The 61,199-nt window shown below is 44.5% G+C and overlaps 2 protein-coding genes across 3 annotated transcripts; both read left to right on the forward strand.

Annotated features, from left to right (window-relative positions):
- Positions 1 to 1,232: 1,232 nt before the first annotated feature.
- Positions 1,233 to 10,538, forward strand: PEX26 (peroxisomal biogenesis factor 26). The gene is made up of 5 exons (XM_004438845.3): positions 1,233 to 1,714; positions 2,796 to 2,936; positions 3,385 to 3,680; positions 4,929 to 5,075; positions 7,558 to 10,538. Exons 1-5 carry the CDS (start codon positions 1,485 to 1,487, stop codon positions 7,659 to 7,661), a joined length of 918 nt encoding a protein of 305 aa, XP_004438902.2. The 5' UTR covers positions 1,233 to 1,484; the 3' UTR covers positions 7,662 to 10,538.
- Positions 10,539 to 10,572: 34 nt separating this feature from the next.
- On the forward strand, positions 10,573 to 43,439 carry TUBA8 (tubulin alpha 8). Of its 2 annotated transcripts, none has more exons than XM_087443005.1 (5): positions 10,573 to 10,695; positions 36,061 to 36,283; positions 38,083 to 38,231; positions 39,684 to 40,364; positions 43,128 to 43,439. In XM_087443005.1, the coding sequence occupies exons 1-5, from the start codon at positions 10,573 to 10,575 to the stop codon at positions 43,419 to 43,421; spliced, it is 1,470 nt and encodes a 489-aa protein (XP_087299131.1). In that variant the 3' UTR covers positions 43,422 to 43,439. The 2 variants fall into 2 exon arrangements, with proteins under 2 accessions (XP_087299131.1, XP_004438869.3); XM_004438812.3 differs by lacking the exon at positions 10,573 to 10,695 and adding an exon at positions 24,524 to 24,824.
- Positions 43,440 to 61,199: the final 17,760 nt, after the last annotated feature.

Genomic DNA, 61,199 nt, shown 5'->3' on the forward strand with positions numbered 1-61,199 from the left:
TGTGGAAAAAGTGAAGTCCTGGCTTTATCACCTTATATTGATGACAGTGTCCGTACTTTTCTTTCCCCAGAGTCTGATGGGTCTGATGTTTCTGCCTCAGCTTTCCATGAGGACTTTCTGCAGCGAGATGGAAGCCCTGCAGCTGGGTGTGTCTGCTGAGAAGGGAATGTATGCGCTGAGCAGCCACTCACCTGAGCCTGGCCTGTCTAATCTAATCCCAGGGGGGTAAACAATTCTAGGGAACCTTTGGAGAGAGTTCAAAAGGTAGGGAACTGGGGAGAAGGTAAAGCTGAGAGGGTTTGGTATAAACTTGGAAGGCACGGCAAAGCCCGAGTGAAGCACAGAATATAATAATAAATGTAATTTATGTATGTGTACAATAATTTACCAATTATTACTGGAGCTATAATTTATCAAATAATTTCTCTGCTCCAGTACTTTATTATAAATTGTGATACACACTGTCTGGCCTCGGTTTTCATACTGTCTCTATTTTATATGAGACCACGAGGGCCCAATGAGCTCGTGTCACCTGCTTGTGCGATGCTTGCGAATGCCCCGAATAGGAAGGATAGACTTCGTCCTGTCCTGATAACAGAATAGTCGTTAAATATATGCCTCTGTGCCAAAAGAGCCTTGGATTGACCTCGTTTTTGTCACTTACTAGTTGTGTGACCTTCAGCAAATTATTTAAAACAGCCCCAATTTCCTCCGTCGTAAAGCGGGGCCACAGTCGTCCTTAACTCCCAGGGCCGAGGCAAGAACGAAAGGGGATGGCCGCCCCGCGCCAGGCCCGGCACGCACAGGCAGGGGAGCTGGGCCCGCGACGGCGAAGCGGCCCGGGGAAGGGCCAGCCCTGGCGTCGTCGTGCCTTCCCCGGCCGGCCCTCCGCCCGTCCTCACTGCGATCGCGGCAGACGCTCGGCCTCAGAGCCATCACGCAGCTCCACTCCCATTACTGGGATTTCTTCTGTCCGGCCCCTGCCGGAACTGGTTAATGACGGGACCTCCTCGTCTCACCACAGCCTCCGCTTTGCTGTCGCCCGATGCCGAAGCGGTTGTGCCCGCTTGTTTTCTCCCGGGACGGTGACGGTTTCTACGGCGCGGCACCGTCGGGCCTGTAGCCCGAACGCCGCCATCGGCATCAAGAGGTCTGCCCCCCGGGGAGCGGGGAACTACAACTCCCAGACTGCCCCGCGCCGACGCGCCTGCGTTGAGCGGCCCTGTTCGTAGAAGGAACCCGGGGCGGCGCTCCCGGGGCTAGTGGGTATCGGTCTGTGTCGTGAGCCAGAGGTGCTAGGGCGGGTACTGCGTGCTGTGGCTGTTCCGCAGGTCCAGGCTGAACCGTAGACACAGTCCCCTCCTCTTCCTTCCCCGGACGCGGCCTCGGGGAGCGCTCGAGGAATGAGAACTCCGGCTTTTGTCCTAGGCCGGCGCGGCGGCCGCTCCGACGCGCGGGGAGACGGGGCCTGAGCCCCGGCCGGCATGAGGAGCGACTCCCCGACCCCTGCGGCCCCGCCCAGGGCGCTCGGGGGGCCCCTGCGGAGCAGCGAGCCGGTGCGCGCCGCCCCGGTCCCGTCGGCGGCCGCGGCCCTGCTGGAGGAGGCGGCCGACCTCCTGGTGGTGCACCTGGACTTCGCGGCGGCGCTGCACGCCTGCGAGCGCGCCCGGCGGGCCCTGGCCGACGGCGCCCCGGCGGAGCAGCCCGCGGGCACGTACGTGTGGCGCCGTGCGTTCCGGGACCGTGGGGAGGGACGCGGGTCCGGGAGGGGCCGTTCCCGGGCTGCTCGCCAGGAACCGTGCGCCTGGATTTCGTTAGTGGTCCTCTCGGAAAGCCTGGTTGGTCATCTTGTTTCCATTCTACAGAGGGGGAAACTGAGGCACTGCACAGTGAGGAAGAAGTGGGCAAGTCGTGTGACAGCTTAGTGGCAACCCTGTTCCAGTGTAGCATGGCCTGACGGGAAGGTAGTGTCACATTATTTCAGTAAGCAGCTGGTGGAAGTCCTCTCCTAGGTACACGGCCCTCCCCCGAGTTGTTCGCTTCTGACCTTGGCTGATGAATGGGAATGGGGTACAGGGCAGGAGTAGTGTTCTGGTCCTGTTGAAGGATTGGATTAAAGAATCCGAAGAAAACCTTGGCCCTGCGTTGCTCTTTCTAACGCTGCTAGCCTCTTCCGGTAGTTGAGGGCATCGTTTCCCTATGGATTGTAAAGTTGCGTTAGGCCACACTAGGGAGGTGGTGGGTAGAATAGTCAAAGCTGACCCCGGAGGCGGAGGAGCTGGGGAGCCCTGGCTGTGTTTTTAGGGGTTGGTAGGGGCTGACGGGGTCAATGCTGAAGGCTGAGATGCTGGTGCCTGGAGGTGCGCACTAGGTGGCGCTGCACGGCCAGTGGTGGCGTTGTTAACCTGCGCCGGGTGCCGGCCTCGGCGGGCTCCGCTCCAGCTCGCTGCGCTGCGCGCGGGTGCCGCACGGTGTCCTTTTCCCCTGAGGATTAAATGAACCCTTCCTGTTAATTTAAGCCCGATTTTACCTGGATACAAAGATGTGTGTTGGGCAACAGTTGTTTTCCCTCTAGAAGGTTTACAGAAATTTTTAACTCCTGGGAAAAAGGGCAGTTTTCTCTGTGTCGGGGCGCACGAGAGCAATTGAAGTGGTAAGGCCGCTTGAAGGCTGCTGGGGAGGGTAGAAGTGATGGCTGCTGAGTTGGGAGCTGGGGAGAACAGTCGCAGAGTGCAGGTGGGAACGGAAGTGGAGGGGAAACACTGCTAAACCGGAACTGGTTCTTCTGCTGGCAGCTCCTCGGAGGTGAAATGCTCCCTCTGTGTTGTGGGGATCCAGGCCCTGGCAGAAATGAATCGGTGGCGGGAAGTGCTGTCCTGGGTCCTTCAGTATTACCAGGTTCCTGAAGAGCTGCCCCCCAGAGTCCTGGAGCTGTGGTAGGTCCTTATCGCTGACTCGCTGCATCCGTCCAGGAACAAGAGCGTTTTCACACCATCTCCTGAATCAGTGCCTAATAGCTCCTCTCTTCCACTTCCCTGCCATTTCCCTCCAAATCGAATTCTTTCCTTGTTTTTTTTTGTTTTTTTCCCCAGACCTCAAAACATAGCAATAAAGGAAGAGGAAAGAAGAATTTAAGAGTGGGGTAGGGAAAAGAGAAAGAGAGGGGACACTGGGAATAGATGTGCAGTGGGATGACAGAAGTGGAGTGTGTCAGCTGAGAGAGCTTCTTGCTACTTCTTAGGAGTTCCTAATTCTTATCAGTGTCAGCATCCGATAGGGAAGGGCTGGGGCTGGGGGAGGGGTTGGATAGGAGAAGTGTAGAGGTTTTGAGAGGTGGAGCACTGACTGTTCTTTTTTGGGGGATTGTGTTATTTGGGGCTGCAGTGTTCTTTTATACAGCAAAATGCAAGAGCCTGGAGCCATGCTGGAAGTGGTCAGTGCCTGGCTCCAAGACCCAGACAATCAGGGCCTTCCAGAATACAGAGCCTTGGCAGAACTTCACCTGCAGCGGGTTCTGCTGCCTCTGGGCTGCCTGTCGGAGGCTGAGGAGCTGGTGGTGGGCTCTGCAGCCTTCAGTGATGAGCAGCGGCTGGACGCACTCCAGGCCATTAGCACAGCAAGGCAACAGCAGAGACACCAACGCTCTGGCTCTGAGGAGGCCCAGAAACTAAACCAGCAAGGTAGGACATTATCCTTCTGTGGCCTCTGTAAAGTGGAGTTGTGGACTTTCCCCTGGACCTTGGGGTCCATCGTGATGTTCTGGGGAGCTTGCCAGCAATTCTTTGTATGAGTAACATCCAAATCACAGAATAGGAAACCTGTTGACTTGCTTAAAAAGCCAAGCCCTGATCCTCTGAACTTGGCATTGGAAGGAGAATCTCTGTATGGGGAGGTGGTGCCTGGTCTCAGAACCTTGACTCTTGTCTCCTGAAAGTCACCTTCTCCTTGGAATCCTCTCATTAGGTCTCTTGCCTCCACCATGCTGGCCTGGGTGGGGTGTTACTCCTCTAAATGCTGGCCCAAAGACAGACACAGCTGAGGTATGCTTGGGGATAGTCAAAGGAAGATAAGCAACTAAGATTATAACTTGACTTATGAGATAAAAAGTACTTTTCCTCAGCTTGGGCCCCCCGTCCAGCATCCTGTCTGCCTGCACTTACTAGACCTCTTGGGTGTCTTCTTCAGTGATTGGTGTCCACCCCGTTCAGAGGCAGCCCACCTCTGCCCGTTAGAGTGCAGTTTTACAAAATGGCTTCTATAGGGAAACCGCTTGAAGACCCACCACCGTACACGTGGCTAGCACAGGGTACCTACACAGGGTTTGGTTGGGTGTGGGAGTTGTTTTGTTACAAAGAGACTTTAAAGGTCCTCTACTCCAGACCCCTCCCTGGACCTTGAATCCTTCTCATCGCTTTCCCTCGAGTGACCATCTGGTCTGTATATGAATACTTCCCAGGACAGAAAATTCACCAGCTCCCGAAGCAGCTCATTCCATCTATGGATAGCTCTGTAGGGAAGTTCTTCCTGATGCTGAATTTAAGTTTTTCTCCTGGTATTTTTTGCCCACTGATCCTTGTTTTTTCTCTTGGTAATGTATACAATAGGCCTAATCCCTTTTTTACATGAAAGCCCTTCAGCTATTAGGAGACTGTAATCCTGTTCTCCAAAATGTTTTCTTTTGGGTGCTTAAGAACATGCACTTGTTGAGATAGGATCACTTCTTTACAAATAGGTTGTTGGCTTCAGGGATTCCCTGTGGCTACCCAAACCCTCTGCCCCTCCACTCCCTGGGGAGGAAGGGGAGGAAAGGGGTTTGATGCCAAGTTCTGTCCCTTTTGCTCTACTCTTACCATCAAGCTCAAAGCTCAGAAGCAGGGAAGCTGATTCTCATGACTTCTTCTGAAGTTATGCTCTGTCTCCCTGGGCAGGCTCCTTCTTCCACAAGTTTCTGTCACTATTGCTGTTGCTTCGCCGGCTTTGGGACTTTGCAGTGAGCCACTTCTTTTCCCTGCCCTTCAAAAAGAGCCTCCTGGCCGCCTTGATCCTCTGCCTCTTGGTGGCAAGGTTTGATCCAGGTAAGTGAAGCCTGCCTCCCCTCCCACCCTTCCTGGGGAAGTGGCAGTTGACAGGAGCTGGGCCCATGGGAACCCTCCAGGGGATGGAGCTACCTCCTGAGTCTCTTCTAGAAGGAGCGGTTGCTGGACCCGAGCAAGAGTCAGCCCCAGCCCACCTAGAAGGAGTCCATGAGAGCAATCTGGAGAAAATCCACTCTACCCTGTTCACCCTTGAATGTTGACTCTGGGCTGTTTAATTATCTACTGTATCCAGGGGTGAACACTGAGTAGAACCTCAGAATTTAAAAGAGAAAATCTTATCATAATGTCTAAAAAAATTTGTGTTAATTTAAAGCATATTAAATTGTAGAAATACGTATACATTTTAGAAAATGTGGAAAATATAGAAAAGTATAAAGAAGAAAACAGAAATCACCTATATGCCTGCTATTGTAATGGTTATACTTTAAGTCTTTTTCTATGGATATAGATACAATTTTGCATGTCATAAATATTCTTTAAAACATAGCTTTAGGTGGCTAAATAATATTCCAATTTATAGAAGCTTCCATAATTGATTTAATAGCTCCCTATTGTTGGACATTTGATTATTTCTTACTGTTTTCTGCCGTGCTGTGAAGCAGACATGAGCTTCCTAAGTGCTACTGGGAATGACCTTGTTGTTTCCTGAGGATTAACTCCTCAGACGGGTGAGCATTGGGCCAAAGGTTAGGCCCTCACTATTTTAGGTTTTTGTGTGTTACTCTGTGTGAGTTATGATCTAATCTCTACTCTTCTCATGAATTTAGATTTAGAATAGAATTGTATAACTTTCAAAACTGAAGGGAAAGGGGTCGGCCCCGTGGCCTAGTGGTTAAGTTTGGTGCGCTCTGCTTTGGCGGCCTGGGTTTGGATCCCGGGTTCGGACCTACACCACTCGTCTCTCAGTGGCCATGCTATGGTGGTGGCTCACATAGAAAATTGGGGAAGATTGGTGTAGATGTTAGGTCAGGGTGAATCTTCCTCAGCAAAACAAAACAAAACAAAACTGAAGGGAAAACTGGAAACCCTTATTCCAGTCCCTTCATTTTTGTCTTTTGGGTGGGAAACCTCGGAACCAGAGAGAAAAGTGGCTAGCCCAGGGTTACACAAACAATTTGTCAATTTTCAAAACTGCTGGTTCTTGGTTTAATCTTTAGATCCTCCCGCGTCCCCATGCCCCTCTCTCTCCTTCCGTGAGCTCTTTGTGCACAGCTCACAGGCGTCTTTTAACCCCTTTGCTGAACACTGAGCAGGAGTGCCCACTGAACAGCTCTGTCTGCTTTAGGAAGAGTCCCTCATTAGCTCTCAGGAAAGCTAAGGGTAGTTTGTGTTCATTCCTATCCACCCTCTAACTTTCTACTTTGTTCCAGAGACTTGATAAAAATTTAGAGAATTTTTTTATGGTTCTTATAAGCCCTTTAGTCTCATAAAATCTGGTCTCCTAAGTGGGGATGGCAAGGGGCCATTTGAACTTGCTGTTTCTAAGGGTGCTCAGAGCTTCTTCTTTTTTTTTTTTTGTGAGGAGGACTAGCCCTGAGCTAACATCTGGTGCCAGTCCTCCTCGTTTTTCTTGAGAAAGATTGGCCCCGAGCTAACATCCGTGCCCATCTTCCTCCACTTTATATGGGACGCCGCCACAGCATGGCCTGACAAGCGGTGCATTGGTGCGTGCCCGGGATCCGAACCTGTGAACTCCGGGCTGCTGAAGTGGAGCGCGCGCACTTAACCGCTGCGCCACTGGGCCGGCCCCCTCAGAGCTTCTTGAAAGTGCCCTGGCCCAACGGCCCTGACTGTTGGTGGCAGTCTTGACTTATTGCAGTGGTGGTGGCTTGGGAGTGGAGAACCCACGACTGGACCACAATTAGAACTCGGTAGAAAGGATATAAAGAGGGCAGATTGTCAATAGCTTTCTGTGAGAAATAACATTTTTCTTTTTAGGAAAGAAAAAAAATCAGTTAAAAAAATCAGTAATTCAAATAAGGAAAACAAACAAACCAGCTCAGCTTTAATTCCAAAGAGGTAGCTTTTGCTTCACTTTTTTTTCAATATAATTAACTTATGATAAAAATAGGTAATACTGTCACTAGCTCTAAATTTAAAAGATGCAAAAAGGAATGTAATGAAAAGTCTGTTCCCAAATTTACCTCCCAGAGGTAGCCACCATTACCAGTTTTTGTATTTCAAAAAGTTGGATTAAAACATAATAAATTTGGATCAGCAAACTTACGGTCACTGTAATCCAAGTAAAGAAAATATATCCCAGAGGATATATCCTAGAGAAAGTGAAATTCTTTATTGTTGGGGAGGGGAGGAGGAGCAACTATCATTAGGCATCAAAATACGCTTTAAAAAAATCATGCCTTCTCCAAAGGCGATAGAGTTTCCAAGGGATGGGACGTGGGGCTGCGTGTGGTGGGAGGGAGGGAAGCACACTGACCACAGTCTTTCCTTTTCCCTGCAGCTTCTCCTTCTTCCCTGCCCTTCCTCTACAAGCTGGCTCAGCTCTTCCATCGGATCCGGGAGGCCGTGTTTCGTCCTCTCGGCCAGCTTCCCATCCACGACTGAGGGGTCTTCCTCACTCACCTCACCTCTGCCCCTCACGTCTGCGGCGACAGAAGCAGAGTAACTCATCCGTGTCAGCCTATTTGTTTTGCTGGCTGGTTCCCTGTAGGAGTGGAGCCAGCCTGATTCTAGAAAGAGCTGATCCAGTCAGGTGAACTGTATCTTGCTGCCTGAATGCTCTCTCCCTCGCACCACACTTGGGCTTGTGTTGGTAGGTAATGTGGAAACAGAGTGGGACCAGAGAGCACAAGTCCTCCAGAAGAGTCCCCCCGTATTCCCAGAGGCCCCTTGTGAAGGAGGAGTTTGGGAAAGGAGAGTGCATTCATGAACATTCCATCTTTTTGGCAAAGGCACAGGGTGGATTTTTCAGGTCAGGGTGTTAATGAAACTGGAAGTTCAGGAAGTCCAGTCTGATGGAGTGATCCTTGGCCTTTCACTTCCTTGAAAAACTTACCTCTGAAAATCGCCCTACAGGGCAGGCACTTGAGTAGTCAGAGTGAGATCTGAGAAAGCCTCTTTCTTTTCTGTGCTCCTCTCCACAGATCTGGTTTAGCTATTTATCAGTATTCCGTTCCCATGGTTTTGCGATAGGCTCAAAGCTGCTTGGGCCCTCTCTCTGTTCAGACCAGGGCCTGGCTTTCAGAACCACCTGGGTGACCACTGAAAACAAAGTAAGGCTGCTCAGCTCCCCTCACTGGGTAAGTGATCTTGTGTGGTGCCTCTCAGGCTTCAGCTCAGTTTTCCAGGTTGTCAGTGGCCAAGCCCTGCTCTATTACACTCGGTGTGTCTCCTGCCCTTTCCCTGCTGTCAGCCCTTTCTCCCTGCTCTGCAGTAGTAGTTTTGTACCTTGTCTGATAGCTTTTGGACCAGGTTCTGCCTGTGTCCTTGCCTCCTTGGTATGCCTCCTTGGTTGCTGGTTCCTCCCTTTCTATATCTTGTTGTTCTAGTTATATTCTATTGTTTGTATAATGCACAAGTTTTTCTGCTCGTGGGGCCTTGGAAAGTAGGCCAGCCTCAGAGCCTGATGAGCTGAAAATGGAACTGGGTAATCAGGTGAGCTAGAAGCCGTGTGCGGAGGGGTTGGGCAAAGGGGAGACATGGGTTTTGAAGGCAATGAACAATTTTATTCATTGTTGTGGGGAGGAGGCATTGGGGCTTGAGCGTTTGAGTAGCTGAATGTTTCACTGTTTTCTGTCACTGGCTATAAGAGTCTTACATGTCTCTGTGCAAGTAAATGTAGAACTGCTGTCAGGGTGTGAAAGGCTTCCAGCAGGAGCCAGCCTTTCTGCAGCTGAAGGCCAGCAAACTACCCCTGCTGGGACCTCCGGCAGTGATGATGCCAAAAATATGGTAGCTTTTCATAGGCTGATTTTTAGGAGTTGCAAGTCAACAACTTCTCTTTAGTAAGATGGGTAGAGTAAGTAAACTTCACAGGCCCTTGGGAAATTAAGTCCCTGGGGTGTGGTCCAACTCTGTAGGAAACATATGGGCTTTTAAATAGTTAAGAACCCTGGGGAGAGGAAGGGAGGCAGGTAAGCTTTGAGATCTCTCTCCTTCAGAATGATTTCTTAAAATGACAATCTGGTCCTGTTCACTACCCTAGATAAAACTCCTTAACGACTTCCCATGGCCTCCAGGGTAAAACCCAGATTCTTCTTCATGGAATTGAAGGCCCCTTATGCACTGGTTTGGGCTGACACCTCCACTTTCATATGGGGCCTCTGTTCTGTATGCACGCTGCCCTCCGTCTGCTTAGCCAGTCACAGTCTCTGAACACTGTGTGCTCCCCCACACTTCTGTGCCTTTCATACCTGCTATTCCCTCTGGAAGGTCTGGCCTCCCTTTTTGCTTGGTGAGCTCCTCAACCTTCCAGACTTACTCAAGGGTTACCTCTGGGAATCCTTTCCCCATGTTCCCTGCTTCCAGGCCCCTATTTCATATCCCTTCTGTGATAGGACCCAGTGGCCTTATAATTGTGAAATTCTTTGTTGCCTCCAGTAACTGTGAGCCCCCTGAAGCGAGGAGTGTGGCTTGTTGCAGTGTTTGCGGTCGGGTCTGGATCCCTGCTCCGCCTCTCACAAGGTGTGTGGCTGCTAGAAAGGGATTGCACCTCTCAGCCTCAGGGTTCTCATCTGTAATTTAGTTCTTTTCTCATAGGGACTTTTGGATGAGTAAATGAGATCTTTATGAAGTGCTTAGTGTGTTATCCTGCCCCAAGTAAGAGCTCCTGTGAGGGCTAGCTGTATCCCCATTGCCCAGCCGAGTGCCTGGGGATTAGAGGTGTTCAGAGGTGTTTAAATGAATGAGTTGATATGACTGACATGACAAGAGATCTGTGTGCTTTTGGTGAGCGTGTGGATTTTGTATTGTGAAACTCTGAGGATACAGAAGACCTGGCTGCCCAGCTCACTTTTCTGTTCTCTGCCCTGAAGTTCCCCAGTACTGTTCTGCTTCTAGGCCTCTAGGTCCTCCGTTTTACGTTTGTTTTGAACTCTTCAGAGTTGTCCTCCTAGTCAGACAAGGAACTCAGAGCCAAGACTGCTCCGATGACGGTGCCCTTTCCTGAGGATGCAGGCTGGTACTCAGATCAGTATCTTTAATTCTGGGCTTAATGGGGTCAGGAGCAGAGTGAGGCCTTCCTTGTTAAGACGTTTAAGTGCTGTGCTGTCCACCACGCTAGCCATTGGCCACATGTGGCTTTTGAGCACTTGAAGTGTAGCTGGTCTAAATCCAGATGTCCTGTAAATGTAAAATACACACCAGCTCTCGAAGACTTAGTGCTAAACAAGGAATGGAAACAATAATTTCTATATTGATGGCATGTTGAAATGACAATATTTTGGATATATTGGGTTAAATAAAATCTATTATTAAAATTAATTTCGCTTGTTTCTTTTTTGGTGGGCCTGCTAGAATGTTTAAAATGACATCTATGGCTTGCATTATATTTCTGTCAGACAGCGCTGTTGAACACAGCCAGTACACGTCAAGTTCAGAGCGGATGGAAATCAGAGAGGCACGTGGAATTTTGAGGATGGTAGGTCTGGAACGATCATTTGTTATAGCCCCCTTCTCTTTAAGTTAAGGAAAAAGAGATTTGCCCCAAGTCACATAGCCTAAAGAAGACCAAGGTCTGCTGACCCTCGACTCTAGTGTTCCTTTCTCTTCCCCGCGATTCTGACTCACTTGCCCGTAAAATCAGTCACTCTCTGCCTGAAGTTCATTGTTATTATGCAAGTGTGTCTGGGAGGGGTGACTTCAGCTGGAGCTAGTTGATTACAGGGTTCTGAGAGGATACAACATAGAACAGATACTTTAAAATTTAGGGATGCTAAGGAGAGCAGTAACGGGTATACTCTTCTGTGATCAGATGGGAGGCTGGGAAAGATGGAGTGAGGTGGAGAGCAGAAATTAGGCTACTGTGCGTCATCACAGGGATGGAGGTAGGCGGGCCACAGAACAGATGGTGCTGGAGGAGGATGTCGGGTTCTGCTCCCAGAAAGGGAGTTTGAAGGGACTGAGGAATGATTTCATAGCTTTGTGCAGGTGTTTGCACGTGTGTATGCAGACTGTTTTAAAAATATATTTGAGTTTTATATATATGGTCCAGAATTCAGAAGTTACAAGAGGGAAGTCATGGAAAAGAAAGTCTTTTTTCCACTCTAATTCACATCTCCCAGTTTGCTGCCCAGAGGCCACCACTGGTGCCAGTCTGTTTATCCTTCCAGAGCTAATCTCTGATATTAAGCTTTTCTTTCTCTTACACAAGTGATGGCATACCACACACTGTGCCGCACTTTTTAAAAACGTAATTAATCTTGGATGTTTGTTCCTTATCAACTCATGGAGAGCTGCCTCTTTCTTATTAGCTACATGGTATTCCATTGTCTGAGAGGCTCACAGGGTTTGAACCCCTGCACCCTTTCCTTTTTTATATACCGAAACCTCTCTGCCCTCTCCTAAGCTTAGAAGCACAGCAACCCTGGGTTTAAGATTAACATGTAATGGTCATGCCTCTTTACTATGCTTCCTGGCAAACACAGCAGTCTGTTCAGCCTGCCTGGTCATTACTGCAGCCACAGTGGGGAGATAAGAGCGGGCCCTTTCACGGTCTGAACACTCCATTTTTTTCTTAGTCTGGAATGGGACTCAAGCAGCCTCTGCCATCTGGTTAAATCAGCCAGAAAAAGGGCAGAAAGAAAGGCCTGAGATGAATTGCAAATAGGGCCCCTATCCACTAGCTCAGCCTCTTCCCTTGCATGAAGCCTCTAGGCTAGTGGACTTCTACCTCTGGCACCCACAGGTGGGGCCTGCTGTCATTCTGCTAATTTTACTCTCTGGATTAGTTAGGCAAGCTTCCTGCAGGCTGGCCAAGGCCTCCCTCACCACCCTGGCGTAGCACCTCTTTGGAACTTAATACATGGAGTGTTTATGGTAGGGCCCTTTTACTTCTCTGCCTCTAGAAACCTTAGTGTTTTGGACTGTAAGAAGCTAAATTAAAGGCAATGGGCACAATACCTTTAGCAGCCTATGAAGTCCCTGTCTGTGCCATTCCTCCAGTGATGAAGTAGGGATCCAGATATTGTTTTCCAGCCTCTCGGCCTGTTGATAAATATTTTTCATGTCTTAAACCAGTGTATATATGTTTTAGAAAATACTTAAAAATTGCCTAAAAGCAAACATGGGACTTGTGATCCCACCACTCAGAGATAACTACTGCTAATATTAGTTGATTTTCTTTTAGTTTTATTTTTTTAAATATCCAACCCTCTTGGTAGCCCAGCTGCTTGAGAACCTGTGAAAAAAATGCCTGTTTGCAGATGATAAATAAATGGCGAGCGATAAGATATATTGGAGCACCTGAGGAAGCCATGTGGGGTAAAACTAATTCGGCCTGAGTTTGTGTTTCCAACAGGGCCTGTTGCCTTCAAGCATGCGTTGTGTATCTGCTTTACCATGTCCCAAAGAGAAGAGTAAATGCCCTTAAGATAATGATGCAACTTCCCCCCACGTTGGTATTTCCTTAAGGATAAGCATTTCTCCCTAGGCTAGGATTTGATTGCTGCACTCATCCTGTGACCACCCAGCTCGAGACAACAGACCTGACACCAGCCACGCCCATCGAGACAGCAGAGCTGCTCCCTGCTGTGTCCATCAATAGCTATATATAGGACAACCTAGGGCCGGCCCCGTGGCTTAGCGGTTAAGTGCGCGCGCTCCGCTGCTAGCGGCCCGGGTTCGGATCCTGGGCGCGCACCAACGCACCGCTTCTCTGGCTATGCTGAGGCCGCGTCCCACATACAGCAACTAGAAGCATGTGCAGCTATGACATACAACTATCTACTGGGGCTTTGGGGAAAAAAATAAATAAATAAAAATCTTAAAAAAAAAAAATATAGGACAACCTGGCAGGGTGATCTTGTGGCTATTGTAAAAGGGACACTGCAATCTGATGTGATACATGCTCTTTGACGGTATATAACCGCTCTGTACACCCTACTTCTTTGGTGCCCTTCCTTCCTTAGGGAAGGAAGGCCTAGGGCCATGGTCCTCAAAAGTTGGCTCATAATAAACTCACCCCAATTTTGATTTATAGATTGGTTATGGATTATTTACATCGACACAGACAAACCTGTTTGTGCATGAGAGGGACTAACTGGCTCAGCTAGGAGTCCTCTACTAAAGAGAGGAGATGATCTAGGAGAGGGTGGGTTGGGGGAGAAGAGACTGGAGCACTCTGTTCTTTTTCTGTGGTGGCTGAAGAGCTGGAGGTATAAGTAGAATGTGGAATGCCTACTGGTGCCCACTTTCCCCAACAGGGCCAGATCCTAATAGGTGGGGTTCGGGTTTTATGACCCATTTCTAATTTTTATTTTTAAGAAATGCTTTTTTTTTTTTTTTGAGGAAGATTGGCCCTGAGCTAACATCTATTGCCAACCTTCCTCCTTTTTTTTTTTCTTTTTTCTTTTTTTCTCCCCAAAGCCCCAGTAGATAGTTGTATGTCATAGTTGTACATCCTTCAAGTTGCTCTGTGTAGGACGCCACCACAGCATGGCTTGATGAGTGGCACATAGGTCTGCGCCCAGGATCTGAACCAGCAAACCCTGGGCCGCCGAAGCAGAGCACACAAACTTAACCGCTCTGCCACCGGGCCGGCCCAGACCTACTTCTAATTTTAATCCTGACCCGAGCTCCTATTGAACACTATTTCCCACCTCCTATTTTTCAGCAGTCTTTTTGAAACTTTTAACATCTCCTTGTCACTTTTGTACTATCTGAGGCAGGAACTGATAAGTATAAGATAATGTTTGGAGACTTGGTTGAAAAACAAAAGGATTTTGGCCAAAGTATAGAAAAAAGTCACTTTAACAATAACATCAACATTATATATATGGAGAAGTTCCTTGGGTAGAAAACCAAATTGTATGGTCTTTACAATGTAACCAACAGGTTCTCACCCTCAGAGATACATTAAGTTCTAGAAAAAGACATTTATCCTTTTATGTAAAAGGCTTGTTTTCCGAATGTGGTAGAGCATCATCCCTTCTTTGGCTCCTTGCTCTGTCTCTAACTTCTCTGACTCCTTTTGTGTCTCTTCAGCTGGCTTCTCTTGTTCTTTCACCTTCAAACTTGGAGTGAGTGTACCCTTAAGGGCTCTGCCCACAGCTCTTCTCTTTCTACCTGTTCTCTCTTGGCAAGTTTTTCTCGTTTCATGGATTCAACTATCTCCTTTATCTGAATGACACCCAGTCTCCAACTCCGTCTCTCACCTCCAGGGTTTGTCTAATTATATTTCCAACTGCAGAGAAAACCTGGATCCACATTCCTTCTCCCCTCCTCAAGTCCCCTACCCAGAGTCTTGGCCTTCGTTCTTATTGCTGATTGGCTTCAACCCCCAACCCACTCAAGCCCTATGTTCTCCCTTGTACTTCGTGTTTCCCTAGTCGGTTTATCCTTCAGATCTCAACTTACTGCTCAGTCAGATGTCTCCATCTATGAAGCCTTCGCTGGCCACTGGCACTCTTACAATGATATTTCTCTTTTTAGCCAGTCTCTTGCACTTAATAGCCAAACGTTTCATTTCACTAAGTCAGTAAATACTTGTTTTGTTCTTTAACCGTTTTAGGGGGTCATAGCTTGTCTCTCCAAATTGATAAAAGCCTTTTGTGTGGGGCAGGAACCATGTCTTCAAATGCTAATAACAATAGCTAACATTTGTAAGGTACTTACAATGGGCCAGGCACCATTCTAAGCACGTTACATATATTAACTAATTGAATCTTATAACAAACCAACGAGATAGATATTATCATATCTATTTAAGAGACAACAAAACAGACACAGAGGGGTTAAGTAACTTGCCCAATTGTCCCACAGCTATTAAGTGGTAGAGCTGGGATCTGAACCTGGGCAGACTGGCACCAGCATTCATGTTCTTATATCCCCTACAACACCTAGAATGAGGCGATGCATGTAAGAGGCCATGTAATGTAGGTTTGTTGGATGAACTTGGATTTAGCCTTGGGAATTAAGGAAGGAAGAAATAGAAGCATCAAAAGTTGGTGAGCCCAAGGCAAGTGTCAGGGCTGTGGAGGTGGAGGTTGGGGAGGAGGAAGGACACAGTGCTTTGGCATCTGTTTTAGCTGTGTCATTGCTTGGCTCATTGTGGAGGGAAAGAGCAGGCAGTGTTCGTTTTCAAATGTACCAGTGATGACAAAGACAGCCAGGTGGGTGTCCTTCGGTGTAGATATAAATACAAGCTGGTGGTTCCATCGGATGATGCACGGTAAGACAAGCTCTTGGTTACCAGCAGCCTCAGCCAGATCCCAAGGAATGGAGTGCTTTCTCTGAAAGGAAGCCACTCTGTGTCTCTGACCCCTTTCAAAGTGTTGTCTGAGAGTTCTGCTCACCCTTCCTCGTCCATTGCAAAGCTGGAGAGCGGCTAAAATTGCCTTGTTACTCTAGAAGGGTCACTCTACCCATTCCAAGTCTCCCTGCACATTTGGGCTCTGGGAGAAGGATAGCAGCCTACTCCCAGCAGGTACCCACTGCTCTGGAACATTCTGAGGATTCTACCCCCTCTTGTCTTAGGACTAATTACTGTTCTGTCCCGTTCGTGGATTTCATGATCTCCTGGGTGACAATTAGTTGTTTCAGAGGTGCTAAAGACAATGGCTGAAAGACATGCCCTGTTAATCCTCCCAGGAAGCACATGAAGTTTTACAAGGCTTTTTTGGAGAAACAAGGTCTAAACCCAATGGAGTAATTTTGCTGTATAAGTGGGAGTGTGGACCCTGGGACCATGATGCCTGAGTTCATATGTTGGCTCCCCTACTTTGACCTTGGGCAAGTCATCTTTCTTGTGCCTTAGTTTCTTTATCTGTAAAATGAAGATAATAATTGCATTACTTCATGGGTTTGTTGTGAGGATTAAATGGTACTAACATGTGAACACTTCAAGTGCGTGGCATAGAAGGAGCAGGTGCTAGCTGTTATTATTGTTGCCTTTGATTAAGTGTGGGATGTGGGAGGGGAGAGTCAGGAGTGCTAGAATCCAGAATCACATATACATCGTACCACAAAAAAGGTAGCCTCCCGATTGCCAGGTTCTCAGCATGGGAACTAATGTTTGCAGATGACTCTACTTACTTAGAGAAGCACTAAGTCCACACTCCCACTTATACAGCAAAATTACTCCATTGGGTTTAGACCTTGTTTCTCCAAAAAAGCCTTGTAAAACTTCATGTGCTTCCTGGGAGGATTAACAGGGCATGTCTTTCAGCCATTGTCTTTAGCACCTCTGAAACAACTAATTGTCACCCAGGAGATCATGAAATCCACGAACGGGACAGAACAGAAGTTCATTGAAGAATATATTTAATTTGCTGAACATGCAGTACATTCATATAGTTTTTAGAGAAATTCTTTTATTGAGAACATAACGGATTATAACATTGTGAAATTGCAAGGGTACATTATTATTTATCCGTCACCATACATATGTGCCCCTTTATCCCTTATGCCCATCCCCAACCCCCTTAGCCCCTGGTAACCACTAACCTGTTCTCTTTATCCATGTGTTTGTTATTCTTCCACATAGGAGTGAAATCATGTGGTGGTTGTCTTTCTCTCTCTGGCTTATTTCTCTTAACATCATACCCTCAAGGTCCATCCATGTTGTTGCAAATGAGATGATTTTGTCTTTTTTTATGGCTGAGTAGTATTCCATTGTATATATATACCACATCTTCTTTATCCATTCATCTGTTGATGGCCAGTTGGGTTGCTTCCACGTCTTTACTATTGTGAATAATGCTGCAATGGACATAGAGGTGCATAAGTCTCTTTGGATTGTTGATTTCAGGTTCGTTGGATAGATTCCCAGTAGTGGGATAGCTGGATCATAGGGTATTTCTATTTTTAATTATTTGAGGAATCTCCATACTGTTTTCCATTGTGGCTGCACCAGTTTGCATTCCCACCAGCAGCGTATGAGTGTTCCCTTTTCTCCACATCCTCTCCAACATTTGTTACTTTTTGTCTTGGTGATTATAGCCATTCTAACGGGTGTAAGGTGATATCTCATTGTAGTTTTGATTTGCATTTCCCTGATGATTAGTGATGTTGAACATCTTTTCATGTGCTTGTTGGCCATCTGTATATCTTCTTTTGAAAAATGTCTGTTTAGGGGCCAGCCCAGTGGTGTAGGAGTTAAGTTCGTATGTTCCAATTTGGCAGCCCAGGTTTCACTGACACGGATCCCTGGTGTGGACCTACGCACCGCTCATCAAGCCATGCTGTGGCGGCATCCTATATACAAAAAATAGAGGAAGACTGATACAGACGTTAGCTCAGGGACAGTCTTCCTCAAGCAAAAAGAGGAAGATTGGCAATAGATGTTAGCTCAGGGCCAATCTTCCTCACCAAAAAAAAAAAAAAATCTGTTCATATCCTCTGCCCATTTTTTCTTTTTGCTGAGGAAGATTTGCCTTGAGCTAACATCTGTGCCAGTCTTCTTCCACTTTATATGTGGGTTGTTGCCACAACATGGCCAATGAGTGGTATAGGTCCGCACCCAGGATCTGAACCTGGGCTGCTGAAGTGGAGTGTGCCGAACTCAACCACCAGGCCACAGGGCTAGCCCCCTCTGCCCATTTTTTCATCAGGTTGTTGTTTTTTTTTGTGAGGAAGATCAGCCCTGAGCTAACATCCATGCCAGTCCTCCTCTTTTTGCTGAGGAAGACTGGCCCTGGGCTAACATCTGTGCCCATCTTCCTCCACTTTATATGGGACGACGCCACAGCATGGCCTGACAAGTGTGCATCGGCGCGCATCCTGGATCCGAACCCGGGCCGCCAGCAGCAGAGCACGCGCACTTAACCACTACACCACGGGGCCGGCCCCTGTTTGTTTTTTTGTTGTTGAGTTTTATGAGTTCTTTATATATTTTGGAAATTAACCCCTTGTTGGATATATGATTTGCAAATATTTTCTCCTAGTTGATGGGTCCTCTTATCATTTTGTTCATGGTTTCCTTTGCCTTGTGGAAGCTCTTTAGTCTGATGAAGTCCCATTTGTTTATTTTTTCTTTTGTTTCCCTTGCCTGAGTAGACGTGGTATTTGAAAGGATGCTGCTAAGACTGATGTCAAAGAGCGTACTGCCTGTATTTTCTTCCAGGAGTTTTATGGTTTCAGGTCTGTAAGACAGGAAATGCTTTCTATTCATTCAAACAACCCTGTTAAAGAAAACCCATGAAAGTGAAATTATCTCTATTTTCTCTTCGATGTACAGTCATATTTGTTCATTATAAATCCATATCTACTACTTTGAGTTCTGCGGTTTTCCAACTACTATCATCATCTATTCAGTGTCCAACATTGTCTACTTCCTTACTATATGTATTTGTTTCCTGTGGCTGCTGTAATAAATTGCCACAAACTGGGTGGCTTAAAACAACAGAAATTTATTCTCTCACTGCTCTGGAGGCTAGAAGTCCAAAATCACGGTGTCTCGCTCTGAGGGCACTGGGGAGATCCTTGCATGGGGTCTTCCAGCTTCTGGTGGCTCTAGGCATGCTGGGCTTGCGGCAGCATGACTCCAGTCTCTGTCTTCATCTTCACTTGGCCTTCTTCTGTGTCTCTGCGTCTTCTCCTTGTCTGTCTCCTATAAGGGCACTTGTCATTGACTTTAGGACCCACATTAATCCAGGATAATCTCATCTTGAGATCCTTAATTACATCTGCAAAGACCCTTATTCTAAATAAGGCGACGGTCTGAGGTTTTGAGTGGACATATCTTCTGGGGGCCACACTTAAACCCCTGACTCCCTGTGCAGTGTTTGTCAGCTGTTTCAGTTTTTTTCCAGCTTTTTGCTTATATAACAGCTCTAACAGATTGCATATGAAAATGCCATAAAATAGTACCATTATTTTCCTTGTGGGTTATTTTCTTGGGATAGTTTTCCCAAGGGGATTTGCAACATAAATGGTGAGAACAGTTTTCTAGTTTGTTTAACATACTGCCAGGGTGTGGTCCAGAAAGACCGGATCACTTTGCATTCCCATAGCAATACGTGAAATAATTGAAAAAACAAAAAAGAGATAATTCAACCAATTGTTTCAGTGTCTGACAGGAGGGAAATAACCAACAAGTGAAGAATTAACTCTGTACAGAATACCAAGGCCTTGGAGAGAAGAAGATAATGACCCGACTGCTTCGTCTTTCCTCCGGTGCCACTTTATCCCACAAGATCTTTTGGTGCTGTCTTAGGAGCTGGCAGCTGAAGCAGGTGGTTACTTGGTCTGTAACAGAGCCTTAGAGGCAGTGAAGGTAAAGGCTTCAGCGCTGGCCTCTGATCAGCTTGGGCCAATTTATGAAGGAGATGAGTTTTTTCTTAGTTCCCCAACCTCAGCATTCTCTGCACTGTGCTAGTCTGTCCTGGACCCCCAACCTAAGCACCCACTGCCTCATGTTCTCACTGCCTTCTCTTTCTGCTGAGTTCTACGTGACCCACTGATGTTAGCCTAAAGGGTTGCCCCCTCCCAGGGGAGGTGAGTTTAACAAGCATCAAAGGTGAAGCTATAGAGACAATGCTCTGAAATGTGCCATTTCTGACATCAACCCATTGGGAGGAGTGGAGGGAAGAATCACGGCCAGTAGGAAAATATTGCCTGCCCCAACTGAAGACAAAACAACCCAGACTCTCCAAGGTTGGTTTTGGAAGGAGACTGGCCTGGGAGAAGGGCCAGCTGGATTGTGTGGCTCCAAATTTGTCCCGAGATTCACCTTTTCTCTGGTGGTCTCTTGATGATTATGGCTGCTGCAACCATGCAGCCCTCACTTTATCTGTGATTACTGTGGCAAAAAATGCCTACCCTCCCTTTCTCTTAGTGCCCTGCAGCATATGAGAAACAAGCTTGGCATATTAATATTTAAATGTGAGTGTACTTAGGGCTAGGGGTAACCAAAGTTAAATAAATACGGCAAGTACCTTGATAAATAAATGACAAGCAATAGGATATATCGGAATATATGAGGAAGCCATTTGGTATAAAACTAATTCGGCCTGAACTTGTTTTTCCAAAAGGGCCTGACATGACCATTGAGCATGCATTGTATATCTGCTTTAAGTATTTACTGTGTCACAAAGACACGAACAATGCCCTTAAAGATAAGGATGTAGGGCCGGCCCCGTGGCTTAGCGGTTAAGTGCGTGCGCTCCGCTGCTGGCGGCCCGGGTTCGGATCCTGGGCGCGCACCGCTTCTCCGGCTATGCTGGGGCCGCGTCCCACATACAGCAACTGGAAGGATGTGCAGCTATGACATACAACTATCTACTGGGGCTTTGGGGGGGAAAAATAAATAAATAAAATCTTTAAAAAAAAAAAAAAGATAAGGATGCAAATTTCCCCACATTGGCATTTCCTTAAGGACAAGCATCTTTCCCTAGGCTAGGGATTGATTGCTGACCTGCTGTATTCGAGGAAATGCCAGCACAGCAATCTCGTGATTATTGTAAAAGGGACATTCCAATCATATGTGATACATGCTTTTTGACGGTATATAACCACTCTGTACACCCCACTTCTTTGGAGTGCTCCCTTCCTTTGTGAAAGGACTCTCCCGGGCTATATGGTCCTCAGATCTGGCTCATGGTAAACTCACCCCAATTTTGATTTATAGATTGGTTATGGATCATTTGCACTGACAACCTACATTCAGATAATCTGATTATAAAATATAGTTTGCTCTTTGGAATTCCAGGCTCACCCCAGCAGTGTAGGTGCCTGGAAATTAACAGATCTTTCTTGTGTCTCTTCCACTGGGCTCCCAGTTTCCCCCCACCTGGTAAACTCTGTCTTTAATACCCACCCACTAGAGCACCACCCTAGGAATGTGGACTCTTGAAGTCTAAGATAAGAGAACGAAGACAAGCCCTCCGTATCTCAGGTTTGTCCTTCCAGTTCCAGTTTACAGGTGATGATTAAACATCTGAGCTCAGCCTCTGGCGTCAGACTCCCTGAGTGCAAACCCCAGCTCCATCTCTTACCGGTTGTGTGATCAGGAATAAGAGTTAACATTTCTAAATCTCAAAATTCTTCATCTGTAAAATGGGGATAATAGAAATTTTAATTTCACAGGTTTGTTGTGAGGAGTAAAAGAGGTAAGCCCTTAACACAGTGTTTAGCACATAGAAAGTGCTCAGTGTCAGGATAGTGTATAAATAATAGGTATATAAATATCATGAAGACTAACTCTTCTCCTGGGTGATTGATAGAAATTACATTACCCCCTATGCAAATGGGTGTGGCTCAACTTTTTAGGCTATCAGTATACTGTATTTGAGAATGTGACCCCACAGCACAAAAACTCATGCAAGAAGAAATATGTTCACACATAGTACCTGGAATGTAGTGGAGGTGGAGTTATTTCTTTACAAGGCCTAAATCACATTGTATGCGATTGCTTTCTCATAAATAGCCCAGATTTGACTTCAGTTTTACCACCTGCAAAAAGGGGATTGTATTTGTCAGGGTTCTCCAGAGAAACAGAACCAATAGGAGATATATCCTATTCTATATGTATATGTATATGTGTATATGTCTATGTCTATGTCTATGTCTATCTATGTCTAGAGAGAGGGAGAGAGAAGCAATTGGCTCACGTGATTATGGAGGCTGAGAAGTCCCAAGATTTGCAGTCAGCAAGCTGGAGACCCAGGAGAGCTGAGGGTATAAATTCCAGTCTGAGGGCAGGAGAAGACTGATGTCCCAGCTCAAGCAGTCAGGCAGGCAGCCATTCCCTCTTACTCAGCATTTTTGTTCTATTCGAGTCTTCAACTGATTGGACAAGGCCCACCCACATTACGGAGGGCAATCTGCCTTACTCAAGTCTGTGATTTAAATGTTAATCTCATTCAGAAATACCCTCACAGACACATCCAGAATAATGTTTGACCAAATGTTTGCTCTTTGGAATTCACAGGCTCACCCCAGCTGTGTGGGTGCCTGGAAATTAACAGATCTTTAAAGTTGACACATAAAATTAACCATCACAGGACTAAAAAAACATGTCCTTCCTTCTTTCCAAACTTCTACTCAGGGAGAAAGGCATAGGATGGAGGTGGAATGGGAGAAGTATCAATGAGATCTGGGTTGCCACAAGTCAAATAATTGTAAGACAGAGGGCTTAAAAACCAAAAAGAAGTAAACCTTTTTTTATTCCAAACTCTAAGGCTCCTGTCTTAGTCTGCTCCAGCTGCCATAACAAAATACCACACAGTGGGTGGCTTAACCCACAGAAATTAATTTTCTTACAGTTCTGGAGGCTGGAAGTGCAAGATTAAGGTCCAGCAGGGTCAGTCTCTGCTGAGGCCTCTCTTTGTGGCTTGTAGACAACCACCCTCTCTCTGTGTTCTCACATGGCCTTCCTCTGTGCACGTGCACTCCTGGTATCTCTTATAAGGACACCAGTCCTATTGGATCAGGGCCCCACTCTTATGACCTCATTTAACCTTAATTACCTTCTAAAGACTCTGTCTCCAACTACAGTCACACTGAGGGTTAAAGCTTCAACATATGAACTTGGGGGGACACAATTCAGTCCATAACAGCTATCCTTCTTCTTATCTCCCTGGAACCAAAAGATGCTATATCCCGCATTTATGGTGTAGTCATGGCTCCCTCCAGCCCTAAACACCATATACAGAAAGATGATGAGGTTCAAAAGGCATCACCATAATGATAGGCAATTGAATACAATCATAATCACTAGCATTGTCCTTATCATTTTTATCCCAAGACATTAAGAACGTGTTCATAAGGTATTTGCTGGTTCACAAAGAGAACTCGAAAAATCAGTTTATTCAGCAATGTTTACTGAGTAACTTTGATGCACTCAACTAGGTACTTTTGATGGGGAGGGCACTAAGATGAGTAACACAACCCCTGCCTTCAAGGTGTTCCAATTTTGGAGGAACACTTGGACACTCCCGCATATCTAGAATCCAAAGTAGAAAGTGATAAATGTAATGGAAGAAGTAATAGAATGTGCTACAGGAGTTTGGAAGAGAGATAAATATACAGTTAATAATAGTCATTATCCCTTATTGAGCATGTACCATTTGCTTGGCAGTTAGCTTAATCATGATTCTCAATTTTCAGGATCTTACATTATAAGATAGACAAGAATTCAACTCATAATTTATGAAGTACTGTATGTATCAGTGGGTAAAGCATTATGTTTGGTACTCTCTTAGATGCAAAGATGATTAAGACATGTGCCCTGTCCTCTGGAAACTCATAGTATAAATAAAAAAATATACAAAGGGGTGGTTAGCAGAACAAATTGCTACATAAATAAAGAAAAGAAGTGTTCTCATTCTCCACTGGCCAGAGATAGGCACCTCTTAGGAGTGGGAGAGAAGGTGAGTCTGTGTCTGTGGCTTGGAGACTTGGAGCGTCACCATGTCTGGTCAAGGCAGCTCTATGCAGTAGCGTCTGGCAGAAAAGCCAGGAATTTGTCTGGAGTGACTTGGTGGTCCGTGGTCAGGGGCCTGAGGAGAGTGGGAGAGAAGACAGAAGCTGGGTTACCTGTTGTGGGTTGGCCCTGGTGTGGAATTTTACAGTGAGACCAAAAGACCATAATCATCCAACCCACCACGGAGCTGGGCGGAGGGGACAGGGAAGTGGAGAAAAGTTTAATAAAGTGGCCAAAATTGCAAGTGTGAAGAGAGGAGCTCTTACCCAGGCCAGACCCAGCTCCCCTCCCCCTCTCAGACTAGAGGGAGAGTAAGGGAATCCCTTGCCCTTCGGCATCATTTGTGTCAAGGAGGCAGCCAGAACTCTGAGATCATTCTGTACATTCTGGGCTTAAAAGTAGGACAAGGGGTAATGTAATGATAAGTGGATCAGGAAAGAGATTGGAAAATAATGGTGGACGGTGGTGGACATCCACATAGTAGTGGAAACGCGAACAGCTGACATAGAGCCCCTGCTGTGTCCCAGGAGCTTTATGAGCGTTGCCTCCTTTAACTCGCGGTGACCGGGTAGGCCTTGAAGGAGGCAGAGACAGGCCCCAGAGCAGAGGCTGGGCAAGTGGCTCTCGAGCTGAGCCTGGAGCCGGTTCCTCCCGCCGCGAGCCGGCACCGCCCCTGCGCTCTCCCGGGTGGAGGGTGACCGCGGTCGACTAAACCCAGCAGGTGCCTTTCCCGCCCGCCCGGGCCAGGCCTTCCTGGCTCAGCTAGTGTTTGGGAGCAGGAAGAGAATGAAAGTTTGGGGAGCAGCGAACGTCTTGCCTAACAACGTGATTACATTTCTTTCCTAAGCAGCTGGAATGATAATGGCCCATCTCCCGGGGGCAGGGGCGCGCTCTGGTGATAGGACTGCCTCCCGGTGGAGGCGAGGAGTCCGCCGAGCAATTCCCACCGCGAGGCGCCCAAGGTGCGGAGAGCTGAGCCGCCGGCGGGCGGGGAGGAGCGATTGTGACCCGCCGGGTCCCTCCCCTCCGCGGGCACTGTGATGCTGCAAGGCAGCTGCTGGCCTGGCATGTCTGTCCCCGGCCCCCTCCCGCCCAGCGTGTCACAACAGCGGAGGCGGCCTATCTGGAGCAGTTGGGGTGGGCAGGCCCAGCGGGGAGGCGAGCGGGCGAGCAGAGCGGTCGCGATGGTGAGCCTTCCGGGCCTGGGGCGGGGGCCGGGGCCCCGGGGCGCGGGGCGAGCGCCCAGCCGAGAGCCGAGACTACGCAGGCTAACGGATCCATGGCTTTGGATCTGCAGAGCTCAGTCTCCTGGGGGGCAGTGTCAGTTCAGGGTTGAGGGGACAGAGGACACCTGGTGCCGTTACCCTTTACTGTAGAGGGAAAGGAGACACCTGGGGCGAGTTGCCCCTCGAAAGGACCTAAGGGAGATCTGCACAAGCAGGCGAGTGGAGGGAGGACATGGGGAGGCCGGTGCAGAAGAGGTGAGATTCTGAGGGATCCCCAGACGGGCAGGCTCCTCAGTGACCAGAGTGGGGAGAAAAGGGGGGCACTCCGGGGATTCCAGATGGGTGGGCTGGGCCCGGGGGGGCTGGGGGAGTGGGTGCAGTCAGGTCCCCAAACCCAGACAAATGTGACAGGGACTTAGAGCATCACAATCCCCCCAGGCTTGGGGTCGTTCTCCTTTCCCGTCCCAAGCCGTCTGCTTGGGTTTGGGGCTCTTAACAGCTCGAGGTCTCCCCGCTTTCCAGGCACCTGGCACCCATGGCAACTCCCCAGTTTCCAGCCGTCAAAGTCAGAAGGACTCTGGCACACAGAAGTTTCCCTCCGGAAGGCCAGGGGACTTCAGACTTCTCATTTTGTTTCCTGCCTGCCTTAGGGGGCTCTGCAGCGACTCCTTTCCCCCACCCCTGCCTCTATCTCCTCTCCCAGATGCAGATCTTACTTGCCAGAGAGGGCCTCGCCAAACTCCGTAGTTCCACCCTCTAGAATCCCCCCGTCACCCTCCGCGTCCCGGGGTGGGTAAAATTCGCCTCCAGTCCACTTCTCGGGGGGCCCTGGAAAGCCGGAGACCTCGCCCAGAGTCCTGGATTCCGTGGCCGGAGGTGGGTGGGAAAGGTTGGGTGGGGGAGGGGAGCGGAATGAGCATGTCCGGCAGGCCAAGCTCAGGTTCTCTGGGCACTCTGGCTGCAGGTGTCAGTGACCCAGCAGGCCAGGCGAGAACCTCCCCCCTCCCCTGGCCTCTGCTCATTTTGGAAAGTGCCCAGGGCCCTCTGGCTCTGGCCCCAGCTCTGCTGGTTCTTGCTCCAGGTCTGGCCAGCACTCTCCCTCTCTGGAGCATGCTTCCAGACACACCTGGGAGCTTGAAGTACCTGGGGAATACTGGGGAGAGTGGCCAGAGAAGTCCACGCCTGCCTGAGGTCCCTGGTGTGGGGCTGTAGAAGGTGCCCAGAGCTGGGAGTTCAGAATTTTGGCTCCTGGCTCTGCAGTTAGCTGTGTGCCTTCAAGAAGGTCATTTAACCTCTCTGGACTGGTTTTTCTCATCTACAAAATGAAGAGAGGTTATAGTTCAAATTTCCAAAGCTCTACCTAGCTTTACGGTTTTAAACTTTTTATTATAAGGAATTTCAAACATATACGAAAGGAGAGAGAATGATATAATGAACCGCTGTATATGCATCATCTAGTTTCAACAATTACCTACTTAAGATGAGTCTTGCTTCGTTTATTCTCCTTTCCCTCTCTCCCCATTATTTTGAAGCAAATCCTAGGCAGCATACTCAAGACTTGATATTTAATATTTATAACATCTAGCACGTAGCTAGTGCTTTGTAATTTTCAAAGTGCTTTCTCTTGCATGTTTTGATTTTCACCCTAATGCCATAGTTGCCTGTCAGAGTGGAGCCTAAAGGAGGCTTATAGGGGAGCCAAGGGTCATAGTTTGCCCTCTAAGTGAACTTCAATGTGTATTCAACAGGCAAGTTTCTGAAAATACCTGGTAAATCAAAAACTTAGACAGTAAAACCTTATTTTAAATGTGCTAAAGAATTTGGATGTTTAATTGAAAACCTATAGTTGAATATTTTGAAAAGAGAGTATCTTTTATTTATTTTGAAATACTGAATTTTGTATAGCAGGTTCTATTTAGAACATGTACTTCCATGGGCAGCATTGTCTTGATGGGAAAACATTTTTTATTGAACATTTACCACTCACAGCAGCTCTTCTTAAAAATCCCTTGACACATTCCTAAAGGCTGGAATGACACGTCTATAAACCTAGACCCAAAGAATCCCACCCTTGCAGAAAGGGCTTTACTTCCTCCAGCAGGTTAAGTGTCAAGCAGCCATCCCCCACATTCTCTTTTCCTTGTGGAGTTGGGGAGACGCTGCCTCTGCGTTAGGGAGAATTCGATTCAGCATTTCTGTAGGTTCTAGGTAAGAAATGTATACCTAATCCTATAACTGAGCATTCCCGTCTGCTCCCCCTGTCCCTCTAGTAAGCAGTTCTCCTGGGAACTGAAACTGTGACACCTTTTTTGGGAGGTGGTGTGGAGAATCCTGGCCAGGTGCCCCAAGCCAAGCTCATATCAATGATACCAGGCTAGAGAAAGTGTCTGTGGTTTATGAGGAGGTGAGAGCATCTCACACAGCCTCCTCAACTGCATTTCTTCTGGATTGCAGAGCACCAGTTGAGTTCAGGTGGGAATAGGCATCAAACGGCAACAAAAAGTCTGTCTTCCCACAAAAATGGGCAGCTAGAGAGGAGGGGAGAGTGTTCTGGAGGCGAGATGGATGCAAGTTTCTATGTCTGTGGTCCTCTGCAAACTGCCCTTGTGTTGGCAGGCATGGCTGAGCTCTGCAGGGTCCATACTTACATGCTGACCTCAGAGCACTGCTTGGGGTACCCAAGGGGCTGCAGGTCACTGCTCCCTCCTCCCTCCCATCACTAAGTGCAGGTTCCCCCAGAGGTCATTGAGTACATGCCTCTGAGCAGTGGAGGAGTCCTGATGAGCAGAGCTCCCCCAGGCTGGGGCTGGGGCAGAGGTGCTGGGTACATGAGGGGCAGCTGGTGAGTTTTCATAGGAGCTTCCAGACTCGGGTCAGGCCCAGCAGAGCTAAGGGTTAGTGCTGTTGCTGCGTGTCCTTTCTGAGGGGGATCCTGAGTGACCTTGAAAGGAAGATGAAAAGTTAAAAATAATTTTTGAGGAGGAAATAGCTGGTGAATACAGGGTTGGTGATAGGGGTGGGTGGGAGGAGGTGGTGCTCTTGGGGAGCAGAAGCGGACTAACTGCTCCTTTTTCCTTTGGCCACCAAGGGACCAACAATACTATCTGTGGCCTTTGTGGTTGACATTTCGCCTGTCGGTGTCTTCCTATTAGAATTTCTCCCAGGTGATGAGCTGAGGAAGAGAACAGGAAAACGGAGTGGGCACTGTGCATAGGATTAAAACTCCTTAACTATCTCTCACACTTGCCTCTAATGTCAGCTAAGGCTCAAAGCCTTTTGACATCAGAGGGTCTCTTACGCTGGGACTCTCCTTACCAACCCCTCGCCATTCCTGAGGTGGCCTCACGGCACCTTGATTGCTGCCCTGACTGCTTTGCCCATAACCTGAGCCCCTCCTGAGCCGCCTGCATGCGCGTGTGTGAATCTAGGTCGACTCTTTGTTCCTGCTGTCTCTGGCTTCTATCTATTCTTTGTTGGGAGTGATTCCAAATATGCTCTAATTGAAGGGTTTTGAGCAGAGATAATTCAAACAATCTTTCGTGAATCACATTTGCTCTCACTTTAATTATCCCTCTGTAACACTGTGGAGCTACTTTTTACTTACCATCTCTGACCTAGATCCTAAAATGTATGTGATTTATTATCCGAGCCTGACAACTAGAAATAATTTGGTGCAATAAGAAAGTGACAGTGTAGCATCAGACCACACAGGTGATCGGGCACTGGTCTCAGGGTTTCATGTGGCATACACTGTTGGCCCTTGAAGAAAGTTCCTTTCCTAGATAATATGCCAGTTTTACTGTTTTGTGATACTTCAAAATGATTTTTAAAGCTACGAAGCCTCCTTTTACAGAGGATTGTGATTAGGGGATCTTAGTCCTCTGAGAGCAAAGCAGCAGGAAATGACTAATATTAAAATAGAAATAATATAAGATTGACATAAGGAAAGATTTCTTGCAGTGGAATTATAACGGCTGTCAAGTTCTAGAATTTCTTTTTTTGATGTTCTGCAAAACACAGGCTCCCCTCCCCGTGGAGGACGGGTGTAGGTGGCACAGGTGTCTCGTCTGCTCCGCCCTGCGTGAGCCCACGCTTCAGACACACTCAGCAGTTTGTGGGGCCTGCCCTGGATTTTCCTGCCTCTTGTTCACACCACTCCTGAATCCAACAGAAAAGATCGTGTCGGCACGTCTGCATTCCTCAAGGTCTCCGCAAATATTCTTCCTCCAGGAAACCAAGCCAGAAGTTGTTTTTTTCTCCTTTGAACTCCTGTTGCCTCTTAGGCACCGGCCAGTCTCCTCATTAACTAGACTGGAGCCCTCAGGGCAGGGTTTTCATTCCCATCATCCCCGTATTGACGGGGCACCGGCTGCGGTCAAGCTCTGTGCTCGACACCGGGGGCTCGGTGAGGAAACAAGCGTTCCTTGCCCTCACAGGACTTACTTTCTCTTCTAGGAAAGTCAGCAAATAGAACAAGTGACCGTAGTGTGGTGTGACAAATGCAACGATAGGGAAGAAGGGGATTGTGGGAGCGCACAGTAGGGCCTATGCTGGTTGGGCTGGATCCAGACTTCCTGTACAAAGTGACATTTAATGAGAGACCTGAAGGATGAAGAGGAGTCAGCGCAGTACCTTTCAGTGCTTTCTTGCACATAATAACACAGTCAATGTTTGTTGTAGGAATGAACAGAGGAGGTACCTTTTGTAGTTCTCCCAGCACTAGGTCTGTGTAAGCAGGTGTCATACTTCTCTGTTAGTCTCTCTATCTCCCTCATCTTCACCCCCTGGACTGGTGGGCAGAGAGGCTCCAGCAGCACACGGGGCCCCTCGCCTCACAGACCCAGCTCACTGGTCTGAGCTCTACAAGCCCTGATTCAAAATAGAACTGAGAGAGAGAAATAGTGTGAGAAAGTATGAGCTCTGACTGGCTAGAGAAGGGAATCTGAAATATGAGTTTGGAGCAAATGTATGACTTAAATACCCTGTGCTGGGTCAACTTGCTCTCTGCAGCCCGCCTCCCCCACAACACATACACACCAGCCCCGAGAAACAGATTCCTGGTTCTATCAGAGAAGGATGACCCATTTTCAAAGAGGCTACCACCATGAGCCACACTCAGTTTCTCTCTGCACTGGAGCTTTTCTGCACAAGTTTGGCCTTGCTCTACGTCATCGGGCTGCCTGATGTTGTGCCGGCACCCCAGGGCCCTGGAAGTTCAGAGTGCAAGTGAGGCAGGAGGTTGTGTGGTGTAAAGGATAGAACTCAGGCCGAGGTCAGAAGACCTGGATTCCAGTCCAGGCTCTGTGCTACAGAGCTGTGAAATACTGAATCTGTCCCTTTACCACTGTGAGCCTCAGCCTTTTCATCTTTACAATAATGGGGAGGGAATCCTATTTGGTGATCCACGAGGCCAGTCCAGTTCTAGTGTCCTAAGCCCTCTGAGCTAACATAACAACCCTGCTTATGACAGATGGACGGCCTCTCTCAGGCAGGAGGGCTGGCCTCCCAAGCCCCTCAGCACTGGGTCTGCTCTGTGTTGATCTGTGTAGAACTTCCAGGCAGGAGGACGGGAACGGTGGTCAGGCAGAGCGGCTGGAGAAGGCTGGCTCAGTGCTTCTTGCTTTGAGTGAGGAGCTTTGCACTGCTCTTCGTTCCCCTACTGGGAGCAGGTGCAAAAGGTGTGTTGCATTGGAATGCTGGCCATGTGCATAGATCTTAGTGCCTATGAGGGCTTATGTAACTTTTTTTTTTTTTAATTGATATTTTAATGGTTTCTAACATTGTGAAATTTTGGGTTGTACATTTTTGTTTGTCCATCACCACATATATGACTCCCTTCACCCCTTGTGCCCACCCCCCACTCCCACTGCCCTGGTAACCACAGTCCAGTTTTCTCTGTCCATGTGTTGGTTTATATTCCACATATGAGTGAGATCATACAGTGTTTGTCTTTCTCTTTCTGGCTTATTTCACTTAACATAATACGCTCCAGGCCCATCCATGTTGTTGCAAATGGGACGATTTTGTCTTTTTTTATGGCTGAGTAGTATTCCATTGTATATATATACCACATTTTCTTAATCCAATCGTCAGTCGAGGGACACTTAGGTTGCTTCCACTTTTTGGCTATGGTGAATAACGCTGCAATGAACATAGGGGTGCATAAGCCTCTTTGGATTGTTGATTTCAGGTGCGTTGGATAGATTCCCAGTAGTGGGATGGCTGGATCATAGGGCATCTCTATTTTTAATTCTTTGAGGAATCTCCATACCGTTTTCCATAGAGGCTGCACCAATTTGCATTCCCACCAGCTGTGTATGAGGGTTCCTGTTTCTCCACATCCTCTCCAACATTTGTTGTTTTTTGTCTTGGTGATTATAGCCATTCTAACAGGCGTGAGGTGGTATCTTAGTGTTGTTTTGATTTGCATTTCCCTGATGATTAGTGATGTTGAGCATCTTTTCATGTGCCTATTGGCCATCTGTATATCTTCCTTGGAGAAGTGTCTGTTCATTTCCTCTGCCCATTTTTTGATCGGGTTGTTTGTTTTTTTGTTGTTCAATTGTGTGAGTTCTTTATATATTATGGAGATCAACCCCTTGTCAGATGTATGTTTTGCAAATATTCTCTCCCAGCTGGTTGGTTGTTTGTTCATCTTGATTCTGGTTTCATTTGTCTTATAAAAGCTCTTTAATCTGATAAAGTCCCACTTGTTTATTTTTTCTTTAGTTTCCCTAGTCTGGGTAGGCATGTCATCCAAAAAGATTCCTTTAAAACCAATGTCAAATAGTGTGTTGCCTATATTTTCTTCTATGAGTTTTATAGTTTCAGGTCTCACCTTCAGGTCTTTGATCCATTTTGAGTTAATTTTTGTGAATGGCGATAGCACATGGTCCACTCTCATTCTTTTGCATGTGGCCGTCCAGTTTTCCCAACACCATTTATTGAATAGACTTTCCTTTTTCCATTGCATGTTCTTAGCACCTTTGTCGAAAATTAGGGCTTATGTAACTTTTAATTTCACTTGTGACTTCTTCATGTAACTTTCAAATTCTTGTTTGCCTTGATAAATTAGGCTCTTAGTAAATGCTGGTTGAATAAATGACAGAGTGAAATGGGACAGGAAGAGCGTGGGCCCTTCAGGATGAGGTAATTATGGTGGATGGCATCCTTATTGCTGTTCTTCCTCTATTTCCTATCTTTAATTTTTTTCCTTTCAGTATGAAAAATTTCAAACCTTCAGAAAAGTATAGTAGTGTAATGCCACCCGTATATCTATCATTTAGATTTGATAATAATAATTATTTTCCTGCCATATTTACTTAACTGCTGTGTTTGTTGAAGTATTTTATTTTTATTTATTTATTTATTTTGTGAGGAAGATCAGCCCTGAGCTAACATCCATGCTAATCCTCCTCTCTTTTTTTTTTTTTTTGCTGACCGGCTCTGAGCTAACATCTATTGCCAATCCTCCTCCTTTTTTTTCCTCCCAAAGCCCCAGTAGATAGTTGCATGTCATGGTTGCGCATCCTTCTAGTTGCTGTATGTGGGACGCGGCCTCAGCATGGCCGGAGAAGTGGGTGTGTCGGTGCGCGCCCGGGATATGAACCTGGCCTGCCAGTAGCGGAGCGCTCGCGCTTAACCACTAAGCCACAGGGCAGGCCCTGTTGAAGTATTTTAAAGTAAAATAGGGACATCATGACATTTTATCACAAATGCTTCAGAAGCAACTCTAAAAGGTGAGGACATTTTCATACTGAACTACACTTTCATTATCATCCTTAACAAAATTAATCACTTTCTCTATTTGTCCCCCAAATATTTTGATTTGTTCAAACCAGAATTCAAAGTCTGCGTACTGCATGTGGATGTTGTTTCTTTTGATACGGAACAGTCCCCCTATCACCTTTCTTTTTCATGAATTAAAAAGATTGGACCAATTGCCCTGTAGAAGGTCCCACTTTCTGCATTTATTTTATTGTTTTCTCATGATGTCACTTAACATATACCTCTGCTTCCTGTGTTTTCTATAAAGTAGAAGCTAAGTCTAATGGGTTGACTAGATTAAGGCTGAGTATTTTTGACAAGAATTCCTCATGGGTGGTGTTGTGTGTGTCATATTGCATCACATCAGGTGGTCCTTCATGTCTGCTTTTCTCAGTATTAGTGGTGTTAAGATTCATCTGAGTGTTAGGCTGGTGCCCATTGTAGTTGCTTTTTCTCCTCGTGACCTGTAAGCAACAGTGATTCTTTGGTGCTATGTGACTATCCAGTTCCCCATTAACTTTTCACTTACTGGTGGTGGCATCCTTGTCCAAATCAATTATGTAATTAGAAACTGTAATATGGCAGTATGTTTTAATATATCCTTCCTTCTACATTGATTAGCTGACACTCTTCTGTTAAAAAAAAGAGCTTTCTCTCATCAACAAGGCTATTTGGATAGGGACAAATACGTGTTTTTTTTTTTTTTTTCTGGGGGTTTTCTCTTTTAACAACACTAAGGACTTGTGGATTTTTATATATACATCCTATTTCAATCAAGTACCATTATTATTCTTTTTGATGTTCAGATTGTTTCATCTTTGGCAGTGGGAGCCTCTTCAAGTTGGTTTCTGAGATCTTTTGACATCATCCCAGTCTGTGTTATCTTCTGTGCTTTCAGGCACTAGAAGATGTTCCAGGCTCATCTTGTACATTCCTTGCCCCAGACCTAGAAACTTCCATTTCTCCAAGGAGGCCTGGATCCTGTTAGCAGGGAATGGTGTTAAGCCCTTTCTCTTCTCTTGATTGGTGTAGCCACTTTTGGCTTTTGGAAGCACCTATCAGTTATTTCTGAGTCTATTTTATACCTCCAGTTACTCTTGTGAATTAGTTTAACAGGGAAAATAGCTCTTCCTAAGGGGTGTGTGTGTGTGTGTGTGTGTGTGTGTGTGTGTGTGAGATACAGAAAGAGAGAGAGGGAGGGAGAGAGGGAGGGAGAGAGGAAGAGACATTGATTTTGCCTGTGAAGACTGGCATATTTATTAGTGTGAGATTAAAGGGAGTATCAAAAGGGACTAAAAACATTGATGTCACCATGTTGGTGGTTTTCAGATCCCCAAGACCCTTCACTCTTCCTCCTGTGACCTTTGATCTTCCTGAAATTTCCCTGCAGCTGCACTGAAAAGGCCAGAGTGTTCGAGAGGGAGGGCTGATTGGAGACGAAGCAACAGCACAGACAGGCCTGGAGGATGGTTGAGGGGTGGTGGGGGTGGGCGGCCAAGGCTCAGAGGGAGGGTCAGGGCCACAGAGGATGTCCTCACCTAGAAGGACAATATGTAGGATCAGGCTCCTTTTAGGCCTCTCCAATGTCCCCTCAGCTTTGGACACCTCCTCAGGAAGCCACGGCTGCAAGCTGGATGTGAAGCTGTGGTCTGGTTGATAACATGCTGGTTGTGGGTGGTTCCTGGGTGTAGGAGACTGCTTTTCTTGGGCATGAATTGAGTCCTAAGGTGAAGGCAGAAAATAGGCCTCACAATCAAGGTGAGTGGAACTGGGACCCGAGGTCTCTAACTTCCCACATGTGCCTCTTCCAGGTGGAGAATAAAGCTACAAGGTAGCATCATAATGAAAATAATGGTAAAGACAACAAAGCAATAATTGTGGCTAACATATTATTTTCAGATGAGGGGAGGTTAAGTAACTCAGCCAAGGTCACACAGCATAGCAAATAAATTGAGGAGGCAAGACTCAAACCCTGCAGTGTGGGCAACTTTGTGAGTGAAGTCTTTCTCTGGGCAGCAGGGTCATGGAAATACAGCCGGGTTGTATTCCTGCCTAGGGCTCGGTTATATACTGGCTGCTGTGAACACCTGTATTCCATCCTCCCCAAAGGCAAGGGCAAGAGACAGGGATAGAGTAGGTGCTCAGCTGTAAAACTGAATTCTGGAGCAATGGGTCCTGACTCGTCTAACCCTTTGAGATGTTACTCAGGGCCGCTGCCCTGCTCCCATTCTCAAAGAACCTCCACGTTTCCAGGAGTACCATACTCTGACGTGGACTCGATGTATTTCTGTGCCCAGCCACGCTCTCTGGAGGCTCTGCTCCTGGCTTGGATTACTCAGAACTGGAAAATGCCAGATTGGGTCATGGATAAGAATAGAAACTCACAGACCAGGCACATGCTTCCCCGCTGGGCTCTGGCGCGTGTCATGGGCACAGAGCCACCTTGTGCTGGCTACTGCTTCCCCACAGGTAGGATGTGGTGGGGATGATGAGGCCATCCTCCCAGCAAAATGCCATGGTCAGTTTCTATTCACACACACTCTCACACATTCACACACACACTCACACATTCACACACACACATACACACACACACACCCCTCCCCATCCTAAGCTATTAGTAGTAGGACCATCAGGTAATTGTAGCATCACACCAGAGTAACACAGAGATAAGGACACTCTAGAGGTCAGCTTTATTTAACGCTTGGCCTGACATAGGCAAGGGAGCAGGTATGGCGGCTACAAAGAAATTTTCCAACCTCTTGGCGTTTAGGAAGAGCCTAATTTATATGCTCCCAACCCTCCCTTGCTGCTGTACCAATCCATCTTGTTCCTTTGTAACCAGAACACTAATGACACCCATGATACATACTTCCAGAGCCAGTTCTTTCCAGGAGTGTTTATCAGCTCTAGGGTATTTTGAGACTTTGTGTGTGTGTGTGTGTGTGTGTGTGTGTGTGTGTGTGTGTGTGTGAGAGACTGTTGTCTAGGAAAGTCAGAGTCTGGGCATGAATAGGACTGCTGCCCCTGTGTCTGGGAGTGACTTTAGGGGTGCTGTCTGCTGTTATCACTGGTTCTTCCTTTGATCTCCTTCATCAGCACAGGGTTTCATGGTTTGGAATGAGCTCCTGCTTCCTCTGTCCAGCAGCCCTCATTTTCCTTTTCCTAGTGCAAAGGATTAACCCTGGAAAGCACCCTTTAGAGCAAACCACAAAACCATGGTTCTTTGTGGAGTTGGCACCAGATACAGTGGTGCCCAGACACCGGAAACCTCAGCCCCTACCTGGTTCTGGGATGGCATGGCTGGAGGGGTAGATGTCCTGCTAGTGGAAAGTGAGGGAGGGACAAGTGCTCACATGCGCGGACAAGGGCCAAAGGCATGGCCAGGGGCCCAGGACTCTCTAACCTCGACTCTACACACTCCCCACAGCGGGAATGCATATCTGTCCACGTGGGTCAAGCGGGAGTTCAGATTGGCAATGCTTGCTGGGAGCTCTTCTGCCTGGAACATGGCATCCAGGCAGATGGCACCTTTGGTGTGCAGACCAGCAAGATCGACGACGACGACTCGTTCACCACCTTTTTCAGTGAGACTGGCAACGGGAAGCACGTGCCCCGGGCTGTCATGGTAGATCTGGAGCCTACTGTGGTGGGTGAGTATGGGCTAGGATCCTCTCCACGGAAAGCACCCGTGAAGCTGCAGAGGCTTGGGCTCATGATTGCTACGGAAGCAGAATCTCTAATTGGAAGGACTCAACTAGAGTTCCCGCACCCCACCCCTGTTAGCTCCTTGAATTCTTCACGGTCTGGGGACTCTTCCAGTAGGGATCAGGGATCTCTGCTCCCACTATAGCTCTAAGCTATGCAGAACAAAGCGCACTCTGCTTAAACTCCTTAAACCTGCTGAGACAGACCGAGATTGTCAAGATTCTTTACTAAATACTAAGGGCAAAAAATATAAATAATTTTAGAAATTATAAGAAGCCTCCACATGGTCAATTTCCCAAAGTATAGGTTTCTGATTCTATAATAATTGCAGTCTGTTCTCACAGGTCTGTATCTTGCACATGAAATGGAGTAACAGTAGGCACATTCTCTTATAGCCAGAGGTTGCTGTAGTTCTAGAATATGCCTCATTAGGATCTTGGAAAACAGGAATTCTGACTTGTGTTGGGACAGGATTCTTGCTGCTTCCCCTCTTCCCCCTCTCCCCCCTGAGTCCCCTCCTCCCAGGGCCACTTCCTCTGGGTGTGGCCCCTCGGTCAGTCCTTAGCTTACATCAGGATATCCTCAGCTTCAAGGCTGGCTCACCAAGCAAGGGGTGGACAGGCTCCACAGAGCATTTGGGCAAATGCCTGTCATGCCTGTATAATAATTTCCAACAGACTACAGGTACCCACCCCTTGGATACTCTGTACAAATACAAGAAGTGCAGATTACTGCGGCCGGCCCCATGGTGTAGTGGTTGGGTTCGGCACACTCTGCTTCAGTGGCCCGGGTTCGCGGGTTTGGATCCCAGGCATGGACCTACACCACTTGTCAGCCATGCTGTGGTGGCAACCCACGTAAAAAATAGAGGAAGACTGGCACACCACGTTAGCTCAGGGACAATCTTCCTCAAGGAAAAAAGAGGAAGATTGGCACAGATGTTAGCTCAGGGCGAATCTTCCTCAGCAAGAAAAAAAAGTACAGATTACCTTCCCAGGCCATGGCACAAATGGGTGATTTCCCTGGGGGTGGTGGGGAGAGTGACCATGAAGAGAAGAATGGATGTAGTTGGGGCCTGATGCATCTTGGTCAGGCACATGCATGCCCACTTTGTGTGGACCCTGGGAGGTGAGCAGAACACCCTTGTCAGCCTCTCTAGGGCTCCTGCTCTTCTAGAACCTGGAGCATAGCTTTGCTTCCAAGTCATTGTAAAATATCTCTACTGCCTGACATACATTATTGCCACCTTGAGGTGGAGGTTAAGGGTGGGACAATTCCTGGGAGAGCCTAGGAACTGGGCAGATCACCCTGAATCTTTCTCTGTGTCCCTAGAACATTTTAATGCAAATGAAGTGGGGTTAAATTTTTGGGTAACCTCGCAGCATGACAGAAGAAAAAAAAAGAGAAGCCTAAAGGGGTCAAGGTAGAAAGGAGAAGCATTCAACTTTGGTGTGTGGTGAGCTCTGTAAACCTAAGACTTTTTAAGGTTCCAGCCAGCAGAGTAGCTGACTTCTCACTGCCTGCTTCAGTCACAGACTTCAGGCTCTCTTAGTGCCTGTGTTACCCCAGAATTCTCCTAACCTTTTGTAGATTTATTATAGGGTTGTCTGGTTTCACCTCAGTGGAGTTTTACAGGTAGGAGAAATGGAGACCCAGAAGCGTGTCATGTGGTATTCTAACGGGGAGAGAGGCATCTCCTCTGGAAACCAGGAAGTAAGACCTAATGGTCCCCTTCTCTTGGTAGATGAGGTTCGGGCAGGAACCTACCGCCAGCTCTTCCATCCAGAGCAGCTGATCACAGGAAAGGAGGATGCAGCTAACAACTATGCCCGTGGCCACTACACGGTAGGCAAGGAGAGCATCGACCTGGTGCTGGACCGCATACGAAAGCTGGTAAGAGTTAACAAGGACAGGGGGTTGGTGAGTCAGGCTCAAGTGGACAGGCTTGGACTCAAACCCCTCTGAACAGGCTTGGTAGAGGCACGTGATCCTTGGCTACAGCATAAAGTTCCTAAGATTTGAGAATTTCTGCTTATGTTCTGAAAGAAGCATTCACGGGGATGGTGCCCCTTCTTCTGCCTGGACATTATGGACTACCCTATAGGCTGATGACCTGTTAATACTTATTGATACTCTGTGGTAGTATCTGGGCGAGATTCTAGGTATAAGGAAGGCTGAGCTCTTTGTTTGTTGGAAGCATAGGTTAACAAAGCATTTAACTTGGAAGAGAAGAGGAAGAGATTGTTGATATATTTCAGCACTTACAAATGCCATTACAAAGTCATTAAATACATGTGTTTGTTTAATCCCCTTCATGATGATACGAAGGATCTCTCTTCTCTCTACTTGAAGAAGAAATTGAGGGCCAGCATGGTTTAATAACAGCCCAGGTCACACAGCTGGAAAATGGTAGAGTTAGGATTTGACCCAGGTTGGCTTGACCAGAAAGCTCTGAGGTGTAGGGTGGGCCACTTTATCTATTTGAGCCCCGTTTCCTTATCTGTACGGTGGAAAAGGTTGGACTTGATCAAGGGTTCTTCACTTGGGAGCTAAGGATGCCAGATTTTTGTATATGTTCACCTTTTATGTTTAGAGGAGGGCTCATCAGTCTCAAAGCCATCTGTGCTCCCCAAAAGTTCAGAACCACTGGACTGAATGATCATAGATCATATCCAGTGGGAAAATTCTATGACTATGAATTCTCTGAGTTCTGATAAGCACTAACATTGAGTGCTTACTCCATGTCAAGTCCTTGCTCAGCACATTACGCTATCTCATTTAATTATCACAATAACCTTAAGAAATGAGTATTTTTTATTGTCCTCCCTTTAAACAGAGGAAACAACAGTTTGGAGAGGTTCCAGTTTTTACAACTGGAAAATGGCAAAGATGATATTAAAACTCAGGTTCTCTGACTCCATTTATATTTCTGAAATTGGTACCCTGAGCCACCTTCCAAGGTTGGGCTGAGATGTGCAGGTCAGCAGTTCCCACAAAATCAAATGACAACTACAGGGGAAGTGGGCAAGGAGTTGGGGCTTTCAAAGGGCAAAGTCATTAACCACTGTGGTTCTGCAACTCTCATTACTGGTTCAACCAAGCCACTGGGCTGGAGCTTTCATGTACCTAGAGGCATGTGCATGTGCAATTTGACACCCCATATTTTAGCTAGTCCTCCTAAGATCAATCTAATTCCCTTTCTGTTTCCTTGCTCCTTCAAGGCTTATTTTGATTTCACTCCCATAGAAGTGTTGAGGGATGGGGTGGCAGTGCCTGCCTTGGTCCCCCTGAGGGTATTCTCAGAAACTCGTCTTCATGGTTTCCTCTCACGTCCTACTCTCCTAGACAGAGGCCTGCTCCGGCTTGCAGGGCTTTCTGATCTTCCACAGTTTTGGTGGTGGCACTGGCTCAGGCTTCACTTCTCTGCTGATGGAACGCCTTTCCCTGGATTATGGCAAGAAGTCCAAGCTAGAGTTTGCTATCTACCCGGCCCCCCAGGTCTCCACTGCCGTGGTCGAGCCCTACAACTCCATACTGACTACCCACACCACACTGGAACATTCAGATTGTGCTTTCATGGTGGATAACGAAGCCATCTATGACATCTGCCGCAGGAACCTAGACATTGAGCGCCCCACGTATACCAACCTCAACCGCCTCATCAGCCAGATTGTGTCCTCCATCACTGCCTCTCTCCGCTTTGATGGGGCCCTCAATGTGGACCTCACTGAGTTCCAGACCAACCTGGTGCCCTACCCCCGCATCCACTTCCCCCTGGTCACCTATGCACCCATCATCTCTGCCGAAAAAGCCTATCATGAACAACTCTCTGTGGCTGAGATTACCAGCTCCTGCTTTGAGCCCAACAGCCAGATGGTGAAGTGTGACCCGAGACATGGCAAGTACATGGCCTGCTGCATGCTCTACCGGGGGGACGTGGTGCCCAAGGATGTGAATGTCGCTATTGCTGCCATCAAGACCAAGAGGACCATCCAGTTTGTAGACTGGTGTCCCACAGGTTTTAAGGTGAGAGCTGATGACTTAGGCAGGAGACAGACAACTAGAGAAGCAGAGAGAGATTACCAAGGATGGGGGACAAAGATGTGTAAATTCCAGGGTCTTGGACTGATATACAATTCCACGGGGGCTTCAGGTTTTATGAGATGATATGGGAAGAATGGCTTAAATCAAATGTAACGTTAATTTCATTCATTCATTCATTTAATTTAGGTAAGGAGAGACTTCATTTGAAAGGATTATTGAAAGAAGGGGAGGAGGACTATTGCAATAGGCAGATGGGCACTACTGCACTAGGGAAAAGGCTTCCACTTCTCCTGCCCTCAGATCCGCAAGCATCTCAAAGATCAGGTAGAAAAGGGCTTTTCTTTTATAAGGAGGAGTGAACAAGGCTAGAAAGAACCTGTGTGGGGAAGTGGGATGAACAGGCCAAATGGGTGGAGGTGGCCGTGATCTGATGATAGATCAGAGAACGGAGTTAACACAGAGAGGTATAATTTCCTCCTCTAACAAAAGATGTCTTCTTCTCTCAATTTATTTTGAAAAGTTAAATATTCACCCTGTAGGTCTTAATCAATTTAGAGTAAGGATAAGAAATTTTATGGTTATTATATGATTGTGAATCACTTATATTATGAAGCCCTGACATTTTCCATTGACCAGGAGTAAGCAGGAGCTGAGGAAGCCTGTTGTAGATCAGGAGAATGCCAGACTCGGAGGGTTAGAGGGGAGATATAGAACAGCCAGGGAAGACTTTGGGATCCCAGGACTAGTGAATGTTGACTGTTAGCAACATTGTGGCTAACAATGGCACTGGCCGGGCAGGCAGCGGCTCTGCACATGTGAACTGCTTGACCACTCTGTCCTGTGTTCCTATGGTTTTTAATTAGATTTCAATATCAAAATAACTACCACCATTTACATTGATTAGTACCCCCCAGTCATGCCTTTAATAGTTCAGAGGTTTACAGAGCACGAGGGGTGGTTGTACCATTTTCTGGAGATACAGAGATGAGCATGTCTCAGTTTTTCATTGGTGGGACTTACAAAAACAAGGCACCATGTGCCAGCCTCTTGGCTGATCTATTTGCATATGAGGCTTTGACCCAGCTGATCTGCTGAATAAGGGAGCATAGCATTCTTCCTCACTGCTCTACTCTTAGCTACATATATAATCTTTTCCCCCTAGACTATGCCTATTTTTTCTTTTTCAAATGGAAACAAACAACAAAACAAGCTATTAGGAAAATGAATAGGAAAAAAGTTAAAATATGACATACGAGGCTTGTGGGAGAGTTAACAAAAAGGAGCTGGTGCTTCACACTCTCGCCTTCATTTTAAGCTGAAGCTCTGGTGTTATGTCCAGAAAGATGAGAAGGTAGTGCTAGCATCTTTAGCTGCTTTTCAGGAAAGCACGTGCCATGGGGGTGGATGTTGTGGAACTTCATCCTCTTGCATCCTCCCCAAGGATGTTTGTCCCCACTTGACTCCGGTCAAGAGTTACTACTGTTCAAGAAAGAGGAGAGTTGGCTCTAGGCACAAAGTTTTTGCTAGTCAGGGCCAGATCTAGTAATATATATGATGTGGCAAAGTTTATATTCATTGCCCTTCCCCTTCTCATTTTTGGTCCCTTGCCCCGTCTCAGCATCCCTTCCACCACTAAGATGCCCCTTTGTCTAAGAGGAATGATAGACCACTGTGAATTCATGTAATCGGTTACCCACCTTGCTGTATAGCCTGCTGCAACTCCCACCTCCACCTCTCAAGAGGACATGCATTTTAAAGCTGTGAATTTCAGAGACTGATAATTAAGGCATGGTAACCTGGGTAGGAGAGGTATTTTTCAGACAGTACCATGGTTCTCAGTGTCCCATAAATATTATCACAGTGTGTGACCTTAGACTTTTTCCGGTTTCCTACAGTTCCTGGGGTTTGCTTTGGTTTATGATATGTGTGTGGGGAGAAGGGAGATTTCTAGAATAGTAGCCCCACTAACAGGTTGGGCTAGGGTTAGCTCGGAGGACCCTGTCACGCCACCAGAACTTGGGAAATTGGCTCGTCCAGACGAGAGTTTTAACTAACTTTCTTTGACTAGAGTCCTTGCTTTTTTCCAAGAAGCCCCACTCCCCAGAGACATAGGGCCTGGTTAACACTAACACCATCCCCAAGATCCTCTGGATCTTTTTATTTATTTTATTTATTTTTCATTTATTTTTCACGGAATATCTCCATGACCTTTTACATAGCCCTTCACCCTTGGCAGAGAAACTTCCCTAAATTTATTGACAGCGTAACTAAGAGGAATTTCAGATGACCATTTGGGAAAGAATAAACTTTATAATAACTTCAAGTTTAGAAATTAATTTGCCTCTAAAAGGAATCGACTTCCCTTTTACAGATAAACATATATTGTACGCCTCCCTCTTAACAATCTCATTCATTACCCTCCTTGGTCTGCTTGAGTCTCCCCACTAACATTTCTACTTATTACCAGCCCTGTTCTCCTCCTTTTCTTCTCCAGTCTTCAGATTCCCCAGCCCCTCCTCTTGAATTTGCCTGTACCCAATCCCACTCATTTTTACTTTCTCTTCAACACTCATCTCTCTAGCTGCCTGCCTTCCCAACCTCCCGATGCCCGCTTTTCCCATCCAGTCCTGTTCTCACACACGACCCTGTCTGCTACCAACCTGTTACCAAGAGCCCCCATCTTGAGTTATCCTTTGACTGCCTTGCATCTTATTTTGTTGCTCTTCTTCTTTCTCTGTTCCTCAGGTGGGCATCAACTACCAGCCACCCACCGTGGTGCCAGGAGGGGACCTGGCCAAAGTCCAGCGGGCTGTCTGCATGCTGAGCAACACCACGGCAATTGCGGAGGCCTGGGCCCGCCTGGACCACAAGTTTGACCTCATGTATGCCAAGCGGGCCTTTGTGCATTGGTATGTTGGAGAGGGAATGGAAGAAGGAGAATTTTCCGAGGCCAGGGAAGACCTGGCTGCCCTGGAGAAGGATTATGAAGAAGTGGGGACTGATTCATTTGAAGAAGAAAATGAAGGGGAGGAATTTTAAATATACACATTCCTCTTGGCCATGTCTCTTTATTTATGCTGCTCCACTCCAAGCACATTTACCTATTCCAAGAGTAATAGGCCATACTCCCAACCTCAGCCTGATTCCTGTCTCACATAGGAGGAGGGTGTCTGACACCAGTACTCATGGGTACTGGCTGAAAATTGATGCTGAGCTCTGTCAGACCCTCTCCTGGGTAAGAACAGCTTTGTGTCACTAAAGAAAATGAGGATCACTGTCTCTGGGTTAGAGTGAAGCCAAGTTACACACGTGAGGAGGCCTGATCAGCATTTTTAATTCTGGATTAGGCTGTGTCCCCCCTCCCCTCCTCCCCCTGCCCCAACACAGCCTGTTGGCTAGGGAATGGTAAAACACTCAGGAAAGGAAAGACCTGGGCATTGGGAAGATTCCAGGAGGGGAGTGCCACTGTTCTAAGAGCTAGAGAGTTAGTGAGAAACAAGAGAGACACATTTCCTGCTCTCGTAAATACACAAATAAATGAATGAGATCATTTCAGATAGTGCTGAGTGATGTGAAGTAAGAGAACAGCGATGAGAAAGTGCTGGGGGAGTGCTCCTTTAGACTGGGGGTCAGAGAAGGCCTCATGGAGACCTGAAGGAGAGGAAAGAGCCATGATGTGAAGAGCTGGAGTCAGAGGGTGCTGTCAGGCGGCCACATACATGTGGGAACAAGCTTGGAGGATCTAAGAACAGAAAGGAGGTCAACGTGCCTGGAGGACAGTGAGAGATGGAGATGAGACCCAAGAGCCAAGAGGGACCAGAGCATATTCAGCTTTATAGACCATGGTAAGGAGTTTCGACTTTTTTCTAAGTGAAACAGAAGCATTAGGAAGGTTTTAAGCAGGATATCTACCATACTTTATGTACATACATACCTTACCTCTGATCCTCCCAAATATCTCAAAATGGATATTCTGCTCATTTTACGGATGAAGAAACCGAGGTTTAGAGAGTGTATGTCTTGGAGACAGTAAGAGATGGAGCTCAGATAGCAGGGACCACCAATTCTATTCTTTTCTCGACCCTACATTGTTTCTATCCCTTGGCGTTTGTGCCAGGGTCCAACTGCTGCCTCATAAAATGACGGATAGAGGAAAAACAAAAGTCTATATCGTTTACAAAGGAGAGGACCAGTTAATGAATCTCTTCCCTGAAGTTGGCAGCTCTGGTAGGATTTTAGGAAAAATCAAAAGGCTGCTTTTAAAGTACTGGTAAGATAGCCAGGGTTAGGCCCATAGTACGTCCCTATGCATTAAATGTATACCTCGTTAATTGCTGACTTCCCCTAAATGTTTCTATTCTATCCTTAGAAGCCCTGAGAAAAATAGAATAAAATGTTCCAAGAAAAGGAAGATTAGGTAAGAAGTGATGCTAATCACCTTTCCTCTAGATTTATGTGAATTAAGTTAAAATAAGCACAAATGGCAAAGTCACAGAAGTGACGTCTAAGAAGTACGAGTAACGGGGGCTGCAGGCAAGTTGAAGAGATGCTGATACACAAGGGCCTTGGAGGTCTTTTCCCCCAGTGTCTCCCCTCCCATTTTTCCTCATTTGGTCGAGGGCCTGTCCAGTCATGGGGTTGGGCACCTCTAGCCCTGCTCAGCTTTTATGGCTCTGTTCATGAAGGAGGACTGTGGAATTTTAGAACTGGCGATAAGTGTCCCCACAAAGGGGGTAAATAGGAAAGTGGGTAATTCTCCACCATTCCCCGTGATAGGCAGCTTCATAATCCTTTCTCCAGCAGAGGATTGGTTAGAGGTTTCTTAAGACTGGAAAGCAAGTTTGGCAGACACTAGATAAGAGAGTTGTGGCTTTGGTAGGCTGCTGGTGTAGCTCAATGGGTTTTAGCCTGGATTATCCAGTTTCTTGAATCCTAATGCCAGCTCTTAGGGACACCTAAGTCATTTTCACCTACAGAGAAAAAAAGTAATTTTTGCTTTTTTATACTTTACTCCAGGAATTAGAAGAGTCCATAGTTAACATAATATCCAGTGAAATCATCTTTCGTTTTCTGCCCCACTTTCTCAATGTATTTCTTGGTTCTTTCTGGTTTGGGAGCATGGGTGTTCATATGCATCCCTCACCCCAGCGTTTGCAGTGCTGGGTCCTGAATGCTCGACAATGGAGACAGATCTCCAGCCTTGTGACAGCATCAGCTTAGGTCCCAAAATGAACCTTCTGAGAAAGAAGTTAGTATGCTTATTTTCTCCAAACTCCTGATTCTATCAGCAATTTGATCAGCATTTAACTTTTCTCTAACACAAAATTGCCACTAGCCCCACTATTCTGAGTTTTTAAGGGTCACTGAGTCAACCTAATGGAACTGCTTTTCCTATTACAATGGAAAGCTACTAAAGGGATCAAAAACTTCCCTTTTTGTGTTGTGAGTCCAAACTGTCTACATTAAAAAAAAAATAGTGCTATAATTAGCTTTTTTAAAAGACCTTGTGACAAATTTATGATGTTGACCATTTTAGGGATGATGCATGTGAGTGTGAGAGAGCCAGTGGGGCAGAAAGGGAGGATATCAGTGCTGATGAGTAAATTGTGTAGTGCTTAGGATAGCCGTCCTTTTCTTTTGCAACAGAATCCTCAAGAGGAAAGGTGAACTCTCACTTATGCACATTTTTTCATGAGTATGTAGAGTGGAACTCCTTATGTGACCTTCTATATGTTGTCTTTGGGGCTTAGACACTGAAGTCTAAACCGTAAGGCTGCTGGTTTGGCTCATGGTCAGTGAGGCAGAACACGGTCTCCCTAAGCAGGTTCCATTATCTCGCAATGGGGAAAAATAAAAACACATAAAATGGCCTTCCTTACAAATGCCAGTGCAAAAATTACTAGTAAAATATTAGTAAACAGAAGTCATACCACACTAAAAAAATACAGCACAACCAAGAGGGATTTATTCCAGGAATTCAACCATGGTTCAATATTAGGAATTCCATCAGTCTTAAAGCCAGCATCTTAATGGGGAAACACTAGAGGCATCCCACTAAGGTCAAGAACAAGGCAAAAGTGCAGGATGCCTGGTGTCTCCACTCCTCTGTAAATTGTACTGGAAGTGTTAGCTAATGCAATTAGATAAGGGAAAGCCATTAGAAGAAGAATAATTGAAAGTGAAGACATAAAACTATCTCTGTTTGTAGATGATCTGTTTGTACATTTGGCAAATCCTGTGCAATAAGAGTGAAAAACAAAATGTGTCGGAAAAGTAGCAGGATATTAACTTCCAAGAATTAATAGCCTTCATTTTACAGACACAATAATCAGTTGGGATTATTGTGAAAACCTCCATTAACAGCAACAAAAAGAGAAATACTTAGAAATTACAACTTAACAAGAAATATTTAGAAGACTTTATAAGAAAAACTTGAAACTCAAAGACACAAAAGTACACAAGAAAATTTAAAGACATTCCTTATTATTGGATAGTAACTCTCAACAAAATAAACATATTATTCTCACTAAGTTAATTTATAAATTTAATGCAGTCCAGTAAAAATGCCCATGACCTTTTTTTTTTTTAAAAAATCTTTTATTGTGAAATAATTATAGATTCATAGGAAGTTGCAAAAACAGTACAGAGAGGTTGAGTGTACCCTTTACCCAGTTTCCTCCAATTATTGTATTTTACATAATATCAAAACCAGGAAAGTGACATTGACACAATGTGTGTGTATCTCTATGCCATTTTATCATGTGTAGATTTGTGTAATTACTACTCCAATCATGATGAGGAACTGTTCCATCACCATAAAGCTCTCTCCCCTGCTATCCCTCTATAGTCACATGCATCCCCTCCCCCAACCACCCTTAACCACTGTCAACCACTAATTTGTTTTCCATCTCCATAATTTGTCACTTTGAAAAAGTTATATAAATGGAATTATATAGGATGTAAGTTCCCTTCTATTCCTAGTTTTCTAAGAGTTTTAAATAATGAATAGGAGTTGAATTTTGTTAAATGCTTTTCTTGCATCAGTTGATATGATTGTGTGATTTTCTTCTTTAGCCTGCTAAAATGGTGGAGTACATTAATTTTTGAATATTCAACCAACCTTGAATCCCTGGAATAAAACCCTACTTGGTCAAGGTATATAATTCTTTTTATATATTGATGAATTCTATTTGATAATATTTTGTGCAGGAGTTTTGCATCAATATTCATGAGGGACATTGGCCTGCAGTTTTCTCTTTTTTGTATTGTCATTGTCTGATTTGGTATCGGGTAATCAGGTCTCATAAAATGAGTGGGGAAGTGTTCCCTCTTCTTCTATTCTCTGGAAGTGTAGAATTGATGATAATTCTTAAAAGACTTCGTAGAATCCTACGGTGAAACCAACTGGGCCTGGACATTTCCTTTTTTGGGAGTTTTAAAAATTAAAAGTTCTATTTCTTTAAAAGTTATAGGGTTATTCCAAGTATTTCTTTCATATTGGTGAGTTGTGGTAGTTTGTACTTCTCAAAGAATTGGTCCAGTTCAAATAAATTGTCAAATTTATGTGCGTAGAATTGTTTGTAGTAGTCTCTTATTATGCTCTTCTATCTGTAGGGACTCTAGTAGCATCCCCTGTTTAATTCCTGATATTGATAATTTGTATCTTTCTTTTTATCTTTGTCAGTCTTGCTAGAGTTTTGTCAATTTTATTGATCTTTTCAAAGAATAAACCTTCAGTTTCTTTGATTTTTTTCATTGTGTATCTGTTTTTTTTTTTATGAATCATAATTTTTAGCTTAGCTCTCTCTTATTGTGTATCTGTTTTTAATTTTATTGGTATATGTTCTTATCTTTATTATTTTCTTCCTTCTGCTTGCTTGGGGTTTATTTTGCTCTTGTTTTTCTAGTTGCTTTTTTTTTCTTTATTGTGAAATTTTTGTTGCACATGACTGTTTGTCAGTCACCATATAAATGCATCCCTTCACCCCTTGTGCCCACTCCCCACCCCCCTTGCCCCTGGTAACCATCAAACAGTTTTCTCTGTCCGTGTGTTAATCTTCCATTTATGAGTGAAATCGTGTGGTGTTTGTCTTTCTCTTTCTGGCTTATTTCGCCAGGTCCACCCATGTTGTTGCAAATGGGACAATTTTGTCTTTTTTATGGCTGAGTAGTATTCCATTGTATATATATATACCACATCTTCTTTATCCACTCATCAGTCGAGGGACACTTGACTTGATTCCACTTCTTGGCTATAGTGAATAATGCTGCAATGAACATAGGGGTGCATAGGCCTCTTTGGAGTGTTGATTTCAGGATCTTTGGGTAAATGGCTTCAGGATCTTTGGGTAAATGGCCAGTAGTGGGATAGCTGGATCATAAGGTATTTCTATTTTTAACTTTTTGAGGAATCTCCATACTGTTTTCCATATAGGCTGCACCAGTTTGCATTCCCACCAGCAGTGGATTAGGGTACCCCTTTCTCCACAGCCTCTCCAGCATTTGTTGTTTTTTGTCTTGGTGATTATAGCCATTCTAACGGGTGTAAGATGACAGCTTATTGTTGCTTTGATTTACATTCCCCTGATGATTAGTGATGTTGAACATCTTTTCCTGTGCCTATTGACCATCTGTATATCTTCTTTGGAGAGGTGTCTGTTTGTTTCCTCTGCCCATTTTTTGATCAGGTTGTTTGTTTTTTTGTTGTTCAGTTGTGTGAGTTTTTTATATATTATGGAGATTAACCTCTTGTCGGATATATGATTTGCAAATATTTTCTCCCAGCTGGTGGGCTGGTTTGTGATCCTGGTTTCATTTGCCTTATAGAAGCTCTTTAGTCTGATGAAGTCCCACTTGTTTATTTTTTCTTTTGTTTCCCTTGTCCGAGTGGACATGGAATTCGAAAATTTCCCTCTATGACTGATGTCAAAGAGTGTACTGCCTATATTTTCTTCCAGGAGTTTTATAGTTTCAGGTCTCACCTTCAGGTCTTTGATCCATTTTGAGTTAACTTTTGGGTATGGCCAAAGAAGATGGTCTACTTTCATTCTTTTGCAAGTGGCTGTCCAGTTTTCCCAGCATTGTTTATTGAAGAGACTTTCTTTTCTCCATTGTATGTTCTTAGCTCCTTTGTCGAAGATTAGCTATCCGTAGGTGTGTGGTTTTATTTCTGGGCTTTCAATTCTGTTCCATTGATCTGTGTGTCTGTTTTTGTACCAGTACCACGTTGTTTTAATTATATAGCTTTGTAGTATATTTTGAAGTCAGGGATTGTGATACCTCCAGCTTTGTTCTTTTTTCTCAGGATTGCTTTAGCTATTTGGGGTCTTTTGTTGCTCCATATGAATTTTAGTATTCTTTGTTCTATTTCCATGAAGAATGTCATTGGGATTGCATTGAATCTGTAGATTGCTTTAGGTAGTATGGACATTTTAACTATGTTTATTCTTCCAATCCATGTGCATGGAATATTTTGCCATTTCTTTATGTCATCATTGATTTCACTCAATAATGTCTTATAGTTTTCATTGTATAGGTCTTTCACTTCCTTGGTTAAATTTATTCCTAGATATTTTATTCTTTTTGTTGCAATCGTAAATGAGATTGTCTTCTTGAGTTCTCTTTCTGTTAGTTTATTGTTGGCATATAGAAATGCAACTGATTTTTGTACGCTGATTTTGTACCCTGCAACTTTGCTGTAGTTGTTGGTTATTTCTAACAGTTTTACAATGGACTCTTTAGGGTTTTTCTATATATAAAATAACGTCATCTGCAAACAGTGAGAGTTTCACTTCGTTGCCTATTTGGACTCCTTTTATTCTTTTTTCTTGCCTAATTGCTCTGGCCAAAACCTCCAGTACTATGTTGAATGAGTGGTGAGAGTGGGCACCCTTGTCTTATTCCTGTTCTCAGAGGGATGGCTTTCAGTTTTTCCCCGTTGAGTATGATGTCGGCTGTGAGTTTGTCATATATGGCCTTTATCATGTTAAGGTACTTTCCTTTCCTTCTATTCCCATTTTCTTGAGAGTTTTTTTAATCATAAATCGATGTTGGATCTTGTTAAATGCCTTCTCTGCATCTATTGAGATGATTATATGGTTTTTACTCCTCATTTTGTTAATGTGGTGTATCTGTTTTTCTAGTTTCTTATGGTGAGAACTTAGTTTACTGATTTGAGACTTTTCCTCTTTTCTAACACAAGCATCTAAGTCTATAAATTTCTTTCTCAGTACAGCTTTAGCTATGTCCCACAATTTTGATATGTTTATCAGTGGTCTGAAATGGTCTTTCTTGGTAAATGTTCCATATGCACTTGAAAAGAATGTATATTCTGCTGACGTTGGATAACTGTTCTAGAAATATTGATTAGATCCTGTTGGCTGATGGCATTGTTGAGTTCTATTATCTTTGCTGATTTTCTGTCTTGCTCTCTATCAACTATTGAGAGAAGGGTGCTGACATCACCAACTATAAATGTGGATTTGTCTATTTCTCCTTTTAGTTCTATTAGTTTTTGCTTTACATATTTGGCATCTGTACTTTTTTTTTTTAAAGTTTCAGTGCATAGTGGTGCATCTAGTTGTTAGTTTTTAGTTCTCTATGTGAGCTGCCACCACAGTATGACAACTGACAGATGGGTGGTGTGGTTCCACGACCGGGAAATGAACCTGGGTCATGGTGGTGAGAGTGCTGAATCTTAACCACTAGACCACCAGGGCTGGTTCGGCATCTGTACTTTTTGATGCATATGCATTTAGGATTTCTGTGTCTTCTTGGTGGATTGATCCTTTTATCATTATATAATGTCTGTTATAATTTTCTTTGCTCTGAATTCTATTCTATCTGATATTAATATAGCTGCTGCTGCTGTTTTTGATTATTGTATGCTTGGCAAAAATTTTCCAGTTTTACTATCAACGTACTATATCATTACATTTGAAGTGAGTTTCTTGTAGACAGCATATGGTTGGTTCATGTTTTCTTTTAATCCACTCTGCAAATCTGTCTTTTAATCCATGTATTTAGACTATTTACATTTTTCTTTCTTTTTTTTTTTTGGTGAGGAAGATTCGCCCTGAGCTAACATCTGTTGCCAATCTTCCTCTTTTTGTATGTGAGCCACTACCACAGCCTGGCCACAGATGAGTGGTGTAGGTCCGCACCCAGGAACTGAACCTGGGCCACCGAAGTGGAGTGTGCTGAACTAAACCACTAGGCCACTGGGGCTGGCCTGCAGACCATTTTCATTTAATGTAATTATTATTATGCTAGGGATTAGGCCTGCTGTTTAATTTTTTTATCTCATTTTTTCCTCTGTTCTTTTATTCTCTGTTTTCTTTTTATTGCCTTCCTATGGATTATTTGTACCTTTTTTAGAATTCCATTTTTATTTATCTATAGTGATTTACAGTATATCACTTTGTGTAAATTCTGTAGTGGTTGCTCTAGGTGTTACATGATATTGGTATCACAGTCTACTGGTGTTGGCATTTTACCAGTTTAAGTGTAGAAATCTTACATTCTTTTAAGTCTTTTTTACCCTCACTCATTTATAATATAATTATGTTAAATATTTCTTTTAGATACTTTGAGAAGCACATTACACCATGTTAGAATTTTTGCTTCAACTGTCAAAGATACTCTAGAAAACTGAAGAGGAGAAGGAAAGTCTAGTGTATTTACCTATATTTTTACTCTTTCTGTTGTTCTGTATTCCTCCCCAATGTTCTAAGAGTCTTTCTTTTATCATTCAATTTCTTTTCTTTTCTTTTTTTTTGTGAGGAGATCAGCCCCGTGCTAAAATCTGCCAATCTTCCTCTTTTTTTGCTGAGGAAGACTGGCCCTGGGCTAACATCCGTGCCCATCTTCCTCCACTTTATATGGGACGCTGCCACAGCATGGCTTGCCAAGCAGTGCGTCGGTGCGTGCCCGGGATCCAAACCGGCGAACTCTGGGCCGCCACAGCAGAGCGTGCACACTTAACTGCTTGCGCCACTGGGCTGGCTGCTTATCATTCAATTTCAAGAACTTCCTTTAGCAATTCTTTCAGGGTAGGTCTACTGGTGACAGATTCTCTTGGTTTCCCTTCATCTGACAATGTCTTGATATCTCTTTCATTCTTGAAGTATATTTTTCACTGGATAGTATAATTCTTGGTTGCCAGCTCTATTCTTTCAGCACTTGAAAATGCTGTGCCACTTCTTTTTGGCCTCTATGGTCTCTGAGGAGAAATCCATTGTCATTTTTTGAAATGCTTTTCCCTTACAGAAAAGGTGTCTTTTCTGTCGTGCTGCTTTCAAGATTTTTTCTTTGCCTTTGGTTTTCAGAAGTTTGATTATGATGTACATTGACATGGATTTCTTTGGCCTTACCTTGTTGGGAGTCCACTCACTTTCTTGAATCTGTAGGTTTATGTCTTCTGCCAAATTTGGGAAATTTTCAGCTATCATATCATTGAATACTTTCCAGCCTCACACTTTCCTCTCTTTTTTTTGGAACTTGATGACATGAATGTCAGATCTTTCATTATAGTACCACAGGCCACTGAGGCTGTGTTAATTTTTTTCAGTCTATTTCCTCTCTGCTGTTAATATTGGGTAATTTTTATTATTCAATCTTTAAGTTCACTGATTTTTTTCTTCTGCCATCTCCATTCTGTTGGGCCCACCCAGCAATTTTTTTCCTTTTGAACCTTGGGACTGACCAAAAAATGTTTTTCAATAAGCTTCTATTTGCACTGATTTTAAATGCAGCTTTTATTTAATAAACGGCATTTTCCACTTATAACACAATGCTAATAAAATGCAATGTCATTTCCTTTTCCTGTGCACACTGTCCCTATTCAAGTAATGAGAATGCCCAGTAATTTAGTATAGTAACTCACCTTTAAAACTGTCTCTGAATTTGCTATAAATTTGGCTCCTTTACTTTTTTACTGTGCAACAATGCTAAGGTATCTATGCTCAGGTTGACATAATTAACCTCTTCCTCGGTGGGCCCAGAAGAGGCCCCACAGATGCAGGAGCTCCATTACCAGGGAAACCCCAGGTACACTGGTATAACTTAATAAAGTTGCATATTTTTTCCAGCTCTTCCTGCTGATGTTCAATGTCTTCCTTCTCTGCAGTCCAATGCTTATCTAGCCAGTTGATAATTTCACTATACTTATCAAGAATCTTCTATTTGTCCTCATCTTTGATCTTGCCTTGAAGTTTCTCATCATTTTTTTTTTGGTGAGGAAGGTTGGCCTTGAACTAACATCAGATGCCAATCCTCCTCTTTTTGCTTGAGGAAGATTGTCCCTGAGCTAACATCTGTGCCAACCTTCCTCTATTTTGTATATGGGATGCCGCCACAGCATGGCTTGATGAGCAATGTGTAGGTCCATGCCCAGGATCTGAACCCATGAACCCTGGGCTGCTGAAGTGGAGCACACGAACTTGACCGCTATGCCACTGGGCTGGCCCCAAAGTTTCTCATCTTTAACCACTGTTTCATGTTGAATGCACAGTTCATGCATTCAAGGTGTCTGGAAGACACTTTGTTCCTCTGCTTCTCATAGTCAGCTTTGTACTTCTCAGCTTCTTGGACCGTATGCTCAATGTCTTCCTTGCTCAAATGGCTCCTGTCATCTTTTCTGGTAATCTTGTTCTATTTTCCTGTGCTCTTATCCAAAGCAGAGACACCAAAGATGCCACTGGCTCCTGAAACTACATCATACAGAAACACATACACTGAACTGTATATCCAACGAATACCATAACCACATATATGGCAAAAAATCTAATCCACAGCATTGAACATAATACTCTGACTGTATATCTTCCGTGTAAAGATAAAGAGAATGGCAAAGAAACCTTGAACTTTATTTAGTAGGTTTGCTATTGGTAGGAGTATGGGTGTAGCTCTTCTGAAACAACTGTGTGTGTGTTGTCAGATTAAACAAGCAAACAAGTAAATAAATTGATACTTATGGGAGCCAAGGTTCTCATGGTAGAAGAAGGAATATACAATTATGGAATGGGATAGAGTAAGGAATCACCCTGTAATATTGGGTAATATTGTAAAATTGGGTTGGAATTGGAGGTTTCAGTATGAATTCATGTTTGTTTGTTTGTTTGTTGTTTTTGTGAGGAGGACTAGCCCTGAGCTAACATTTGATGCCAATCCTCCCCTTTTTTCTTGAGGAAGACTGGCCCTGGGCTAACATCCGTGCCCATCTTCCTCTACTTTATATGGGATGCTGCTACAGCATGGCCTAACAAGTGGTGCATCGGTGCGCGCCCGGGATCTGAACCTGCGAACCCCGGGCCGCCGCAGCAGAGCGTGTGCACTTAACTGCTGCACCACCAGGTGGCCCCTGTTTGTTTTTAATAAATTCTATTTCCTAGCTCTACCACTGAAAGGACCTAGAAACAATGACACCCCAGTGGTAATGAGAACATCTAGTGCCTAGATCTTGGTTTCTAAATACCATTCCCCTCTAAAAGTAACCATGAGGGCCAGCCCAGTGGCGTAGCGGTTAAGTTTGCATGCTCCGCTACAGTGGCCCCAGGGTTCACAGGTTCGGATCCCGGGCGCGGACAGACGCACTGCTTGTCAAGCCATGCTGTGGCAGGTCCCATATAAAGTAGAGGAAGATGGGCATAGATGTTAGCCCAGGGCTAATCTTCCTCAAAAATAAATAAATAAATAAAAAATAAATAAAAGGAACCAGAGTGATTGTAGAACTGGCTGATTTCAGGGCTGAGGTAAGAAAAGTACAAAATGAACCTAGAACATCTTGTACCAGAAAGTAGGGAGGTACTTAAAAAATGATGGAGAACATGTCATAAGGACACAGGAGCCAGTTTAACAGAGCTCCTATTGACCAACTGAGCATCAAAATTAATAATGACAGTACACATCGAATATAAAAGAGTTCTTGAGTCCATACTTATGTGAAGAAACAAGCAAGCATAGAGGAGGGGGAGAAGGGAAAGCTCTTCTTTTAGGCAGAATGCCAACTAATAAACATAGAAGGGCCATGATAGGATCATTAGGGGAAGCTAACATCATTAGATGAAAGTTTCTTGGCTGTCAAAGATAAACAAAGGCAACTAACTAATAAAACAGATATTAGTTAAAGCAGTGACAACAGACCTTATTGAGTGACTACGGACAGTAAGGGAAAGAGCTGAGCTCCATTCTGATTTGTACAGACAAGACTGCATCTCAGAGGGAGAATGAGGGTGTGGGGAGGAGGGTCGGAGTCGGGCTCAAGTGAAAGGCTAGAAAGAGCTCGTCAGCGTTAATGTGACTAGGCCAGCTGTGTCTACTATGTGGAAATTAGTGAAGTGAGGATTTTATCCTCCCACAGAGACTGGGAGACAAAGGCCATATCCTTCCTGGTGAAGCCATTTCAAAGGAAAGGCCTTCACGTCCTCGAGAAAGATGTTCCTGAGTTGTAGGACATACATATACATTTTGAAGGGACAGAGAAAAGATTCACAATTGTAAGCAATTTTTACTAAATGCTTTAAGAAAGGGACACCAAGGGCCTATCATCAGGTGTTGGTTAGAACAAACAGTAAATTATTTGTCCAGACAGGAACTCAAAAGGGGGCCGTTCTGTCCCAGGGATGCAGCCTTAGGCTGCTAGAAGCCACGTTAAAATTTGGTCGAGTCTGTTAGTGCAGGGGTGTGAATGGAGTGTTTGTGTGGAAAGTTTTTGCAGTTCTCATGGGTTAAAGAATGTTTACACATTCTCAAGTAATTCCCCTCAAATTACTTATTAATTAAAAGGGAGAAACAAGTACCTTTATAGTGGAGAAATCTGGTAGACGCTACCTTACCTGGGTGATGAGAGTTATCATCACCAATAATGAGGCAAACTACACAATGAGACTCCTGAAGGGATGTGCAGAGACCCCAGCACCATGTGCACAGTGCTGTTGTCAGAGATGCAGAGTCTGACTCAAATCACGAGGAAACAAGGTGACATACCGAAACTAACGGACATTCTAGGAAACAACAGGCCTGTACTCTAAAAATGTCAGGGTCATGAAGGACAATGACAGGTCAACTCCAGATGAAAGGAAACTAAAGAGACATTAAAACTAAATGAAAAACCACAATGAGATGTTACCATACTCCTGTCAGAACGGCTAAAATAAAAAATAGTCATAACACTACATGCTGGCAGGGATGCAGGGAAACTGGATCACATATACACTGGTGGTGGGAATGTGAAATGGTACAGTCACTCTGGAAAAGAATTGACAATTTCCTAAAAATTAAGCATGCACTACCATACCACCTATAAATTGCACTCCTGGGCATCTATCTCAGAAAAAGAAAAACTTATATTCACACAAAAAACTTTTATACAATTGTTAATAGCAGTTTTATTTGTAACAGGCAAAACCTGTAAATAACCCAGATATTCTTCAACAAATGAGACGTTAAACACACTGTGGTACATTCATACCATGGAATACTACTCAGCAATAAAAAGGAACAAACGATTGATATATCCAACAATCTGGATACCTCTCCAAAGAATTATGTTGTGTGAAAAAAAGCCAATCCTAAAAGGTGATATACTGTGTGATTCTATTTATATAAAATTTTTGAAATGATAAAACCATAGAAATAGAGAACAAATTAGTAGTTGCCAGAGGTTAAGGAGGGGTAGGGTAGGAAGAAAGTAGATATGGCTGAAAAAGGGCAACATGAGGGATTCTTGTGTTGGTGGAAATGTTCTGTATTGACATTGACTGCACCAATGTCAACATCCTGGTTGTAATATGTACTATAGTTTTACAAAATGGAAAAACTTGAATCTCTGCATTATTTCTTACAACTGCATGTGACTCTACAATTATCTCAAAATAAAAAGTTTAATAATAAAAAACCTAAATGAATGAGATTATGGCTTGGATTCTGTATTGGAAAAAAAGAGTTAATTCAAAGGGCAATATTGGGATAATTAGCAAAGTGTGAATATTGACTGTATATGTTGGAAAATTGTATTGTATCATTATTAAATTTCCTAAACTTTATAATAATTGCACTGGGGTTATGTCAGAAAATAGCTTTTATCCTAGTAGATACATTGAATTATTTAGGGCTGAAGAACCCTAATCCCTGCAATTTCCTCTCAAATAGTTCCCCCCACAAAAAAACCAAACTGATTTAATATATATACATATAGGTGGGGGGTGTGTGTGTGTGTGAGAGAGAAAAGCAATAAAGTAACTGTGTCAAAAGGTTAATAATGAGTGAAGAGTATATAGGGTCATTGTAATATTTTTATAACTTTTCTGTATGCTTAAAATTTACTTTCAAAAATAAAATATTTAATTTAAACAAAAGTCCTCCATTAAGTCAACAAATTGCCAGAGGATAGAGAATGACTAGGAAAAGTAACAGGCGCCAAGCCACAGTCTGTTTTAGTTCTACCCTGAAACCCACGTCAGGCTTAGAGTTCAGTTTGACTTGTCCACTTATCACCACCCTCTCCTCCTTAGAAGACTGTGTTTACCCAGATGAACATTTTGTGAGGGAGATTCAATCTACATACCTTAAAAGCAAATTTAGTATTTATTTTTGGAACCATGCAAAATAAAGTAAAATTTAAAATAAAAAAAGCATATCTTGACAAAATGCAGAGAGGAAAATAGGCAAGAGAAAAAGTTTGGAGAAGGAATGAGCAAACAAGTCACATGAAGCCACATGAATTTGTGGAGAAATGAGCTTTGCAAAGATGTACTAATACTTTATTAGTCATCGACTTTTTTTCTTTTCCTTAAAACACCACTTGCCCTTACTCCATGCAAAAAACCCTGCCCTTTTCCTAGAACAAACACCAGCACCAGGTTCTGTAAATGGTTCCTCACCTTGGACAAACAGCTTTTCTCTCGAGTAGCCCTCCACTGTGGAGGAGAACTCGATCACCCAGGAAGTCAGCCACGCGTCCTCCTCTGTGACAAAGTTTTTAGGCAGAATTTTCAAGTGAGGCAGTTAGGTGTGGCTTCTTGCCTCACACTTCAAACTGAAAAAAAAAAAAAAGGAAAAAAGAGAAAGAAATTCAGCTGATGAAAATTTCACTGACACTGAAAATATCCCAAATAGGCAGAAATACTATGCAAACAGAAAATGCTTCTCAAGGCCCAAATATTCTTTTGAAATAAGTATTATGCAGTTTCCATTTAAACTCTTTCTTGCATGGTTTTGAGACATCTTTCAACCAATGCTTTCAAAGAGCACAACTTTGTTAATAGTCTTCAGAAAAAAACTACCAATTCATATTATTATTTTGTTCTAGTTTTTTTAATTGATGCCATAACAGTGTGTAACATTGTGAAATTTTAGTTGTACATTATATTTTGTGGGTCACCATATAAATGCGCCCCTTCACCTCTTGTGCCAACCCCCCAACCCCCTTCCCTGGGGTAACCACCAAACTGGTCTCTCTGTCCGTGTGTTGGTTTTTCTTCCATATATGAGTGAAATCATGTGGTGTTTGTCTTTCTGTGTCTGGCTTATTTCGCTTAACATAATATCCTCCAGGTCCATCCATGTTGTTGCGAATGGGACGATTTTGCTTCTTTTTATGGCTGAGTAGTCTTCCATTATATACATATACCACATCTTCTTTATCCACTCATCAGTCGAGGGACACTTGACTTGCTTCCGCTTCTTGGCTATAGTGAATAATGCTGCAATGAACATAGGGGTGCATAAGTCTCTTTGGATTGTTGATTTCAGGTTCTTTGGATAGATACCCAGTAGTGGGATAGCTGGAGCATAAGGTATTTCTATTTTTAATTTTTTGAGACATCTCCATACTGTTTTCTGTAGATGCTGCGCCAGTTTGCATTCCCACCAGCAGTGAGTGACGGTTCTCGTTTCTCCACAACCCTTCTAACACTTGTTATTTTTTGTCTTGGTGATTGTAGCCATTCTAACGGATATAAGGTGATATCTTAGTGTAGTTCTGATTTGCATTTCCCTGATGATTAGAGATGTTGAACATCTTTTCCTGTGCCTATTGGCCACCTGTATATATTCCTTGGAAAAATGTCTGTTTATATCTTCTGCCCATTTTTTGATAGGGTCGTTAGTTTTTTTGTTGTTCAGTTGTGTGAGTTCTTTATATATTATAGAGATTAACCTCTTGTCAGATATATGATTTGCAAATATTTTCTCCCAGCTGGTGGGCTGGTTTGTGATCCTGGTTTCATTTGCCTTGTAGAAGCTCTTTAGTCTGATGAAGTCCCACTTGTTTATTTTTTCTTTTGTTTCCCTTGTCCGAGTGGACATGGAATTCGAAAATTTCCCTCTATGACTGATGTCAAAGAGTGTACTGCCTATATTTTCTTCCAGGAGTTTTATAGTTTCAGGTCTCACCTTCAGGTCTTTGATCCATTTTGAGTTAACTTTTGGGTATGGCCAAAGAAGATGGTCTACTTTCATTCTTTTGCAAGTGGCTGTCCAGTTTTCCCAGCATTGTTTATTGAAGAGACTTTCTTTTCTCCATTGTATGTTCTTAGCTCCTTTGTCGAAGATTAGCTATCCGTAGGTGTGTGGTTTTATTTCTGGGCTTTCAATTCTGTTCCATTGATCTGTGTGTCTGTTTTTGTACCAGTACCACGTTGTTTTAATTATATAGCTTTGTAGTATATTTTGAAGTCAGGGATTGTGATACCTCCAGCTTTGTTCTTTTTTCTCAGGATTGCTTTAGCTATTTGGGGTCTTTTGTTGCTCCATATGAATTTTAGTATTCTTTGTTCTATTTCCATGAAGAATGTCACTGGGATTGCATTGAATCTGTAGATTGCTTTAGGTAGTATGGACATTTTAAATATGTTTATTTTTCCAATCCACGTGCATGGGATATCTTTCCATTTCTTTATGTCATCATCAATTTCTTTCAATAATGTCTTATAGTTTTCATTGTATAGGTCTTTCACCTCCTTGGTTAACTTTATTCCTAGATATTTTATTCTTTTTGTTGCGATTGTAAACAGGATTGTTTTCTTGAGTTCTCTTTCTGTTAGTTCGTTATTAGAGTATAGAAATGCAACTGATTTTTGTAAGTTGATTTTGTACCCTCAAACTTTGCTGTAGTTGTTGATTATTTCTAATAGTTTTCTGATGGATTCTTTAGGGTTTCCTATATATAAAATCATGTTGTCTGCAAACAGCGAGACTTTCACTTCTTTGTTGCCTATTTGGATTCCTTTTATTCTTTTTTTCTTGCCTGATTGCTCTGGCCAAAACCTCCAGTACTATGTTGAATAAGAGTGGTGAGAGTGGGCACCCTTGTCTTCTTCCTGTTCTCAGAGGGATGGCTTTTAGTTTTTCCCCATCGATTATGATTTTGGCTTTGGGTTTGTCATATATGGCCTTTATTATGTTGAGGTACTTTCCTTCTATACCTACTTTATTGAGAGTTTTTATCATAAATGGATGTTGGATCTTGTCAAATGCTTTCTCTGCATCTATTGAGATGATCATGTGGTTTTTATTCCTCATTTTGTTAATGTGGTGTATCACATTGATATGTGGATGTTGAGCCATCCCTGTGTCTTTGGTATAAATCCCACTTGATCATGGTGTATGATCTTTTTACTGTACTGCTGTATTCAGTTTGCCAATATTTTCTTGAGGATTTTTGCATCTATGTTCATCAGTGATATTGGCCTGTAATTTTCCTTCTTTATATTGTGCTTGTCTGGCACAATATCAGGGTGATGTTCACCTCGTGGAAAGTGTTAGGAAGTGTTCCATCTTCCTCTATTTTTTAGAATAGTTTGAGAAGGATAGGTATTA

The sequence above is a fragment of the Ceratotherium simum genome, chromosome 17 (assembly GCF_057802395.1).
Source record: "Ceratotherium simum simum isolate JZ-2026a chromosome 17, ASM5780239v1, whole genome shotgun sequence".
In the NCBI taxonomy this organism is placed as follows: Eukaryota; Metazoa; Chordata; class Mammalia; order Perissodactyla; family Rhinocerotidae; genus Ceratotherium; species Ceratotherium simum.

Excerpts from the sequence above, each read along its gene's own strand:
- PEX26 (XM_004438845.3), top strand. The coding sequence starts at position 1,485 with ATGAGGAGCGACTCCCCGACCCCTGCGGCCCCGCCCAGGGCGCTCGGG. Across the intron at positions 1,715-2,795 it reads GCGGAGCAGCCCGCGGGCAC|CTCCTCGGAGGTGAAATGCT; the intron begins GTACGTGTGGCG and ends TTCTGCTGGCAG. Across the intron at positions 5,076-7,557 it reads GGTGGCAAGGTTTGATCCAG|CTTCTCCTTCTTCCCTGCCC; the intron begins GTAAGTGAAGCC and ends TTTTCCCTGCAG.
- TUBA8 (XM_004438812.3), top strand. The coding sequence starts at position 24,678 with ATGCTGCAAGGCAGCTGCTGGCCTGGCATGTCTGTCCCCGGCCCCCTC. Across the intron at positions 24,825-36,060 it reads CGAGCAGAGCGGTCGCGATG|CGGGAATGCATATCTGTCCA; the intron begins GTGAGCCTTCCG and ends CACTCCCCACAG. Across the intron at positions 36,284-38,082 it reads TCTGGAGCCTACTGTGGTGG|ATGAGGTTCGGGCAGGAACC; the intron begins GTGAGTATGGGC and ends TTCTCTTGGTAG.